Consider the following 72,089-nt stretch of genomic DNA (forward strand, 5'->3'; position numbering starts at 1 on the left):
AAAATAGGCCTTGTGAACATACCCTAAGGCTTTATTCAGACGAACGGGAAATACGTCCGTGCAATGCGCGTGATTTTCACGCGCGTCGCACGGACCTATATTAGTCTATTGGGCCGTGCAGACATGTGCGCGATTTTTACTCTTTGTGAGTCCGCTGAAAAAAGTCACGACATGTCCGTTCTTTGGACGTTTTTCGCGCATCACGCACCCATTGAAGTCAATGGGTGCGTGAAAACCACGCATGCCGCACGCATTCCGTGCGAACTGCGTGATTCGTGCAACAGCTGTCAAAAGGATGAATGAAAACAGAAAAGCACCACGTGCTTTTCTGTTTACAAACATCCAAATGGAGTGTCATAATGATGGCGGCTGCGCGAAAATCACGCAGCAGCACATCATATGCTGCTGCCACATGGAGTTGTTAAGTGGCTTTTGCGCATTCAAAAAGCCACATATTTGCGTGCGCAAAAACGCCACGCTCGTGTGAATCCAGCCTAAGGCCTCATTTACACGAGCGTATTATACGCGCGTGCGACGCGCGTGCTTTTCACGCGTGTCGTACGCACCTATAATAGTCTATGGGGCTGTTTAGACGATGCGTGAATAGCGCTCAGCGCGTGTGCGCAGAAAAAAACTCACGACATGTTCTATAATCGTGCGTTTTTCGCGCACTCACGCACCCATTGAAGTCAATGGGTGCGTGAAAACCATGCATGCCGCACGGAAGCACTTCCGTGCGAACTGCGTGATTCGCGCAAGAGCTGTCAAACTCCTGAATGTAAACAGAAAAGCACCACGTGCTTTTCTGTTTACAAACATCCAAACGGAGTGTCAAATTCGAGATGAGCGCACCGAACTTCACCGGGTTCGGCCAAACTCGTTTTGACCGAAACCGGTAAAAAATGTTCGGGTACGCGACGTCAGGAGACAGTCTCTGTCCACGGTGCTGAAAGCGTTAAAATGGTTCAGCACCATGGACAGTGACTTCCGCTCCTAAAATCCATGAACCTGTAAAAAAAAAAAGACGTTCTGACTTACCGATAACTCCGGTCCGACCTCCCGGGATGACAGTTAAGTCCAAGTGACAGCTGCAGCCAATCACAGGACAAGCACAGGCTGCAGCCAATCACAGGCTGCAGCGGTCTCATGGACTGCGGCGTCATCCTGGGAGGTGGGGCCGGATGACAAGAGAGGGACGCGTCACCAAGGCAACGGCCGGGAGCCCGGACTGGGGGAAGCAGGAAGTTCTTGGTAAGTATGAAAGTCTTTTTTTATTCACAGGTTGGTGTATATTGTGTTCGGCATTCACTGTCGAGGGTGCTGAAAGAGTTACTGCCGATCAGTTAACTCTTTCAGCACCTTGGACAGTGACGGGCGTCGACTAGCCTCATCTCTATGATGGCGGCTGCGCGAAAATCACGCAGCCGCGCATCATACACGGATGACACACGGAGCTGCCAAGTGCCTTTTGCGCGCGCAAAACGCAGCGTTTTTTGCGCGCGCAAAACGCACACGCTCGTGTAAATGAGGCCTAAGGCTGGGTTCACACGACCTATTTTCAGACGTAAACTAGGCGTATTATGCCTCGTTTTACGTCTGAAAATAGGGCTACAATACGTCCGCAAACATCTGCCCATTCATTTGAATGGGTTTGCCGACGTACTGTGCAGACGACCTGTTATTTACGCGTCGTCGTTTGACAGCTGTCAAACGACGACGCGTAAAAATACAGCCTCGTCAAAAGAAGTGCAGGACACTTCTTTGGACGTTTTTGGAGCTGTTTTCTCATAGACTCCAATGAAAACAGCTCCAAAAACGGACGTAAAAAACGCAGCGAAAACGGCGCGAAAAATGCGAGTTGGTCAAAAAACGTCTGAAAAGCAGGGTCTGTTTTCCCTTGAAAACAGCTCTGGATTTTCAGACGTTTTTGGTCACTACGTGTGCACATACCCTAAGGGTATGTGCACACACACTAATTACGTCTGTAATTGACGGACGTATTTCGGCCGCAAGTACCGGACCGAACTCAGTGCAGGGAGCCGGGTTCCTAGCATCATAGTTATGTACGATGCTAGGAGTCCCTGCCTCGCTGCAGGACAACTGTCCCGTACTGAAAACATGATTACAGTACGGGACAGTTGTCCTGCAGCGAGGCAGGGACTCCTAGCATCGTACATAAGTATGATGCTAGGAGCCCGGCTCCCTGCACTGTGTTCGGTCCACTACTTGCGGCCGAAATACGTCCGTCGCTTACGGACGTAATTAGTGTGTGTGCACATACCCTCACACATTTACCCTGTGGACAGGTGTGGTGCTGTTTTTGGAAGAAAGCAGCTATGTTTTCTAATCTTGGAAACCCCTTTGAATTCCCCAGCAGCGCCACAATAGTGGAAATTAAGCATTAGGGCTTATTCAGACGAACGTATAATATGTCCGTGCTACATACGCACATACGCTGCATGAAATTCACTGACAGTCTGAACGGCCCCATTCATTAACATAGGTCTGTGCGACGCGCGTGAAAATCATGCACGTCGCACAGACCTATGTTAATGAATGGGGCCGTTCAGACTGTCAGTGAATTTCACGCAGCGTATGTGCGCTGCGTGAAACTCATGACATGTCCTATATTTGCCCGTGTTTCGCTCTGCACACACCCATTGAAGTCAATGGGTGCGTGCAAATCGCGCTCGGCACCCGGAAGCACTTCCGGGTGCCGCGCGTGATTCGTGCAACAGTACACCGCGTTCCAAATTATTATGCAAATGTTATTTATCGCTGATTTTCTTAAATAGTTGGTGCAAATGACAGTCAGTATAATCTTCAAGCCATCAACCGTTGGAGTATAATGCGAATTTTATTGAACAAATCTCCTAATGATAATAGATTTTTTTTTTAGAAGTAAAAAACTCAAAATGCACTGTTTCAAATTATTATGCACAACAGAGATCAAAACATTTTAAAGGTTGTAAAGAGAACTAAAATGGTCATTTGTTGAATTAGCAGCATCAGGAGGTCATATTTAGGGTATGTGCACACGATAACGTCAATTACGGCTGAAATTACGGAGCTGTTTTCAGGAGAAAACAGCTCCTGCATTTCAGACGTAATTGCTTGTACTCGCGTTTTGCGAGGCGTCCATTACGGACGTAATTTGGAGCTGTTCTTCATTGGATTCAATGAAAAACGGCTCCAATTACGTCCCAAGAAGTGTCCTGCACTTCTTTGACGAAACTGTTATTTTACGCGCCGTCTTTTGACAGCGACGCGTAAAATTACAGGTCGTCGGCACAGTACATCGGCAAACCCATTGAAATGAATGGGCAGATGTTTGCCGACGTATTGGAGCCGTGTTTTCAGGCGTAATTCGAGGCGTAAAACGCCTCCATTACGCCTGAAAATAGGTCGTGTGAACCCAGCCTTACAGAAATCAAAGACTCTTTCAATCAAAAAAAACTTAACAGGTTACATGTTAACATAGGACCCCTTCTTTGATATCACCTTCACAATTCTTGCATCCATTGAATTTGTGAGTATTTGGACAGTTTCTGCTTGAATATCTTTGCAGGATGTCAGTATAGCCTCCCAGAGCTTCTGTTTTGATGTGAACTGCCTCCCACCCTCATAGATATTTTGCTGGAGGATGCTCCAAAGGTTCTCAATAGGGTTGAGGTCAGGGGAACATGGGGGCCACACCATGAGTTTCTCTCCTTTTATGCCCATAGCAGCCAATGACACAGAGGTATTCTTTGCAGCATGAGATGGTGCATTGTCGTGCAAGGAGATAATTTTGGAAGGCACGGTTCTTTTTTGTACCACGGAAGAAAGTGTTCAGTCATAAACTCTACGTACTTTGCAGAGGTCATTTTCACACCGTTAGGGACCCTAAAGGGGCCTACCTGCTCTCTCCCCATGATTCCAGCCCAAAACATGACTCCACCACCTCCTTGCTGACGTTGCAGCCTTGTTGGGACATGGTTACCATTCACCAACCATCCACTACTCCATCCATCTGGACCATCCAGGGTTGCACGGCACTCATCAGTAAACACGGTTTGAAAATTAGTCTTCATGTATTTCTGAGCACACTGCAACCGTTTCTGCTCGTGAGCATTGTTTAGGGGTGGCCGAATAATAGCTTTATGCACACTTGCAAACCTCTGGAGGATCCTACACCTTGAGGTTCGCGGGAATCCAGAGGCTTCAAATACCTGTTTGTTGCTTTGCAATGGCATTTTAGCAGCTGCTCTCCTAATCCTATTAATTTGTCTGGCAGAAACCTTCCTCATTATGCCTTTATCTGAACGAACCCGTCTGTGCTCTGAATCAGCCACAAATCTTTTCACAGTACGATGATCATGCTTAAGTTTTCTTGAAATATCCAATGTTTTCATACCTTGTCCAAGGTATTTCACTATTTCACGCTTTTCGGCAGCAGAGAGATACTTTTTCTTTCCCATATTGCTTGAAACCTGTGGCCTGCTTAATAATGTGGAACGTCCTTCTTAGGGTATGTGCACACGTAGTGACCAAAAACATCTGAAAATACGTAGCTGTTTTCAAGGGAAAACAGCCCCTGATTTTCAGACGTTTTTTGAGCAAGGGTATGTGCACACGATGAGAGGCTTTTACGTCTGAAAAGACAGACTGTTTTCAGGAGAAAACAGCTGCCTCGTTTCAGCCGTAAAAGCTCCTCCTCATATTATGCGAGGCGTCTGAGATGCTCGTAAATCTTGAGCTGCTCTTCATTGAGTTCAATGAAGAACGGCTCAAATTACGTTGCAAAGAAGTGCCCTGCACTTCTTTGCCGAGGCAGTCAATTTATGCGTCGTCGTTTGACAGCTGTCAAACGACGACGCGTAAATTACAGGTCGTCTGCACAGTACGTCGGCAAACCCATATTGTAGCCCTATTTTCAGGCGTAAATCGAGGCATAATACGCCTCGTTTACGCCTGAAAATAGGTAGTGTGAACCCAGCCCAACTCACGTTTTTTGCTGCGTTTTCTACGTCCGTTTTTGGAGCTGTTTTCACTAGAGTCTATGAGAAAACGGCTCCAAAAACGTCCAAAGAAGTGTCCTGCACTTCTTTTGACGAGGCTGTATTTTTACGCGTCGTCGTTTGACAGCTGTCAAACGACGACGCGTAAATGACAGGTTGTCTGCACAGTACGTCGGCAAACCCATTCAAATGAATGGGCAGATGTTTGCCGACGTATTGTAGCCCTATTTTCAGGCGTAAAACGAGGCATAATACGCCTCGTTTACGTCTGAAAATAGGTCGTGTGAACCCAGCCTTAAGTAGTTTTCCTTTGATTGGGCACACCTGGAAAACTAATTATCACATGTGTCTGAGATTGATTACAATGACCCAAAGAGCCCTAAGGCTGGGTTCACACGACCTATCTTCAGACGTAAACGAGGCGTATTATGCCTCGTTTTACGTCTGAAAATAAGGCTACAATACGTCGGCAAACATCTGCCCATTCATTTGAATGGGTTTGCCGACGTACTGTGCAGACGACCTGTCATTTACGTGTCGTCGTTTGACAGCTGTCAAACGACGACGCGTAAAAATACAGCCTCGTCAAAAGAAGTGCAGGACACTTCTTTGGACGTTTTTGGAGCTGTTTTCTCATAGACTCCAATGAAAACAGCTCCAAAAACGGACGTAAAAAACGCCGCGAAAAATGCAGCAAAAAACGCGAGTTGCTCAAAAAACGTCTGAAAAGCAGGGTCTGTTTTCCCTTGAAAACAGCTCTGTATTTTCAGACGTTTTTGGTCACTATGTGTGCACATACCCTAAGGCTGGGTTCACACGACCTATTTTCAGACGTAAACGAGGCGTATTATGCCTCGTTTTACGTCTGAAAATAGGGCTACAATACGTCCGCAAACATCTGCCCATTCATTTGAATGGGTTTGCCGACGTACTGGGCAGACGATCTGTCATTTACGTGTCGTCGTTTGACAGCTGTCAAACGACGACGCGTAAAATTACAGCCTCGTCAAAAGAAGTGCAGGACACTTCTTTGGACGTTTTTGGAGCTGTTTTCTCATAGACTCCAATGAAAACAGCTCCAAAAACGGACGTAAAAAACGCCGCGAAAACGGCGCGAAAAACGCCGCGAAAAATGCCGCGAAAAACGCGAGTTGCTCAAAAAACGTCTGAAAATCAGGGGCTGTTTTCCCTTGAAAACAGCTCTGTATTTTCAGACGTTTTTGGTCACTACGTGTGCACATACCCTTAGGGTATGTTCACACGCTGAGAGGCAGTTACGTGTGAAAAGACAGACTGTTAACAGCTGCCTCGTTTCACACGTAAAAGCTCCTCCTCGTAATTTACGAGGCATCTGAGACGCTCGTAAACCTTGAGCCGTGCTTCATTGATTTCAATGAAGAACGGCTCAAATTACGTGGCAAAGAAGTGCCCTGCACTTCTTTGCCGAGGCAGTAAATTTACGGGTCGTCGTTTGACAGCTGTCAAACGACGACTCGTAAATAACAGGTCGTCTGCACAGTACGTCGGCAAACCCATTCAAATGAATGGGCAGATGTTTGCCGACGTATTGCAGCCCTATTTTCAGACGTAAAACGAGGCATTATACGCCTCGTATACGTCTGAAATTTGGCCGTGTGAACATACCCTTAGACACAATATCATCCATGAGTTTAATTGAAAAACTAATAATTATATGTTTATGACACTTAAAGAGGCTCTGTCACCAGATTTTGCAACCCCTATCTGCTATTGCAGCAGATCGGCGCTGCAATGTAGATTACAGTAACGTTTTTATTTTTAAAAAACGAGCATTTTTGGCCAAGTTATGACCATTTTTGTATTTATGCAAATGAGGCTTGCAAAAGTCCAAGTGGGCGTGTTTAAAGTAAAAGTCCAACTGGGCGTGTATTATGTGCGTACATTGGGGCGTTTTTACTTCTTTTACTAGCTGGGCGTTGTGTATAGAAGTATCATCCACTTCGCTTCACAACGCCCAGCTTCTGGCAGTGCAGACACAGCGTGTTCTCGAGAGATCACGCTGTGACGTCACTTCCCCAGGTCCTGCATCGTGTCAGACGAGCGAGGACACATCGGCACCAGAGGCTCCAGATGATTCTGCAGCAGCATCGGCGTTTGCAGGTAAATCGATGTAGCTACTTACCTGCAAACGCTGATTCTGCTGCAGAATCAACTGGTGCCGATGTGTCCGACACGATGCAGGACCTGTGAGTGACGTCACAGATCTGCACTGCCAGAAGCTGGGCGTTCTGAAGAGAAGTGGATGATACTTCTATACACAACGCCCAGCTAGTAAAAGAAGTAAAAACGCCCCGTTGTACGCACATAATACACGCCCAGTTGTACTTTTACTTTTCAACACGCCCAGTTGGACTTTTGCAAGCCTCATTTGCATAACTACAAAAATGGTCATAACTTGGCCAAAAATGCTCGTTTTTTAAAAATAAAAACGTTACTCTTATCTACATTGCAGCGCCTATCTGCTGCAATAGCAGATAGGGGCTGCAAAATCTGGTGACAGAGCCTCTTTAAATCCAATGTGCATAATAATTTGGAACACGGTGTATTTCTAGATATCTAGAGTGGATGTATAGTTTACCTAAGTAATAATTTTATACATGTCTGGAGTGAAGGTGTAGCTTGAAATCTTTGCCTTGTGTATAATAACAGCTTGTTCCACTCTTGTTGGTGAGGTGAAGAACTTGTCTACCCCCAGGGAACTCTTATCTGAAGGATCAGACGTTTTAGACCTCTAGGACCAGTTATACAATAAACTATCATTACCTAACTTGTTATAAGTTTTAATTGCTTGAAATGAAGTTGGGTTTCAGTTGGAATTTAGTAAAAAAAAAAAAAAGAGAATGGAACACATCAAACATTTCTTCAGCAAAATACATGTCAAAACATTGTAAAGAAATGCTAGTGTGAACCAAACCTAAACATGGAGATTTTATGGTCTCATCCATGTTCCACTGATCCATTATACGGCACACAGCTTTCTACGAGCTCATACTGCACCATGTGCCTGCATTTTTTTTTTTCATTAAGGCTGGATTCACACGAACGTGTATTGCGTCCGTGCGGGCTGCGTGGTTTTCACGCGCCACGCACAGACCAATACAAGTCTATGGGGCAGTACAGACAGTCCGTGCTTTTTGCGCAGCGTTTGTCCGCTGCGCAAAAAGCGCGACATGGTCAATATCTCTGCGTATTTTGCGCATCACGCACCCATTGAAGTCAATGGATGCGTGAAAACCACGCAGGTCGCACGGAAGCACTTCCGTGCGAACTGCCTGTTTCGCGCACCAGCTGTCAAAAGGATGAATGTAAACAGAAAAGCACCACGTGCTTTTCTGTTTACAAACATCCGAATGGCGTGTCATAATGATGGCGGCTGCGCGAAAACCACGCAGCCGCGCATCATATGATGCTGCCTCACGGAGCAGGTAAGTGGCTTTTGCGCAGGCAAAACGCCACGTCTTTTGCGTGCGCAAAAACGCCACGCACGTCTGAATCAGCCCTAAGGGTATGTTCACACGTAGTCAACCAAAACGTCTGAAAATCCAGAGCTGTTTTCAAGGGAAAACAGACCCTGCTTTTCAGACGGTTTTTTACCAACTCGCATTTTTCGCTGCGTTTTTCGCGTCGTTTTCGCGGCGTTTTTTTACGTCCGTTTTTGGAGCTGTTTTCATTGGAGTCTATGAGAAAACAGCTCCAAAAACGTCTGAAAGAAGTGTCCTGCACTTCTTTTGATGAGGCTGTATTTTTACGAGTCGTCGTTTGACAGCTGTCAAACGACGACGCGTAAATAACAGGTCGTCTGCACAGTACGTCGGCAAACCCATTCAAATGAATGGGCAGATGTTTGCCGACGTATTGGAGCCGTATTTTCAGACGTAAAACGAGGCATAATACGCCTCGTATACGTCTGAAATTTGGCCGTGTGAACATACCCTAAGTCACACTGTTCTTTTGGCACAAATTCTGTATAAATCTATGAGGGGAAAAAAAACATGGGATGCAGCATTGCAAGTCATGTTACCGAGGTATTAGAAAAGCATTGCTTCTCATAGAGACAGCATACAGTGGTACATGTGCCTCCAAACAGGGTGTCTGCACGTGGCTTCATAGTGTGCATGAGCCCTTAATCTGGTTTAGACAAGATAAGGCCCTGTTCACACGGAGGTTTTTTTTACGCTGATTTTGACGCAGAAACCGTGTCGGAATCAGCGGCAAATAACGTCCGAAGATGCCTACCATTGATTTCAATGGGAGTCAGAGGTGGTTTTTACCTGCTCAAGGTAAAAAAAAAAGTGGCATGCTGTTTCTTGCTGCGGTTCCGCCTCTGACCTCCCTTTGAAATCAATAGGAGGCAGACCAAGCATTTTTAGTGGCTTTTATTTACCCGTGGCACTCAATGGCGAAAATCACGGCAAGAAATTGCAGACAGGCCAAAATCTGCCTCAAAATTCCTTCGGGTCAGATTTTTCTGCCTGCAAAAAAACTCAGTGTGAACAGGGCCTAATAAGTGTCTGATGGCAAACCTAAACAAATAATGGATGGGATTTCATTTCAAATAAACGTTGGTATATTTGTGTGCTAGGGTGATGGGCATTCATACATTTACGTAGCAGTCGCTGATTCTTGAGCCCAATTTTCATTACACTTCATGCCATTTGGCAGATTACAACAGGAAAACTATTATCCTGCAATATGTGCAATTTAAAATCGCAATTGTCAAAGTTATTATTGTTTTGATATATGTGAAATAGAGATGTACCTCTTTATTGTCAATACCCTAACACAGAACACACTGTAGATTTCATATGTTCCTCTCCTTGTAACAAGGTTATGTTTGTGCAGACAGCACAATCGGGAACATCGCACCATAATATTTTGGGTTTAGAGAAGTCCTGAAGTCTGTACATAAGAAAGCCTACAACATCAAGTTTAAGACAGTGGGGGAGATTTATTAACCCCCTAACAGTCATATTACAATTGGAAAAACTCTCCACTTTTTTATTGTAGATTTTGAATTTATGTTTCAAGTAAATATATTTGGCACATAACTGGTGCCTTAGGGGGGATTCAGACGAGCGCGATTTGCGCGCGTGCAGGCCGCGTATTTTCTGCGCATCACGCACAGCACTATAGAAGTCAATGAGGCAGTTCAAACGGTGCGTGATTCTTGCGCAGCGTTTGTTCGCTGCGTACTATACGCGACAGGTTCAAAAACTCTGCGTATTTCACGCATCACGCACCCATTGAAGTCAATGGGTGCGTGAAAATCACGCATGTCATACGCTGGCAGCAGCTGCGAACGCGCGTTTTTCACGCAGGACACGTTGTCTCAATGCAAATGAGTTTGAACTAACTAGTTGAAACCAGCAGAAAAGCAGGAAGTTGGTTAGACAGCAGGTTTTGCAAAAGAGGCCACACCGTTTGCAAAAGCACCACAAGCACTTTGCAGGCATGCCTCGGCAGATGGATGTTGGGAAGCTCATTCGGTTAGTTCAGGAGCGGCCGGAGGTCTGGAACACCCATGCGGAGTCGTACCATGACCGCACATTGAAGGAGGCAGCATGGGAGCAGATAGCAGAGGCGCTATTTGAGCAGGAGTGGGCCGACAGCCGCACCCGTGACCGGCTACAAATTGGTGAGTGGATATCTGTGTGTCGCCATTGATGTGTATAATGACATCCATATTGGATATTGCGTCCCTGCTGAATAATTGCCTGTCATTGCCAACGTTTCGGTTCAGTGCCATCTTTATATATAGTATCATCAACTTAGGCTTGTTCTTGTGTAGACGTGTGTTTAATAACACCAGTTTATACATGCACTGTCTGTGTGCGCACTCACATCTGCTGAGTTTAATCAATGATGTGTTCTTATTCATCATACAGTGGACGATGTAAAGAGACGGTGGCGCAGCTCGAGGGACCAGTTCCGTCGAGAACATGGATCCGGCGCCCGTAGCGGAGATGGTGGTCCCCAAAAACGGCGCTACATGTACTACGACCAGCTGTTGTTCCTGCGGGAAATAATGGACATGCGACCGTAAGTACTCGTTGTTGTCCCTTTGTGGCCACGTCACCCTCCAAACATGTTACATACCCCAAAACGCCTTGGTGTTTGCACATGACATTTGTTTCCTCAACTGACGTGTCCCCTATATTATAGAACTAGCGACACTCTGGATGCTTCAGAAGAGGAGGCACGGCCCCAGTGTAGCCAGGCGTCCGAAGCCGCTGCTCCCCTGGTCGCCCTCACCCCGGAGGCCACTAGAGAGGATCCTGGTCCAGTCGCCTCAGCGCCTGAAGCAGGACAACCGGACCAAGTAGCACCTAGACAAGCAGCACCCCGCCGCAGACGTCCTGGTAACCCACCCGCAGCTGCACAGGTTGACGCCCGTGTTCTGGAGTACCTGCGCCGTGCAGCCGATGAGGACCAGCACGATTTTTTTTGCCGGAGCATGGCACCTTTGATGCGGCGGGTACCAGAGGATAGGTTGGTGCGGCTGCAAATAAATATGCTGTCTTTAATCGACTGTGCGACACCCCCGCTAAGTCCAGGCCGGTGCTTTACTTCTCTGGAGCACTGGCGTAGTGTATATATGCCCTCAGCGCGTGCCCATGTGCCAAGGCCCTCCCAACCTGCCCCCGTCTTCTCGCAGATGGCGCAATACCCTCCTGCCCCAAGATACCTCTCCCCTGCCCCAATGCCTGGGCCAGTCCATCACTTTCCTCAATACTCCATACCTGGGCCAAGTTTACAGGCTCACATGCAGCCTCAGGGTTACCACCCGCAGTATCAACCCCAATATGCTGTGCAGGAACAGGCTCCTCAGGGCCGGGTACAGCAGAGTGGTGCGGAACGGTCGGGTTACAGCTCGCCGACCCATGCCTATCAGAATCTTTAGGGGCTCTTTTTTTCTACCGACACATGTTAGAAATCGATGACATGCTAGGAATTTGTTGTATATGCATCATGTTGGTGCACCTTTTTGTTCGGGTATGTTTTCCCGCCTCTGTATTTATTTGGCTGATATGGCGAGTATGTGCCACAAACATGACTACTACTAAAGTTCGATATTTTGAAGTTCTGTGTGGACAATCCTTTTGTTACCTTGCACACCTTTTCTACTGCCTCTACCGCTAGGAGGTGCTGTTGCCTTAGAGGTTGTGACGGTATTAGATTTCTCCACCACATCTTTGAGGTCTTCGTTGTTCGGAAGGGGTTTGGAATACCAGGAACTCAGCTGTAATTAGTATAGTTAGTGTTTGGCCAGAACTAACTTTACTCCCCCCGAAACGCTCACATACATATAGGGCAGGAAATACATAGTTTCCACAAGAGGATGTGATGTCCATGCATTCCTGCCGTCTAAAAAGGGTATTCCAAGCGCCTACCGAGCTTTAAGCTCGCAACCCACGTCAAGGGGCCTCAAGTTTTGCGAGTCCCTAACCCTCCCCCACACCCCCCCCCACCAAAAAAGGCCTTGAGGGATAAACAGACGTTCTCTCAAATAAGATTAACTTCACCACAACTCAAATGGCAGCGTTCTGGCAGGTCACTTCTCAAGCCTGCCTGGCAAAATACTCGGCAAATTGGTGGCGCACTCGCTGCCCACATGTCGGTGGCCGGCCAGGCCGAGCAGCCTGGCTCAGGCTGGTGGTGGGTGCAGATGTTCCCATATATTCCACATCATGAGCGGCATCATTGATGCGGGTAAAGTTGTGCAGCACAACACAGGCTTTGATCACGCATGTGACATTTGACGGCGACAATTGCATTGATGTCATCAGGACCCTCCACTTGCTGGTCATGATGCCAAAGGCACATTCCACGACTTTCCGTGCTCTGCATAGTCGCTGATTGAAAATGCGCCTACGGTTATCCATGCCCCTCCGCGCAAATGGCCGCATTACGTGTTTGCTGAGGGCAAAACCTTCATCTGCAACCATAACATAAGGAAGGGGTGGCCCGCTGGTGCCAGGGAGGATGCTAGGCTCGGGGACATCAAGTTGGTTGGACATTAGACGCTGTGCCATTCTAGATGAGCGAAAAATGCGTGCATCCGCCGAGCTGCCATAGGACCCGATGTCCACGATGGTAAAGCAGAAATTACAGTCCGACAACGCAAGCAAAACTATTGAAAAATACTGCTTGTAATTGAAGTAGCGAGAGCCAGAGTGGGGCGGTTTCTGCACACGGATGTGCTTCCCATCGAGTGCACCAATACAGTTAGGAAATTGGGTGTCGCGTTCAAACTGCTGCGCTATGCGAAGCCAGTGTTGGGCCGTAGGCTGAGGGATCACGCTGCTCTTCAATCTCTGCCACAGGACCACACAGGTTGCTGGGACAATGCCGCAAATAGTGGAGACTCCAATTAGGAATTCAAAATGAAGGGCATGGTAGCTAATGCCGGTCGCCAAAAAACTACAGAAATTCATACAAGCAAAGCACAAAGAAAACATGTTAGTTTAGGACATTAAGGACATTAAAAAAGGTGTAACCTGGCTCACAAAACTGCACATACCGTAACGTCAGAAGGAGACGCTCCTCGGGGGAAATACAGCGTCGCATGTTTGTGTTCTGATAGGTTATTCCAGGCCGAACCAGCTCCAGCAGCATATCAAAGGCATGCACAGACAGGCGGCAAAAGGCCCGAAATTTCTCAGGGTGACGACGGAGGTCAGCAAAGAGGATATGAAAATGCCCTTTAGAGGTGCGTTGGGCCACTATTGGGTGAACCCACATCCTACCTGATCTCCGCCGGTGTGGCCGTAGAGGGCTACCTCGTTGCCCAAACCTACGGGATATCATCCATGCTAATAGCACACGGGCCAGAGAGCTAGGTGGCATCAATGCAGTCTGGCAGACAAACTTCACTAAAATACTGGTAGAAACAGTGGGTTGCATCCAAAGCACACAAATGAATTAACACAGGTGCACAGATGAAGCAGGGGTATTGCATTAATGGCCCTTTTGAAGCCTGGCGTAAACAGAACAGCTGAGTGCGTTTTTTCCACGCGCGGGAAAAACGCATGTCTTACGCGCGTATTACACGCATACATCGTTCAAAAACGCATTGGCCACGCTGCTGACACGCTCGCAAAACGCTGCGTTGTTTGCGCGCGCAAAAACGCAACGTTCGTGTGAATCTCCCCTTAGGTGCATTTGAACCCCTCAGTGACACAACTCATTTTAGCTGTAATGGGGTTGTGCATAGATCAACATTTATCACCCATCCACAGAGTAGGTGATAAATGTCTGATCGCTGGAACCCCTACCAATAACTAGAGCGGTAGTCCCGAGCTCCTGTTCCTCCTCACTGCACGACCACAGTGAAAAGGAGTTTAACTGGAGTGTTGATTGAGCACGTGCGCTGCCAGTCCTTTCAAAGTCTATGGGACCGACGGAGATAGCATAGTACAGCACGCCATCAGACATGGCCGTGCACATAACACTACAGTGTTAAAATGTATTATGTGTACTATATTTTATAACAGTAGACCTTTCTTAGAAGGCCAAGCTTATTAGGGTCAATTATAGTTAAAACACACAAAACCTTTACATTTTGGCCACAATTTCTCCTCTGAACACCGACACCAGAGACAAAACCAAGCAATCCCAACATCTGCAATCTCTTCATATAAACCACTGACTATTCTTTTTTATTAGCGCATTCTTCAGACTCCATACGCAGCTTTGTCGCCTATCGGCGTGGTTTTCAAATTTAATGGACACAGATTTTATTTGTTTTTTCATCACTGTATTTAAGGGCCATAACTTTTAAATTTTTCTGTCGAACTAGACGTATGGGGGCATATTTTTTTCAGGGACTAGTTGTATTTTTAATAGCATTATTCTAGGGTATGTACAATGTATTTTATAACGTTTATAATTTTTTTGGGGATAAGATGTGAAAAAAATATACATTCCGATATCATTTGACTGACATTCTGTTGGTCAGTACAATTACAGCAACAACAAATTTGTAAAGTTTTTTACATTTTTTTACTACTTTTGAACAATAAAAACACTTTTAAAAGAAAATTAAAAATCATGTTTTTGTGTCTCCATATTCTGACAGTCAAAACTTTTTTACCCTTCAAATATAGGCCTCAAAATACACTTCAAAAACGTTTGTAAAAATTGAAAATCAGCTCCAAAAAATGCCTGGATTTCAGAGGCTGTTTTTCTAGAAATCAGCCTTGTATTCTTCAGCCTAAACATATGCCGTGTGAACATAAGATGGCAGACCTTGTGGCCATTATTAAGCCCAGTGCCGCATCTGCCATGAGGCCAGGTGAGCCGACGGCCTCAGGCGGCACCACCTACCCAAAGGGGGGGGGGCGGTATTTTCAGCCCGGGACGGACTGGACCGGGGGGAGGGGCCATGCAGACGCACATAGCAGACGTGCCGAACGTCTGTAACACTCCTCCTCCTCTCTGACGCTGTATACAGCCAGAGAGGAGCAAGTCTGCAGGAGGAGCGACGAGCAGCACCAGAAGCACGAGGTAAGTTCCTGCCTTGCTGGGACTGTGACCCGTGACGTGAGTATACTGCAAGTGGGAGTCTGGGCATTTTACCGACAGCAGAGGGCTCTATGGGGCTGGAATAATGCACCCCATAGAGCCCTCACATCACTATAATGCAACGATTAGTGTGGGTGGGGGAGGGTCTGAGCGTCTGACTTACTGCAGAGAGCTTTATAGGGGGGGATTCTGCCCCCCCCCCTTTAGAGCAGTCAGTCAGATGCTCAGACCCCCCTAACCTTTCAGTATAGTAACTAGTCAGGGCTCTATGGTGGGGGGATAATTCCCCCCTATAGAGCCCTCTGCTGTCAGTAAAACGCCCCCCCCCCCCGGATACTCCTGGCTTTGTAGCTTTCCTGTGCTTAATTAGCGTGGGAAAGCTACAAACAGGGCTGTAACTGGTGAGTCTCACAGTCACTCACAGTGCACACTGAATGCGGCAGCTGCGGCAGCCAGTCTGACTGTGAGTCTCTGACCAGTCACCACCCACACGCAGCAGAGAGACAGGAGAGACTAATAGTGCCTATCATTAAATAAACCCTCAATTACTACAGTTTCACAGGCATTGACTGACAGTTTCTATAGAGTAGTGGTTAGCTTGTCTGCCTTACACACGAAGGTTGCTGGTTCAAATCCCAGCTTGTTTTTTTTTTTTATTATTATATCTTGTATTGGGCTTTGTTCACACTAGCATTAATATACGTTTACCTCTCTTCCGTCAGAGGGAGAGGATCGATACTTTAAACGGAAAGCAACGGTTCCATTAGAATTACCATTGCTTTCAATGGTAATTCTTTTGTATCAGTTGCTTTCCGTTTGTCTCCGTTCGCTAGGTTTCCGTTCTTTTGAACGGAAATAAAAGTTCTGCAGACTGCACTTTTGTTTCCTTTAAAAAAAACGGAAACTTAGCGAACGGAGACAAACGGAAAGCAACTGATACAAAAGAATTACCATTGAAAGCAATGGTAATTCTAATGGAACCGTTGCTTTCCGTTTAACGTATCGATCCTCTCTTCCTCTGACGGAAGAGCGGTAAACGTATATTAATGCTAGTGTGAAAGAAGCCTTAGGGCCTGTTCACATCAGCGTTGGCTTTCCGTTCTGGGGTTCCGTTGGAGGTAACCCCGCAACGGAAAGTCAAACTGAAACCACAGTTTCCGTTTCCGTCACCATTAGCGCAGTCAACTGCGCTATTGATTCCGTCACAAAAACGGAAACCTGCCGGAATGGTGACGAACGGAAACCATTAGCAATGTTTCCGTCACCATTGATTTCAATGGTGACTGAAACGGAAGCTGTGGTTTCAGTTTGACTTTCCGTTGCGGGGTTCACCCGACGGAAACCTCCCACGGAACCCCGGAACGGAAAGCCAACGCTGATGTGAACAGGCCCTAATCCTTCCCCATAAACCTGCCCCCGCTAATTAAAATAAATATATTATATAATGTATATGGCGCTGTATCCTGTATCCGTCAGGTCAGCGGGACTGACTGATTCAGTGTCAGCGAGTCCTGCAGGATCGAGCTGTTACCGATCACATCTAAGTTCATAACTTAGATGTGATCGGTAATAGGCGACCTAATGGATTCCGGTCTCAGTGCTATATACAGCTGCTCTGTATACAGGATACGAAGCAGCTGTATCTCAAAAAGTGCAAATCATTTATTAAAACAGTAATTAAAACTTGCACCAATCGCATTAATAGATATCTTTATATATCATACTGACATGTCCAAAGTTTTCATCGGTGGGGGACCGAGCACTGAGGCCCCCACCAATCGCTAAAACGAAGCAGCAGAAGTGCTCGGATGAGCGCTGTGCCGCTTCATTTATGATCGACTTTCAGCCGAGTGAGCGGTGTACGGACTCCTAGACTTTCTATTGAGCATGTACACTGCTCCAAGTAAAGCCAAACAGAATTGAAGCGGCACACCGCTCACCCGAGCACTTCTGCTGCTTCGTTTTAGCGACTAGTCCCCCACTAGTGGGGGGTCTCAGTGTTCGGACCACACTGATCAAAACTTCTGACATGTCAAAAGTTTTTAAAAAAGTTGTTACACTTTAAAGAGAATCTTTCACCTGCCCACAGATTTGCATTTGAGTGCAGCATGTAATGGTCAGGGCTGCACAAACTGTGGGGCACTTTAAAAAAAAAATCCTACCCTCTTTCCTTACTTAGATATCGGTGCTGCAATACTTGACGCCCAATATTTAAATAACCCCATAAACTGCCAATGGGGCGGTAATTGGCAAGGGGACGTGTAACATCGCTGTGACACTGCCCAATCCGCTACGGACAATGTCAACAGCATGAGCTGGAGAGAGGAGATCATGTGCGCGCGCACGCTCTCACTCTTCAGCTCTCGGCAGTCAAGTACAAGACTGTGATCTCAGGTGAGAGATCAGTCTTGTCGTCCTTGCCTGCCGAGAGCTAAAGAGTGAGAGCGTGCGTGCGCGCACAGCTCTGATGCCATGGAACAGAAGAAGAAGAATTAACACTCTTCTTCTCCTCTTGTGTTCCTTAGTGTTGGCGGAGCTGCGCGCATGCGCTCTCTCCAGCTCTTGCTGTAACGCTGACCGTAGCTGATTGGACAGTGTCACAGCGATGTTACACGCCCCCTTGCCAATTACCTCCCCATTGACAGTTCATGGGGTTATTTAAATATCGGGCGTCAAATATTACAGCACCGATATCTAAATAACGAAGGAGGCTAGGAAAAAAATGTAAAGTGCCCCAGAGTGTGTGCAGCCCTCCCCATTACATGCTGCACTCAGCTGTACATGTATGGGGAGGTGAAAGGTTGTCTTTAAAAGAAAGGTGTTATAATTATTTATTTTTTATTTGATATGTTTTATTTTATGGGCCTAATTTTTCTAATTATTTTAATATGTTTCCGAAGGTAGCTATTTATTCATATGTTTGTACGTCTGTGGGGGCAGCCAACTTTATTTTTATTTTTCATACTGCTAATTTTTGTTTTGCAGGTTCCGTCGTAGATTCCTTGGACTACTTCGCTGATTTAAGCTTTATTTCTTTTTTTTTTTTATAAAATGGTTAAAGTGGATTGTGTGGAAGAGTTGTCATTTCAATAAAATACATTTCTTTATGTCTCTGTTTTTTAATACTTCATTACCGCCTTAGTAATGGCTGCTGTCTGATTGAGAGCGTCCATTACTAAGAAGGGGCTTAGTGTTAGCCAGTAATAAGGCTATCTATCACTAACCCCTATTATTACCCTGGTACCCACCGCCACCAGGAGTACCGGGAAGAGCTGGGTACGATCCAGCACCCGACCGTCTGAAGTGAAGGGCGGGTACAAGGATGGCCGCAGGCTGGTAATATCAGGCTCGGAATGGCCAAAAACCATGGCCCTTTCCACCCTGGTAATGCTAGGCTGCTGCTTTATTGTATCTGGCTGGTTATGAAAAATGGAGGGGATCTCACATAATTTTTTTTCTATTTCTTTTTTTTAAAAGACGTGGGGTTCCCGCTATTTTTCACAACCAGCCAGATACAATAAAGCAGCTGCAGCCTAGCATCACCAGGGTGGGAAGGGCCACGTTTTTTATCCCTTCCCAGCCTGGTAAAACCAGCCTGTGACCACCCTGCTGCCTTACCGTCGCTTCAGATGGTCGGGTACTGGATCGTACTCCTCTCGAGGCAGTGAGAATCGGGGTAATAATAGGGGTTAGTGATATCCTTTTTACTGGCTAACACGAAGCCCCTTCTTAGTAATGGACGCTCTCAATCAGACAGCAGCCATTACTAAGGCCATAATAAAGTATTAAAAAAAACAGACAAGAAAAACTTTTATTGAAATCTAAACTCCCCCATGCAACCCTCTTTCACCATTTTATTTTATTTTTTAAAAGTAGATCATCTGAGTAGTCCAATGAATCTACAACGTAGTCCAAACGCTCCAGCGGAACCTACCAAAAAACAGTATAAAAATTTTAAAGACTTAAAAATTTGCCACAATAGTCACTCAATATAACTATACTGTAATCACTTATATGGTTTGCAGATATCTTGTGTATAACTGGAATCTACCTCTATAAGGTCACTATATGGTGGTAATATTAGTCTATATATAGTGTGATTTATTCACTAACAGTATGGTGGTTTTTTTCTGACACAATGTTGTAGTAATATGTGATCATGGTTTGGTAGTTTTATTTAGTAACCGTATGGAGGTATTATTCAGTAACAGTATGGAGGTATTATTCAGTATCAGTATGGAGGTATTATTCAGTAACAGTATGGAGGTATTATTCAGTATCAGTATGGAGGTATTATTCAGTAACAGTATGGAGGTATTATTCAGTATCAGTATGGAGGTATTATTCAGTAACAGTATGGAGGTATTATTCAGTAACAGTATGGGGGTATTATTCAGTAACAGTATGGAGGTATTATTCAGTATCAGTATGGAGGTATTATTCAGTAACAGTATGGGGGTATTATTCAGTAACAGTATGGAGGTATTATTCAGTATCAGTATGGAGGTATTATTCAGTAACAGTATGGAGGTATTATTCAGTAACAGTATGGAGGTATTATTCAGTAACAGTATGGAGGTATTATTCAGTAACAGTATGGAGGTATTATTCAGTAACAGTATGGGGGTATTATTCAGTAACAGTATGGGGGTATTATTCAGTAACAGTATTGGGGTATTATTCAGTAACAGTATGGAGGTATTATTCAGTAACAGTATGGGGGTATTATTCAGTAACAGTATGGAGGTATTATTCAGTATCAGTATGGAGGTATTATTCAGTAACAGTATGGGGGTATTATTCAGTAACAGTATGGGGGTATTATTCAGTAACAGTATGGAGGTATTATTCAGTATCAGTATGGAGGTATTATTCAGTAACAGTATGGAGGTATTATTCAGTATCAGTATGGAGGTATTATTCAGTAACAGTATGCGGGTATTATTCAGTAACAGTATGGGGGTATTATTCGGTCACTATGTGGTTATGGTGTGGAGGTATTATTCAGTAACAGTATGGGGGTATTATTCAGTAACAGTATGGGGGTATTATTCAGTAACAGTATGGAAGTATTATTCAGTAACAGTATGGAGGTATTATTCAGTAACAGTATGGGGGTATTATTCAGTGACAGTATGGAGGTATTATTCAGTAACAGTATGGGGTATTATTCAGTAACAGTATGGAGGTATTATTTAGTAAGAGTATGGAGGTATTATTCAGTAACAGTATGGGGGTATTATTCAGTCACTATGTGGTTATGGTTTGGAGGTATTATTCAGTAACAGTATGGGGGTATTATTCAGTAACAGTATGCGGGTATTATTCAGTAACAGTATGGGGGTATTATTCAGTAACAGTATGGGGGTATTATTCAGTAACAGTATGGGGGTATTATTCAGTAACAGTATGGGGATATTATTCAGTATCAGTATGGGGGTATTATTCAGTAACAGTATGGGGTATTATTCAGTAACTGTATGGGGGTATTATTCAGTATCAGTATGGGGGTATTATTCAGTAACAGTATGGGGGTATTATTCAGTAACAGTATGGGGGTATTATTCAGTAACAGTATGGGGGTATTATTCAGTAACAGTATGGGGATATTATTCAGTATCAGTATGGGGGTATTATTCAGTAACAGTATGGGGTATTATTCAGTAACTGTATGGGGGTATTATTCAGTATCAGTATGGGGGTATTATTCAGTAACAGTATGGGGGTATTATTCAGTATCAGTATGGGGGTATTATTCAGTAACAGTATGGGGGTATTATTCAGTAACAGTATGGGGGTATTATTCAGTAACAGTATGGAGGTATTATTCAGTATCAGTATGGGGGTATTATTCAGTATCAGTATGGGGGTATTATTCAGTAACAGTATGGGGGTATTATTCAGTAACGGTATGGGGGTATTATTCAGTAACCGTATGGGGGTATTATTCAGTAACCGTATGGAGGTATTATTCAGTAACAGTATGGGGGTATTTTTCAGTAACAGTATGGGGGTATTATTCAGTAACAGTATGGGGGTATTATTCAGTATCAGTATGGGAGTATTATTCAGTAACAGTATGGGGGTATTATTCAGTAACAGTATGGGGATATTATTCAGTAACAGTATGGAGGTATTATTCAGTAACAGTATGGAGGTACTATTCAGTAACAATATGGGGGTATTATTCAGTATCAGTATGGAGGTATTATTCAGTAACAGTATGGAGGTATTATTCAGTAACAGTATGGAGGTATTATTCAGTATCAATATGGAGGTATTATTCAGTAACAGTATGGGGGTATTATTCAGTAACAGTATGGAGGTATTATTCAGTATCAGTATGGAGGTATTATTCAGTAACAGTATGGAGGTATTATTCAGTAACAGTATGGAGGTATTATTCAGTAACAGTATGGGGGTATTATTCAGTAACAGTATGGGGGTATTATTCAGTAACAGTATTGGGGTATTATTCAGTAACAGTATGGAGGTATTATTCAGTAACAGTATGGGGGTATTATTCAGTAACAGTATGGAGGTATTATTCAGTATCAGTATGGAGGTATTATTCAGTAACAGTATAGGGGTATTATTCAGTAACAGTATGGGGGTATTATTCAGTAACAGTATGGAGGTATTATTCAGTATCAGTATGGAGGTATTATTCAGTAACAGTATGGAGGTATTATTCAGTATCAGTATGGAGGTATTATTCAGTAACAGTATGCGGGTATTATTCAGTAACAGTATGGGGGTATTATTCAGTCACTATGTGGTTATGGTGTGGAGGTATTATTCAGTAACAGTATGAGGGTATTATTCAGTAACAGTATGGGGGTATTATTCAGTAACAGTATGGAAGTATAATTCAGTGACAGTATGGAGGTATTATTCAGTAACAGTATGGGGGTATTATTCAGTGACAGTATGGAGGTATTATTCAGTAACAGTATGGGGGTATTTTTCAGTAACAGTATGGAGGTATTATTCAGTAACAGTATGGAGGTATTATTCAGTAACAGTATTGGGGTATTATTCAGTCACTGGTTATGGTGTGGAGGTATTATTCAGTAACAGTATGGGGGTATTATTCAGTAACAGTATGCGGGTATTATTCAGTAACAGTATGGGGGTATTATTCAGTAACAGTATGGGGGTATTATTCAGTAACAGTATGGGGGTATTATTCAGTAACAGTATGGAGGTATTATTCAGTATCAGTATGGGGGTATTATTCAGTATCAGTATGGGGGTATTATTCAGTAACAGTATGGGGGTATTATTCAGTAACCGTATGGAGGTATTATTCAGTAACAGTATGGGGGTATTATTCAGTAACAGTATGGGGGTATTATTCAGTAACAGTATGGGGGTATTATTCAGTAACAGTATGGGGGTATTATTCAGTAACAGTATGGGGGTATTATTCAGTATCAGTATGGGGGTATTATTCAGTAACAGTATGGGGGTATTATTCAGTAACAGTATGGGGGTATTATTCAGTAACAGTATGGGGATATTATTCAGTAACAGTATGGAGGTATTATTCAGTAACAGTATGGAGGTATTATTCAGTAACAGTATGGGGTATTATTCAGTATCAGTATGGGGGTATTATTCAGTAACAGTATGGAGGTATTATTCAGTAACAGTATGGGGGTATTATTCAGTAACAGTATGGGGTATTATTCAGTAACAGTATGGCGGTATTATTGGTAATGTTGGCGTTACAATCTATGTACATTACTGTAGTGTGGGCTGTGGGGAAGTGTGAGTGTGGCAGCAGATGATCAGGCTAAGAGACAGTCTGCAGAGTGGCATGTGATGTACTTTGACATGTAGGTGATACTTACGTGTAGGTTGTGGGCACATAACTTGTATACAGCCCAGGGCCTAAGATCATATTAATCCACCACTGGCATCGAGCCAGCACAGGCAGACCACAACAATACAGCAGGTAGAGCAAATAAACCGGCCCAGGATGTGCCGCTTCAAAACAGCGCTAAGCGCAATCCGTCCTGGACTGGCCTGAATGTAATTGCAGAGAGTGACGGCGCAAATGAGACTGGCTGCCGAGGAGAGATATGGGGCAGTGCAGACTGTACTATTTGCACTGCACTGATTGGCAGTAAGAATAATTCTTTAAATATTTTCCATACTTCAAACAGCACTTTAAGGCTATGTTCACATGGAGTATTTTGCAGGAGGAATATCTGCCTCAAAATTCAGTTTGGAAGTTTGAGGCAGATTTTCCTCTCCCTGCACGCCGATTTTCGCTGAGTTTTTCGCCGCGTTTTTCGCCCGCGGCCATTGAGCACCGCGGGCATAAAACACTGTGAAATACGCTTTCTCTGCCTCCCATTGAAGTCAATGGGAGGTCAGAGGCGGAAGCTCCCGAAGATAGGGCATGTCGCTTCTTTTTCCCGCGAGGCAGTTTTACTGCTCGCAGGAAAAAGACGACGACGCCTCCCATTGATTTCAATGGGAGGCATTTTCGGGCCGTTTTTGCAGAGTTTTGCGACGCAGTTTGCCGCGATTTTCACCGCGTTTTTCGCTCACGGCCATTGAGTGCTACGGGCAAAAAACTCTGCGAAATACCCTTTCTCTGCCTCCCATTGATGTCAATAGGTCAGAGGCGTAAACGTGCGAAGATAGGGCATGTCCCTTCTTTCTCGGGAGGCATTTTCGGCCGGTTTTTGACGAGTTTTGCGGAGCGGTTTCCGTGCCCAAAAACTCGTCAAAATACTCTGTGTGAACAGGGCCTAACAAATAAGCATCAAATATTTTCCTATTTAAAAAATTAATATATTGCATGTTTGATGTGTACAGCTAGGAATGAGAAAACTCTGATAGATTTGGGGGGGGGGGGCGCCTTTTTATAGTTCGCCTCAGGCGGCAGACGGGCTAGGTTGATTAAGCCCCCGGCTGCCATAGCAACTCATCGGCACCCTGCGATTCTGTCGCAGTGGGGAACGGGGTGAAAGAGGGAGCCACATCCCTATGTCTTATTACTTAGATGTCGCCATCAGCATAGAGTTATCTCCGATCTCAGATGTTAGAGCAAGGTGCTGGCTGTATAATACAGCCAGCACCCGCGGGCTCAGCATCAAAATATAGCTAGTATAATCAGCAAAATCATAGTTCCCTCACCACCGCATGGAGGCATGGGTTCGGCCACCTGTAACCCCCGTGTCTTCTCACCCTTAGGGGGGATTCACACGAGCGTGTATTCGGTCCGTATGGACCAATACAAGTCTATGGGGCAGTACAGACAGTCCGTGCTTTTTGCGCAGCGTTTGTCTGCTGCGCAAAAAGCGCGACAGGTTCAATAACTCTGCATATTTCGCGCATCACGCACCCATTGAAGTCAATGGGTGCGTGAAAACCACGCAGGTTGCACGGAAGCACTTCCGTGCGAACCGACTGAAACAGCGCACCAGCTGTCAAAAGGATGAATGTAAACAGAAAACCACCACGTGCTTTTCTGTTTCCGAACATCCATACGGAGTGTCTTTGCGATGAGCGAAGCCGGACAAGCGAACCGAACTTCACCGGGTTCGGCCGAACTCGTTTTGGCCGAACCCGGCAAAAAAATTATCGGTACGCAACGTCAGGAGATAGTCACTGTCCATGGTGCTGAAAGAGTTAAACTGTTTCAGCACCATGGACAGTGACTTCCGATCCCAATATACATGAACCTGTAGAAAAAAAAACGAAGTTCTGACTTACCGATAACTCCCGGCGTCTTCCTCCAGTCTGACCTCCCGGGATGACAAATCAGTCCAAGTGACAGCTCCAGCCAATCACAGGCCAAGCACAGGCTGCAGCGGTCACATGGACTGGTGCGTCATCCAGGGAGGTAGGGCCCGATGTCGAGAGGCGCGTCACCAAGGACGTGTCACCAAGGACGCGTCACCAAGGCAACGGCCGGGAAGTTCTCGGTAAGTACAAACTTTTTCTTTTTTTTCAACAGGTTTTTCAATATTGTGTTCGGCATTCACTGTCGAGGGTGCTGAAAGAGTTAGCTCTTTCAGCACCTTGGACAGTGACGGGCGTCGACTAGCCTCATCTCTATGATGGCGGCTGCGCGAAAATCATGCAGCCGCGCATCATACACGGATGACACACGCAGCTGTCAAATGGTTTTTGCGCGCGCAAAACGCCGCGTTGTTTGCGCGCGCAAAAACGCAACGTTCGTCTGTATCTGCCCTTAAAGGGATGTTCCGTTATATATTTTTAACTAGTTGTTGCCTCTCTGTTTACCCCCTCTGCAATCTTCTAATATACTTACATTATGAAATGTGCTGCTGTATTCTGCTCTGGCCCCTCATCATGTAAGGGGTGGTTCTTCAATAATCACAGACCAGCCTATTTTAAACCTTAATGACCAAGGTCTTTTTTAGTTTCTCCATCGTCGCATTCCAGGAGCTATAACTTTTTTATTTTTGCATCGACATAGCTGTATAAGGCCTTGTTTTTTTGCTGGACAAGTTGTATTTTTTAATAGCATCATTTTTAGGTACATATTATTTATTGATTAACTTTCATTAACTTTTTTTTGGGGGGGAATAGAAAAAAACCACAAATTTTGCCACTCTTTTTTGCGTCCTAAATCTATGCCGTTTACCGTTTGGTATAAATAACACAATAACTTTATTCAGCCGGTTGTTATGATTGCAAAGATACCAAATTTGTATAGATTTTGTCTGTTTTACTACTTTTACACAGTAAAAACACTTTTTTTTCAAAACTATTTGTTTTTGTGTCTCCATATTTGAAGAGCCATAACTTTTTTTATTGTTCAGCCGATGCAGTTGTATGAGGGCTTTTTTTTTTTGCGGGACGACTTGTAGCTTTTATTGGTACCATTTTGGAGTAGATGCAACTTTTTGATCACTTTTTATCACATTTTTAAGTCAGGATTCACAGAAAACAGCAATTTTTCCATATTTTTTAATTACATTTTTTATGGCGTTCACCATGCGGGTTAAATAATGTAATATAGTTATAGACGGGGTCGTTACGGACGCGGCGATACCAAATATGTGTACATTTTTTACTTTATTTTGGTTTTTTAATAGTAAAGCAGTTTGTAAGGGGAAAAAGTGGGTTTTTCATTTTTTTTTCACATTTTTTTTTATTAACTTTATTAAGCTTTTTTTTACTTTTTTACTAGTCCTATTAGGGGACTTTAATATGCGATTCTCCGATCGATTTTATAATACACTGCAATACTTTTGTATTGCAGTGTATTACTGCCTGTCCGTTTAAAACGGACAGGCATCTGCTAGGACATACCTCTGGCATAGCATAGCAGGCATTCACGACAGGCAGGCCTGGGGGCCTTTATTAGGCCCCCGGCTGCCATCGGAGACACAGACACACGGTGATCTTATTGCCGGGTGTCGATGGGAGAGAGAGGGAGCTCCCTCCCTCTCTCCAAAACAACTCAGATGCGGCGCACGCTATTGAGCGCCGCATCTGAGGGGTTAAACGGGTGAGATCGATAATTATATAGATCTCACACGTTTGAGCAGGGATGCCCCCAGCCCTCAGTTACTTCTGGTAGCTGAGAGCAGGGAGATTTAACGGCTCCCTGCTCTGTTTATTTATTTTGATGCAGCTCCGTAAAAAGGCTTATGCATCCGAATATAGCCCATTAGTGGCTGCCGTGAAAAGGCGTATTGGCGGTCACTAACAGCTTAAATGGGTTTTATTTAAACAAGGGGCAAACAACACGAGCGGTCCTAAAACGGAATTGGGCTGTCCACTTTGCAGGAGTTCTATCCAAGTCGGGCTGCGCCAAAGTGACTACAGGCTTCGCAGCGTGTTCCCACCATGCCGCTATGGGTCGCTGGGGAGCTACCCTCTACCCACAGCCTGCCCTGCTATGCCTAGGGTGCACCAGTCACTTTGGAGGAATGCTCTGAACCTCCGTGGGTCACGGTGGCTGCTACACCACTACCTTCACGGTTCCCGACTCCCTCAGCTGCATACGTGCAACGTGCACGTCGTGTACTGTTCACCAACACTCAGAGAATGGTGCCAGGCCACGGAGTGACACGCTCAGACAGTTCTAAGTCCAAATCTTTGAATCGGGTACCGTCTCTTTGAGGACCGCTCAAAATTATTGCAGTTGCTTTACATTAATTCACCCATTGACAGGTCTCTTCTCAATAATGCAGGAGTACAAGCAACACTCCCCACTTATCTCTCCTGGGGCATACTCCAACATGGACACCACTTTCTAATTCCTGCTAGGCGTCTCCTACTACTCACAGGGTAACCCCTTGTTCCCCCACAGTCCCTCTCTGGTAGGGGGGACCTCCTTCCTGCAGCTTCTTGCCAGGCTCAGGCACTGGGAGGCCATATTCTCTTCCTACCAAGCTGCAGCAGTTCTCTATGACTTCCCTGTGTGTGACGCACACTCCTTCCTGTTTCCTGCCAGGCAGCTCTATCTCTATGTTATTCCTACTGCAGTGACCCCTAGTGGCTGCACATAACATGGCAGGCATGCAACAGATAACACATAGGTGTAAACATCACCTCACACAGGGGGGACACAAAACGCAGGTAGCAACAAACATGGAGGCCGCATAGGGCAGACAGTTCAATTTAAAGGGGCAGCATCACCCGCTTCCAATCACGACTTCTGACGTCACGTTTGCAGCCTCTTTCACTGACGTGACTATTACATGGTCTCGGAGCAGACAGTCCCAGTAGGGTATAGAGCACGTCACTGGAGACGTGTCGTTTCAGAGTCGACCTCTTCATCTCCTGTTGCGCACCTGTGCGTTTCCCCGCTAATTGCAGAGCCGGGACCGCGCATGCACGTGTACACTCATTAGACACGCCAGCATCTGTCATTGTCCTGGGCTTCCCTTGGCTGCTATTCTACATGTATCAGCGCTATTAGGCGCTAATATGTGTAGATATTGTAGCACAGATTAGTCTAACTTTTTGGATGGGGCAGCAAATCGCCACTGGCAAGCGTTGTGACAGACATGAATGAGGAAGAGGATTCCAAACATGAAAGGGACAAGATAAAACAAAGGGGAAATAATTGAAAAGGAGTGGGGATTAACGTTTATTTACCATAGTAAAATAGATGCTGGAATGCAAACTGCTGGACGGGGCAAGATCTCGTCGGTGACGAGGGTGGAGAATCCACATGAACTCTAGGAGGGAGCAACTTGCACGCTCAGAACAGCTTGCAAGACATGCAGGGAAAGGTAGTGCGAGCAACAAGTTACAACAACAAAACGGACCTTGAATGGATGTAAACAAACGGCGTGAAAACAGAAAAAGTCGATGGGTAAGTTGAATTTTTATATCATATACTAGTGTTTAAAGACTGTATATGTAAAGGTAAATGTATTAACTCTAAAAAACCCTTAAGGACATGGACAAGTTCAGGACGCAGCCCCATTTTTCAAATCTGCCATGTGTCACTTTATGTGGTAATAACTTTGGAATGCTTTTACCTATCCAAGCTATTCTGAGATTGTTTTCTCGTGATACATTATACTTTAAGTTAGTGGTAAAATTTTGTCGATACATTCAGTATTTTATTGTGAAAAACACCAAAATTTTGCGACAAACTGCAAAAATTTGCATTTTTCTAAATTTAAATGTATCAGCTTGTGAGACAGATGGTAATACCACACAAAATAAATGCAAATTAACATTTCCCACATGTCTACTTTAGATTAGCATAGTTTTTTGTTTCTAGGACTTTACAAGGCTTAGAACTTTAGCAGAAATGTATCACATTTTCAAGAAAATTTCTAAAGGCTATTTTTACAGGGACGAGTTTAGTTGTGAAGTGGTTTTGAGGGACCCATACAATGCAAACCCCAATAACTCACCCCATTTTAAAAACTGAACACCTCAAAGTATTCAAAACAGCATTTAGAATGTTTATTAACCCTTTAAGCGTTTCACAAGAATTACAGCAATGTAGGGATAAAATTTACAATTTTTTTTCCAGAAATTCATTTTTAATCCTTTTTTTTTTCTGTAACACAGAAGGTTTTACCAGAGAAATGCAACTAAATATCTATTGCCCGAATTCTGTCATTTTTAGAAATATCCCACATGTGGTCCTAGTGTGCTAAATCACTGAAACACAGACCTCCGAAGCAAAGGAGCACCTAGAGGATTTTGGGGCCTTCTTTTTATTCTAATATAATTTAGCCCCCATGTCCGGTTTGAAGAGGTCTTGTGATGCCAAAACAGTGGAAACACCACCCAAAAAGACACAATTTGGCAAACTACACCCCTCAAGGAATTTATCAAGGGGCATAGTGGACATTTTGACCCCACTGTTTTTTTGTTGAATTTAGTGGAATGAAGCCGTGAAAATGAAAATCTACATTTTTTCTAATAAAAAGAATAAAGGAGAAAAAGCACCCCAAAATGTGAAAACCAATTTCTCCCGATTACGGCAATACCCCATGTGTGGTGATAAACTGCTGTTTGGACACACGGCAGGTCTCAGAAAGGAAGGAGAACCATTTGGCTTTTTGAGCTCAAGTTTTGCTGCAATGATTTTCGGGTGCCATGTCGCATTAGCAAAGCCCCTGAGGGACCAAATCAGTGGAAAGACCCCAAAAGTGACCCCATTTGGGAAACTACACCCCTCAAGGAATTTATCGAGGGGTATAGTGAGCATTTTGACCCCACAGGTTTTTTGCTGACTTTATTGGAATTAGGCCTTGAAAATGAAAATCTACATTTTTTCTAGTAAAATGTCGAAATTTTCAATTTTTACAAGGAATAAAGGAGAAAAAGCACCCCAAAATGTGAAAACCAATTTCTCCCGATTACGGCAATACCCCATGTGTGGTGATAAACTGCTGTTTGGACACACGGCAGGTCTCAGAAAGGAAGGAGAACCATTTTGCTTTTTGAGCTCAAGTTTTGCTGCAATGATTTTCGGGTGCCATGTCGCATTAGCAAAGCCCCTGAGGGAGCAAATCAGTGGAAACCCCCCAAAAGTGACCCCATTTGGGAAACTACACCCCTCAAGGAATTTATCGAGGGGTATAGTGAGCATTTTGACCCCACAGGTTTTTTGCTGACTTTATTGGAATTAGGCCGTGAAAATGAAAATCTACTTTTTTCTAATAAAATTTTTAAATTGTACATTTTTACAAGGCATAAAGGAGAAAAAGCACCCCAACATTTGAAAACCAATTTCTCCCGATTACAGCAATACCCCATAAATGGTCATAAACTGCTGTTTGGACAAACGGCAGGGGTCAAAAGGGAAGGATCACCATTTGGAGCTCAAATTTAGCTGGAATGGTTTTCGGGTGTCATGTCACATTTGCAAAGTGCCTGCGGGACCAAAACAGTAGGAACCCCCCAAAAGTGACCCCATTTGGGAAACTACACCCCTTAAAAAATCTATCTATGGGTATAGTAAGCATTTAGATCCCACTGGTCTTTTGCAGAATTTATTGGAATTAGGCCGTAAAAATGAATATCAACATTTTTTCCACTAAAAAGTAGATTTTTTTCATTTTCACAAGGAATAGTAGAAAAATCACCCCAACATTTGTAAAGCAATTTCTCCAGAGTATGGAAATACCCCACATGTGGTCATAAACTGCTGTTTGGACACACGGCAGGGCTCAGAAAGGAAGGAGCGCAATTTGGCATGCAGATTTTGCTGGATTGGTTTTTGGGTGCCATGTCGCATTTGCAAAACCCTAAGGTACCAGAGAACAGTGGAAGCCTCATTTTGGAAACTACACTCCTCAAGGCATTTAATATATGCCTGGACATATGACGGGGCTCAGAAGTGAAGAGCAACATATGCATTTGAGGTCCATTTTGGTGATTTTCACAGCATTGGCCCACAATTGCAGGGCTCTGAGGTCAAATAGTAAAACAAACCCCCAAGTAGTGACCCCTATTTTGGAAACTGCATCCCATTTTACGGGTCGCCATATTCTGAGAGCCAGAACTTTTTTATTTTTCAGTCAAAAAAGCTGTGTAAGGGCTTGTTTATTGCGGGACGGGTGTAGTTTTTATTGGTACTACTTGGGGTACATGCGACTTTATGATCAGTTTTTATTCCTTGTTTTGTGAGGGGTGGTGATAAAGAAATAGCGATTATGGCATTGTTTTTTTTTTTTGTTTTTTGCGGTATTCAACGTGCGGGAAAAATAATATTATAGTTTTATAGATTGGGTCGTTACAGACGCGGTTATACCAAATATGTGTACTTTTTTAACGGTTTAATTTTTTTAACAATATTAAAAGGCTTATTAACCCCTTTAGGACGCAGCCTGTTTTGGCCTTGTGGCACAGCCGATTTTTTCAAATCTGACATGTGTCACTTTATGTGGTAATAACTCCGGAACGCTTTTACCTATCCAAGCGATTCTGAGATTGTTTTCGCGTGACATATTGTACTTTATGTTAGTGAAAAAATTTGGTCGATAAATTCAATATTTATTTGTGAAAACCTTCAAATTTTAGCAAAAATGTGCAAAAATTAAAATTTTTCTACATTTAAATGTGTTTGCTTGTAAAACAGATAGTAATACCACACAAAAAAGTTACTAGTTAACATCCCCCATATGTCTAATTTATGTTGGCATCATTTTTTTTCACGTACTTTTATTTTTCTAGGACGTTACAAGGCTTAGAACTTTAGCAGCAATTACTCATATTTTCAAGAAAATGTCAATAGGCCATTTTTTCAGGGACCAGTTCAGTTCTGAAGTGGTTTTGAGGGCCTTATATATTAGAATCTCCCAATGAATCACCCCATTTTGAAAACTGCACCCCTCAAAGTATTCAAAACCACATTCAGAAAGTATTTTAACCCTTTAGGCGTTTCACAGGAATTAAGGCAAATTAGAGGTGAAATTTACAAATTTAATTTTTTTAGCCGCAATTCATTTGTAATAAAAAAAAAATCTGTAACACAGAAGGTTTTACCAGAGAAACGCAACTCAATATTTATTGCCCAGATTCTGCAGATTTTAGAAATACCCCACATGTGGCCCTAGTGTCCTAATGGACTGAAGCACCGGCCTCAGAAGCAAAGGAGCAGCTAGTGGATTTTGGGGCCTCCTTTTTTTAGGAATATATTTTAGACACCTTGTCAGGTTTGAGGAGGTCTTGTGGTACCTAAACAGTCGAAACCCCCCAAAAGTGACCCCATTTTGGAAACGACACCCCTCAAGGCATTTTTCTAGGGGTATAGTTAACATTTTGACCCCACAGTTTTTTTGCAGAATTTAGTGGAATTAGTCTGTGAAGATGAAAATCACCTATTTTTCTGTGGAAACATAGAATTTTTTCATTTTTACAAGGAATAAAGGAGAAAAAGCACCCCAATATTTGTAAAGCAATTTCTCCCGATTACGGCAATACCCCATATGTGGTCGGAAACTGATGTTTGGACCCACAGCAGGGCTCAGAAGGGAGGGAGCGCCTTTTGGATTTTGGAGTGCAGATTTTGCTGGATTGGTTTTTAGTGCCATGTCGGGTTTGCAACGCCCCGGAGGGACCAAAACAGTGGAAACCCCCCAAAAGTTACCCCATTTTGGAAACTACACCCCTCAAGGGATTTTATAGGGGTATAGTGAGCATTTTGACCCCACAGAATCTTTTTTAGAGCTAAGGTGACCAAAAAAACAACGATTTTGGCGCTTTCAATTCTTTATTTCTTACAGCGTTCACCGTGCGCAATAAATTACGTTTTACTCTATTCTGCCAGTCGGTACGATTACGGCGATACCATATGTGTATAGTTTTTTCTAAAGTTTTGCAGCGTTTGCACAATAAAATGACGTTTCTATAAAATAATTTATTTTCTGGGACACGCTATTCTCAGCCATAACTTTTTTATTTTTTCGTCAAAAAAGCTGTGGGAGGTCTTGTTTTTTGCGGGACGGGTTGTAGTTTTTATTGGTATGATTTTGGGGTAAATGCGACTTTTTGATCACTTTTTATTCTATATCTTGGGACAGGTGGTGACCAAGAAATAGCGATGCTGACATAGTTTTCCGTTTATTTTGTTTGTGGCGTTCACCGTGCGAAAAAATTAACATTATAGTTTCATAGTTTGGGTCGTTACGAACACGGTGATACCAAATATGTGTACTTTTTTTTAACGTTTTCATTTTTTCCCTATAATAAATGACTTATTATAGGAAAAAAACAACTTATTTTTACACTTTTATAAAACATTTTTATTAACTTTTTTTTACTTTTTACACTTTATATTCTTGTTTATTAACTTTTCTTTTACTTTTTACACTTTATTTTTTTGACCTGCAGCTTTGATCGCTGCTAGAATACATTACACTACCTAGGTAGTGTAACGTATTCCAGCTGTCAGTGTGACGTCACAGTCACTCTGACAGTTGGTCTACGAGGATCAGCAGAGGCTGATCCTCATAGGCTGACATACATGGCAGACTTGGGGGCCGTTGTCTGGCCCCCGGGTCCCATCACAAGCATCAGAAGCCCCCACGATTGCATGGAGGCTGCTGATGCGCTACAAACCCGCTACATGCGGAGATCGCAATCGAGCCCCGCATGTAACGGGTTAATTGCCGAAATCAGCGGCGATGAGCCGCTGATCGGCAACACTGGAGTGTCAGCTGTCGGGGACAGCTGATCTCCAAGTTCCCGATGCACACTGTCGCCGACAGTGTGCCATCGGGAACGACACAGTGACTTCCTGTCACTCTGACAGGAAGCCTATCAGGACCAGCCGAAGGTTGGTCCTGATGGGCTTCCGTCCATGGCAGACCCGGAAGCCATTGTTTGGCTTCCGTTTGCCATAGCAACTATCGGCAAACCCCGCGATTTCGGACCGGGGTCTGCCGATATGTTAGAAACCCCCAAAATTCGGCGATTGCACCTGATCGCCGAATTTAAGGGGTTAATTCGCCGAAACCAGCGGCAAAGGACCGCTGGTCGGCAAGAGTGGAGTGTCAGCTGTCGGCGACAGCTGACCTCCCGGTTCCCGGTGCACACTGTCGCCGACAGTGTGCACCGGGAAAAACTCAGTAACTGTACGTCCTTGTGCGCTAAGACACTGGCAGCAGGGACGTACAGTTGCGTCCTGGTGCGCCTAGGGGTTAAAGGAAAAAAGGCAGTGTTTGTTTTTATTAACTTGAAACTTTTTTCCTTTTACACTTTTATAAAGACATGAAGTTGATTACAATTATTCTAAAATCTGTGCACAATAAGGCACACATAACATAACATCGTGTTGATGCCGATCGCTACAAACCACTAAGATGCCGCGATCGCTTTTGATTGCAGGAATCGGAGCTAGCTCCGTTCCCTGCTTTTACAGCACGGTGTCAGCTGTAACATACAGCTGACACCAGCAGCTGATGTCGCAGGCTCAGCTTCTGGGCGGGACCTAGCATGCTTCCGTACTTGGCAGACGGGAAGCCATTGTTAGGCTTCTGGTCTGCTGGAGCAGTCATCGGAAACCCCGCAATTTCATTGCAGAATTCCAATCTGCTTGTAAACACCATAGATGCAGCACTCGCTTTTGAGCGCTGCATCTAGTGGGTTAATTGGCCGGTTCGGAGACTAGCTCCGGTCCTGGCCTTGAAGCAGTGATAGTGTTAAGCTATCACTTCTTTAAAACTGTGTCTGCAGACGCGTCTGCCGAAACAGTACCCTGTTAATGCTCTGACGTAATAGTCCGTCAGTCTGCGTTAACAGGACAACGCCTGTGATGTACTATTACATCACATAGTGTTAAGGGGTTAAAGAAGAAAAATATCAAGGTGTTGAAATGGCCAAGTCAAAATCCAGACCTCAACCACAATAGGATGCTGTGGCGGGACCTTAAAAAAGCCGTGCATAAACCAAAGCCACCAAAAAAATAAGTGCAGCCAACATTTCTCCTAAAGGATGTAAGAGACTGATAAACGACATAAAAAATTTGCGTAAAGTTATTTTTGCTAAAGGTGTTTCAACATACTCTATTACTGAGTTATATGGTGTACTTATTTTTCCCACCAGGTTCATGTTTGTTATTTAAAGAGGCTCTGTCACCACATTATAAGTGCCCTATCTCCTACATAAGGAGATGGGTGCTATAATGTAGGTGACAGTAATGCTTTTTATTTTAAAAAAATGATCTATTTTTAGCACTTTATTAGCGATTTGGGTTTATGCTAATGAGTTGCTTAATGCCCAAGTGGGCGTGTTTTTACTTTCGACCAAGTGGGCGTTGTACAGAGGAGTGTATGACGCTGACCAATCAGCGTCATGCACTCGTTTCCGTTCATTTACACAGCAGCATTGCGTTCTTACTAGAACGCGATGTGCAGCCACATACACAGACATTAACGTTAATCAAGTATCCTGATAATGAATATACATGACCTCCAGCCTGGACGTCATGTGTATTCAGAATCCTGACACTTCTCAATATTTTCTGTGAGATTTCCAGCAAGGGAAACGAAATCTCGTTTACCTTGTAATCTCACGAGATTATGCGTGGCTTGCTGGAATCTCACAGAAAAGATTCAGAAGTTTCAGGATTCTGAATACACATGACGTCCAGGCTGGAGGTCAGGTGTATTCATTATCAGGACACTTGATTAACGTTAATGTCTGTGTATGTGGCTGCACATCGTGTTCTAGTAAGAACGCGATGCTGCTGTGTAAATGAATGGAGAGGAGTGCATGACGCTGATTGGTTACTGATTGGTCAGCGCCATACACTCCTCTGTACAACGCCCACTTGGTCTAAAGTAAAAACATGCCCACTTGGGCATTAAGAAACTCATTAGCATAAATCTAAAAATCGCTAATAAAGTGGTTTAAAATAGATCGCTTTTCTAAATAAAAAGCATTACTGTCATCTACATTATAATGTGGTGACAGAGCCTCTTTAAACCCTGATAAATAACTGTATATGATTACTGATGACTTATGTGGCAGCCTGCGCATACCATTTCAGACTTTTTTTTGGGGTTTTTAGTTTTTTTCAGGAAGATGGCTGCCGAGGAGGAGGGCATGAAAGGGACATGAGGGGAATTTATTGTAAATCGCAAACAAAACATTTAAGATGGGGTAACCTGGTGCTCCAACTGGATCATCACTGCTGAAACATAGATACCTCAAGATCGTGGCTGTGGTTGGTTTATTTTAAATGGAACCTGCCAGGTCTTTTCTGCCCCCTAAACCGCCACAACGCCCTAATACAATCCTAAAGCCAAGGACAGTACACTTCCAGCGCATAGGACGTAGCTGTGTCACAATCCGTGGGTATGTGGACCCACTAGGCCACACCGCCATAGCAGAGTAGCAGCTGGGCAAACAACAGTATATACAAAGTCCTAGCACAAGAGTACCTGACATAGTCCAGACAGTAGCAGAGGCTTAAGTACAGATGGAACTTGAATGTAGATGACGCCACACATGGTGGATGATATCAGACATGGCAGATGACACCAGACGTGGTGTATGACGGCAGGTGTGACAAGTGGCACAACACGACTCCAACACTAGTTAAGGCTCAGGAGCAAACACAGCACGGGATACAGGTAGCAGGGCACGGGAACACTGGGAACAGGATAACACTAAGGGACCATTTGCTAAGACTAACATGGGAATACACAACAAAGCTCAGGCAAGGAGTGAAAGGGCAGAGCGGTTTAGGGTGATCATGGGCTAATTTGTAATAATCTTCATGTGCGTGCTGGCCTTTTAAGGCCGGGAGCGAGCTCGCGCGCCCTAGAGGACACTGCAGAGCGGAGCATAATTGAGTGCTTTCGTCTCCAGGGAGTGAGATGCCGGCCAGCACTTGGAAGTCTGCGGTCGCGGCCGTCGAGTGGTGTGTGAGGACGACAGGCCGCGGATTTTACAGTACCCCCTTACGCTACCTCTTTTTGGATCCAGAGCGTGAGAGGAATTTCTTAATGAGGGTAGGGGCATTAAGGTTTTATTCTGGCTCCCTGGACCTCTCCTCAGGACCAAACCCTCTCCAGGCCACCAAATAAAAAGTCCTTCCTCCTACTCTCTTGTAGTCCAGGATCTCCTTTACTTTGAAAACATCAGAAGAACCGCTGGGAGCAACTGGAGGACTAGGAGCTTTACTATAGCGGTTCAGAACCACAGGTTTCAGAAGAGACACATGAAAGGAGTTGGGGATTCTGAGAGTAGGATGCAGCTGAAGCTTATAAGTGACAGGGTTTATCTGTTGCAGGATCTCAAAAGGTCAAAGGAACATGGGAGCCAATTTGTACGAGGGCACCTTCCGGCGAATATTCCTTGAGGACAGCCAGACTTTGGTACCAGGAAGAAAACGAGGTGTCTCTCTTTGCTTCATGCGATTGACTGCCAGCAGAATAGAGGACCGGGTCTGCTGCCAAATTCATAGAAAGTCCCCAAATTTAGAGTCAGCTGCGGGTACCTGAGATGTAGCCGGACAGGAAGAGGGATTTGTGGATGTTGGCCTTAGACAATGTAGAACGTTGTGGACTCACTTATGTGGTTGTTATATGAGAACTCGGCCTATGGAAGAAGCTGTACCCAGTCATCATGCTGCATGGAGATGAAGTGACGAAGATAATTCTCCCTGATTTGGTTAATCCTCTGGACTTGACCATTGGACTGGGGATGGTAGGCTGAAGAAAAATCCAATTTCACATCTAGGAGTTTACAGCGTGCTCTCCAGAATTTTTAGGTGAACTGAACCCCGCGATTAGACACGATATGAAGGGGCAAGCCATGAAAGCGGAAGATGTGCAGAATTTTAGGGATTTGCCAGTCGAGGAGCAGAAGGTAGGCTGGTCAGTGGGATAAAATGTGCGATCATCGAGAACCGGTCCACCACCACCCAGACAGTATTGCATCCTTAGGGGGAGGAAGATCTGTGGCAAAGTCCATTGCAATATGCTGCCAGGGAGCGCTGGGCACAAGCAGAGGTTAGAAGCACAGACAGTGCAGGAAAAGACAAAGTCCACAATATCTTCGGGCAGCGTGGGCCACCAGAAATGACGAGTTATCAGATCTCGAGTCTTACGAACACCACTGTACCCAGCCAGTTTTGAGCTGTGTCCCCAGCGAAGGATTCTCCTCATGTCTGCCAAACGAACAAAAGTGCTCTCTAATAGGGTCTTTCTCAAGCATAGATACAATGACCAAGTGCACAATTTATATAACAGATACCACATGACATCATATCCTGTGAGTTAATGAGTATACAAAGTGTATAAAGTTCTCTTAACATCAAAATTTATATAATATAAATACATAAATATCTCTATAGTGTTAGTGAAATATATACACAGTCGAGTCACATTATTATGACCACCAGCTAATATCCAGAGTAACCGCCGTGTTCAGCACAGACAGCAACTAGATGGGATGGGAGTGACTCAATAAGGTGATGGTAGGTTGTCTCCGGTATCTGGAGCCATGCTGACTGCAGTGCATCCCACATTTGCTGTAGGGTGCGTGGGGGAGGATCCATAGTGCGAACAAGATGATCGAGGTGGTCCCACAGAAAGCCTTGGTTGTGCTCTTCCAAACACTGTCAGACATTTCTGTCGCATTGTCTTGCTGGTAGATTCTATCTGCTTAGGGGAAGACAAACAGCATGTATGGGTGGACGTGATCTGCAATGATGAATTCATACCCAAATCAGAGTGCCTTTCACATGGATGAGTGGGCCCAGAGAATGCCATGAAAAAATTCCCCAGACCATAACGCTGCCGCCACCAGCTTGTGTTTTTCCATCTATAGTTGCAGTGTGTTTGTTCTCTGATGTTTCTCGCCTGACGCGCCAACATCCATCTGTTCGATGAATCAGAAAACGTGACTCATCGGAGAAGGAAACCCTTTGCCAGTCGTCTTTGGTCTAGTTACGATACTGCCGTGCAAATTGAAGCTTTTTTTTCCGATGCACCCTTGTTAGCATAGGAGTAGTGACCATCCGTCTGCTTTGGAGCCACATACGCAGTAGGGTTCGCTGAACTGTTGTTTTAGACAAATGTCTGGTAGCCCAATGGTTGATTTTCAAGGTGGGCTGCTCCACTGTAGCGTGTCGTTCGGCCCTTACGCAGCTTTGTAGCCGACGTTCACCTTTCACATCAATGGCACGTGGTGCTCCGCAGTTTCCGCATCGGTTATTCCCAATGGTGCCATTTGTCCTCTCAATCTACACTTTCACCAAAGCAGTACGCAAACGATTTACAAACTGCGCTGTTTGAGAAATACTGCCACCCTTGGCCCGAAAGCTAATAATCATCCTTTTTTGAAACAACGAGTGATATATGTTTAGGCAGCCTATCGCACACCTTATATATCCACCAAGCCAGCCCACGACACATCACTTCCTTTATGGGCTACGCGCTGCCGACAATAGAAAGTAGGAGGTGGTCATAATAATGTGACTCGACTGTGTATATACCTCATAATAAAACAGATCGCCATGAATCAATTTTAACAACGCCAAACAACACTTATCAATCACTCAGCGTCAGTGCTTGTCAATAGCGCAAGTCCGGAAGAGAGTAGTTACTAGGGGAAAGTGACCAAAAGGTCTCAACAGAGAGTTTAGGGTGACAGGCATTTGATAAAGAGTATCTGTCACTAGTATATTAATGCCCTATCTTCTAAGTAATCTAATTGGCGCTATGATGGTGATAACTACAGTGTGAATTTTTTTCAAAAACATTTATTATTTGCAAAGTTATGTGCATTTTTCTAAATATGCTAATTTGGCTAGACTTGCCAAACGGGTGGGGACTCATTCTCTTCACTCTGAGTGTGTAATGTTTTCTGTATGACGCTGTCCAATCATCATACGGCTTCTCCCTCTTCCCTGCCCAGCAACACAGAGTGATCATATAGTATACAGCTTTGATTCCCGACTGTGTTTTTAACCCCTTAGTGACCACTAATACGCCTTTTTACGTCGGTCACTAATGGGCTTTAGGCTAGGCTGACGCCTTTTCACGTCAGCCTAGTCTAAGTCCTGCACGGGTCTCCCGTGCAGGCAGGAGCAGGGGGTCTGCTGTCTGATGACAGCTGAGCTCCTGCTCCAACGCCCGCGATCGAAGTTTACTTTGATCGCGGCCGTTTAACCCGTTAAATGCCGCCGTCAATAGCGACCGCGGCATTTAACTTTGTTTACAGAGGGAGTGCGCTCCCTCTGTCACCCATCGGCGGCCCGCGAATGAAATCGCGGGTCTCCGATGGGGTGTCATGGCAGCCGGGGGCTTGATAAAAGCCCCCAGGTCTGCCCTGGACATATTCCTGTTAGGACGCGCCGGAGGCACGTCCTAACAGATTGCCTGTCAGATTTACACTGACAGGCAATAATGCTCTGGTATACGAAGTATACCAGAGCATTATAGCAGCGATCGGAACATCGCACAGTAAAGTCCCCTAGTGGGACTAATAAAATAAGTCATCAATGTGAAATAAAGATTAATAATAAAAGTTACAGTAAAAAAATAAATAAAACCATTTTTTTCCATAAAAAGTGGTTTTATTTAGTAAAAGTGTAAAAAAAAAAAAAAAAGTACACATATGTGGTATCGCCGCGACCGTAATGACTCCATTAATAAAGTTAATATGTAATTTAAACCGCAAAGTGAACACCGTAAAAAAAAAACGCAAAAAACCATGGCGAAATTGCAATTTTTTTCCATTGCCCCCCAAAAAAGTCATAATAAAAATGAATTAATAAGTCCCACGCACCCCAAAACACTACCATTCAAAACTACGTCTTATCCCGCAGAAAACAAGCCCAAAAAATCACTACATTGATGGAAAAATAAAAAAGTTACGGCTCTTGGAAAGCGACGATGCAAAAACAAATAATTTTAGTTCAAAAGTGTTTTTATTGTGCAAAAGTCGTAAAACATAAAAAAACCTCCACATATGTGGTATCACCGTAATCATACCGACCCATAGAATAAAGGTAACATGTTATTTACGTCGACACAGAAAAAGGCCATACTTGCAAATGGACACAGCCAGGTCAGAAAATGCTGATGAAGGAGTGAGCAGGTGCTTTAAATAATAATAGCCACTCCCACTGGTCTTGAGGGGAGTGGTGTGTGTGTGGTGCATGGGATGTGTAGTAAGAAATAATAAATGAATAGTGTGTGTGTGCAAGTGTAATACTATGAGTGAAATATAGGGGGCAGTAATGAGTAAAGTGCCTCAATAGAAATAAAATGGATAATGGGGTGCAAGTGTGTGAAACATGGAGGGATAGTGTGTACGTCATGAGGCACAACGTGTATAGCCAGGTAGAAGCCTATTTGTGACGCCTTGATAGTTCATAGAGCGGGCTACCCTGCTTGCTATGCCAAACAACAACACACCATGCTCTCCCAGCATCAAAGACCCAGCTGTGTCCAAGAGAAGCGAATATATGTAGTAATGAAAAATACCTGGGGTATTAGTAATCATTTTGGCCAAAAGGACGCAAGCTCGCAATCCACGACAAGGATCCCCAGACTTGCGAGTCCCTAACTCCTTAAATGGAACAGAACGTTCCTGATGTACAAACAGAACCGATAAAAACAAGGGGACATATATGAAAACACAGAAAAAGGCCATACTTGCAAATGGACACAGCCAGGTCAGAAAATGCTGATGAAGGAGTGAGCAGGTGCTTTAAATAATAATAGCCACTCCCACTGGTCTTGAGGGGAGTGGTGTGTGTGTGGTGCATGGGATGTGTAGTAAGAAATAATAAATGAATAGTGTGTGTGTGCAAGTGTAATACTATGAGTGAAATATAGGGGGCAGTAATGAGTAAAGTGCCTCAATAGAAATAAAATGGATAATGGGGTGCAAGTGTGTGAAACATGGAGGGATAGTGTGTACGTCATGAGGCACAACGTGTATAGCCAGGTAGAAGCCTATTTGTGACGCCTTGATAGTTCATAGAGCGGGCTACCCTGCTTGCTATGCCAAACAACAACACACCATGCTCTCCCAGCATCAAAGACCCAGCTGTGTCCAAGAGAAGCGAGTATATGTAGTAATGAAAAATACCTGGGGTATTAGTAATCATTTTGGCCAAAAGGACGCAAGCTCGCAATCCACGACAAGGATCCCCAGACTTGCGAGTCCCTAACTCCTTAAATGGAACAGAACGTTCCTGATGTACAAACAGAACCGATAAAAACAAGGGGACATATATGAAAACACAGAAAAAGGCCATACTTGCAAATGGACACAGCCAGGTCAGAAAATGCTGATGAAGGAGTGAGCAGGTGCTTTAAATAATAATAGCCACTCCCACTGGTCTTGAGGGGAGTGGTGTGTGTGTGGTGCATGGGATGTGTAGTAAGAAATAATAAATGAATAGTGTGTGTGTGCAAGTGTAATACTATGAGTGAAATATAGGGGGCAGTAATGAGTAAAGTGCCTCAATAGAAATAAAATGGATAATGGGGTGCAAGTGTGTGAAACATGGAGGGATAGTGTGTACGTCATGAGGCACAACGTGTATAGCCAGGTAGAAGCCTATTTGTGACGCCTTGATAGTTCATAGAGCGGGCTACCCTGCTTGCTATGCCAAACAACAACACACCATGCTCTCCCAGCATCAAAGACCCAGCTGTGTCCAAGAGAAGCGAATATATGTAGTAATGAAAAATACCTGGGGTATTAGTAATCATTTTGGCCAAAAGGACGCAAGCTCGCAATCCACGACAAGGATCCCCAGACTTGCGAGTCCCTAACTCCTTAAATGGAACAGAACGTTCCTGATGTACAAACAGAACCGATAAAAACAAGGGGACATATATGAAAACACAGAAAAAGGCCATACTTGCAAATGGACACAGCCAGGTCAGAAAATGCTGATGAAGGAGTGAGCAGGTGCTTTAAATAATAATAGCCACTCCCACTGGTCTTGAGGGGAGTGGTGTGTGTGTGGTGCATGGGATGTGTAGTAAGAAATAATAAATGAATAGTGTGTGTGTGCAAGTGTAATACTATGAGTGAAATATAGGGGGCAGTAATGAGTAAAGTGCCTCAATAGAAATAAAATGGATAATGGGGTGCAAGTGTGTGAAACATGGAGGGATAGTGTGTACGTCATGAGGCACAACGTGTATAGCCAGGTAGAAGCCTATTTGTGACGCCTTGATAGTTCATAGAGCGGGCTACCCTGCTTGCTATGCCAAACAACAACACACCATGCTCTCCCAGCATCAAAGACCCAGCTGTGTCCAAGAGAAGCGAATATATGTAGTAATGAAAAATACCTGGGGTATTAGTAATCATTTTGGCCAAAAGGACGCAAGCTCGCAATCCACGACAAGGATCCCCAGACTTGCGAGTCCCTAACTCCTTAAATGGAACAGAACGTTCCTGATGTACAAACAGAACCGATAAAAACAAGGGGACATATATGAAAACACAGAAAAAGGCCATACTTGCAAATGGACACAGCCAGGTCAGAAAATGCTGATGAAGGAGTGAGCAGGTGCTTTAAATAATAATAGCCACTCCCACTGGTCTTGAGGGGAGTGGTGTGTGTGTGGTGCATGGGATGTGTAGTAAGAAATAATAAATGAATAGTGTGTGTGTGCAAGTGTAATACTATGAGTGAAATATAGGGGGCAGTAATGAGTAAAGTGCCTCAATAGAAATAAAATGGATAATGGGGTGCAAGTGTGTGAAACATGGAGGGATAGTGTGTACGTCATGAGGCACAACGTGTATAGCCAGGTAGAAGCCTATTTGTGACGCCTTGATAGTTCATAGAGCGGGCTACCCTGCTTGCTATGCCAAACAACAACACACCATGCTCTCCCAGCATCAAAGACCCAGCTGTGTCCAAGAGAAGCGAATATATGTAGTAATGAAAAATACCTGGGGTATTAGTAATCATTTTGGCCAAAAGGACGCAAGCTCGCAATCCACGACAAGGATCCCCAGACTTGCGAGTCCCTAACTCCTTAAATGGAACAGAACGTTCCTGATGTACAAACAGAACCGATAAAAACAAGGGGACATATATGAAAACACAGAAAAAGGCCATACTTGCAAATGGACACAGCCAGGTCAGAAAATGCTGATGAAGGAGTGAGCAGGTGCTTTAAATAATAATAGCCACTCCCACTGGTCTTGAGGGGAGTGGTGTGTGTGTGGTGCATGGGATGTGTAGTAAGAAATAATAAATGAATAGTGTGTGTGTGCAAGTGTAATACTATGAGTGAAATATAGGGGGCAGTAATGAGTAAAGTGCCTCAATAGAAATAAAATGGATAATGGGGTGCAAGTGTGTGAAACATGGAGGGATAGTGTGTACGTCATGAGGCACAACGTGTATAGCCAGGTAGAAGCCTATTTGTGACGCCTTGATAGTTCATAGAGCGGGCTACCCTGCTTGCTATGCCAAACAACAACACACCATGCTCTCCCAGCATCAAAGACCCAGCTGTGTCCAAGAGAAGCGAATATATGTAGTAATGAAAAATACCTGGGGTATTAGTAATCATTTTGGCCAAAAGGACGCAAGCTCGCAATCCACGACAAGGATCCCCAGACTTGCGAGTCCCTAACTCCTTAAATGGAACAGAACGTTCCTGATGTACAAACAGAACCGATAAAAACAAGGGGACATATATGAAAACACAGAAAAAGGCCATACTTGCAAATGGACACAGCCAGGTCAGAAAATGCTGATGAAGGAGTGAGCAGGTGCTTTAAATAATAATAGCCACTCCCACTGGTCTTGAGGGGAGTGGTGTGTGTGTGGTGCATGGGATGTGTAGTAAGAAATAATAAATGAATAGTGTGTGTGTGCAAGTGTAATACTATGAGTGAAATATAGGGGGCAGTAATGAGTAAAGTGCCTCAATAGAAATAAAATGGATAATGGGGTGCAAGTGTGTGAAACATGGAGGGATAGTGTGTACGTCATGAGGCACAACGTGTATAGCCAGGTAGAAGCCTATTTGTGACGCCTTGATAGTTCATAGAGCGGGCTACCCTGCTTGCTATGCCAAACAACAACACACCATGCTCTCCCAGCATCAAAGACTCAGCTGTGTCCAAGAGAAGCGAATATATGTAGTAATGAAAAATACCTGGGGTATTAGTAATCATTTTGGCCAAAAGGACGCAAGCTCGCAATCCACGACAAGGATCCCCAGACTTGCGAGTCCCTAACTCCTTAAATGGAACAGAACGTTCCTGATGTACAAACAGAACCGATAAAAACAAGGGGACATATATGAAAACACAGAAAAAGGCCATACTTGCAAATGGACACAGCCAGGTCAGAAAATGCTGATGAAGGAGTGAGCAGGTGCTTTAAATAATAATAGCCACTCCCACTGGTCTTGAGGGGAGTGGTGTGTGTGTGGTGCATGGGATGTGTAGTAAGAAATAATAAATGAATAGTGTGTGTGTGCAAGTGTAATACTATGAGTGAAATATAGGGGGCAGTAATGAGTAAAGTGCCTCAATAGAAATAAAATGGATAATGGGGTGCAAGTGTGTGAAACATGGAGGGATAGTGTGTACGTCATGAGGCACAACGTGTATAGCCAGGTAGAAGCCTATTTGTGACGCCTTGATAGTTCATAGAGCGGGCTACCCTGCTTGCTATGCCAAACAACAACACACCATGCTCTCCCAGCATCAAAGACCCAGCTGTGTCCAAGAGAAGCGAATATATGTAGTAATGAAAAATACCTGGGGTATTAGTAATCATTTTGGCCAAAAGGACGCAAGCTCGCAATCCACGACAAGGATCCCCAGACTTGCGAGTCCCTAACTCCTTAAATGGAACAGAACGTTCCTGATGTACAAACAGAACCGATAAAAACAAGGGGACATATATGAAAACACAGAAAAAGGCCATACTTGCAAATGGACACAGCCAGGTCAGAAAATGCTGATGAAGGAGTGAGCAGGTGCTTTAAATAATAATAGCCACTCCCACTGGTCTTGAGGGGAGTGGTGTGTGTGTGGTGCATGGGATGTGTAGTAAGAAATAATAAATGAATAGTGTGTGTGTGCAAGTGTAATACTATGAGTGAAATATAGGGGGCAGTAATGAGTAAAGTGCCTCAATAGAAATAAAATGGATAATGGGGTGCAAGTGTGTGAAACATGGAGGGATAGTGTGTACGTCATGAGGCACAACGTGTATAGCCAGGTAGAAGCCTATTTGTGACGCCTTGATAGTTCATAGAGCGGGCTACCCTGCTTGCTATGCCAAACAACAACACACCATGCTCTCCCAGCATCAAAGACCCAGCTGTGTCCAAGAGAAGCGAATATATGTAGTAATGAAAAATACCTGGGGTATTAGTAATCATTTTGGCCAAAAGGACGCAAGCTCGCAATCCACGACAAGGATCCCCAGACTTGCGAGTCCCTAACTCCTTAAATGGAACAGAACGTTCCTGATGTACAAACAGAACCGATAAAAACAAGGGGACATATATGAAAACACAGAAAAAGGCCATACTTGCAAATGGACACAGCCAGGTCAGAAAATGCTGATGAAGGAGTGAGCAGGTGCTTTAAATAATAATAGCCACTCCCACTGGTCTTGAGGGGAGTGGTGTGTGTGTGGTGCATGGGATGTGTAGTAAGAAATAATAAATGAATAGTGTGTGTGTGCAAGTGTAATACTATGAGTGAAATATAGGGGGCAGTAATGAGTAAAGTGCCTCAATAGAAATAAAATGGATAATGGGGTGCAAGTGTGTGAAACATGGAGGGATAGTGTGTACGTCATGAGGCACAACGTGTATAGCCAGGTAGAAGCCTATTTGTGACGCCTTGATAGTTCATAGAGCGGGCTACCCTGCTTGCTATGCCAAACAACAACACACCATGCTCTCCCAGCATCAAAGACCCAGCTGTGTCCAAGAGAAGCGAATATATGTAGTAATGAAAAATACCTGGGGTATTAGTAATCATTTTGGCCAAAAGGACGCAAGCTCGCAATCCACGACAAGGATCCCCAGACTTGCGAGTCCCTAACTCCTTAAATGGAACAGAACGTTCCTGATGTACAAACAGAACCGATAAAAACAAGGGGACATATATGAAAACACAGAAAAAGGCCATACTTGCAAATGGACACAGCCAGGTCAGAAAATGCTGATGAAGGAGTGAGCAGGTGCTTTAAATAATAATAGCCACTCCCACTGGTCTTGAGGGGAGTGGTGTGTGTGTGGTGCATGGGATGTGTAGTAAGAAATAATAAATGAATAGTGTGTGTGTGCAAGTGTAATACTATGAGTGAAATATAGGGGGCAGTAATGAGTAAAGTGCCTCAATAGAAATAAAATGGATAATGGGGTGCAAGTGTGTGAAACATGGAGGGATAGTGTGTACGTCATGAGGCACAACGTGTATAGCCAGGTAGAAGCCTATTTGTGACGCCTTGATAGTTCATAGAGCGGGCTACCCTGCTTGCTATGCCAAACAACAACACACCATGCTCTCCCAGCATCAAAGACCCAGCTGTGTCCAAGAGAAGCGAATATATGTAGTAATGAAAAATACCTGGGGTATTAGTAATCATTTTGGCCAAAAGGACGCAAGCTCGCAATCCACGACAAGGATCCCCAGACTTGCGAGTCCCTAACTCCTTAAATGGAACAGAACGTTCCTGATGTACAAACAGAACCGATAAAAACAAGGGGACATATATGAAAACACAGAAAAAGGCCATACTTGCAAATGGACACAGCCAGGTCAGAAAATGCTGATGAAGGAGTGAGCAGGTGCTTTAAATAATAATAGCCACTCCCACTGGTCTTGAGGGGAGTGGTGTGTGTGTGGTGCATGGGATGTGTAGTAAGAAATAATAAATGAATAGTGTGTGTGTGCAAGTGTAATACTATGAGTGAAATATAGGGGGCAGTAATGAGTAAAGTGCCTCAATAGAAATAAAATGGATAATGGGGTGCAAGTGTGTGAAACATGGAGGGATAGTGTGTACGTCATGAGGCACAACGTGTATAGCCAGGTAGAAGCCTATTTGTGACGCCTTGATAGTTCATAGAGCGGGCTACCCTGCTTGCTATGCCAAACAACAACACACCATGCTCTCCCAGCATCAAAGACTCAGCTGTGTCCAAGAGAAGCGAATATATGTAGTAATGAAAAATACCTGGGGTATTAGTAATCATTTTGGCCAAAAGGACGCAAGCTCGCAATCCACGACAAGGATCCCCAGACTTGCGAGTCCCTAACTCCTTAAATGGAACAGAACGTTCCTGATGTACAAACAGAACCGATAAAAACAAGGGGACATATATGAAAACACAGAAAAAGGCCATACTTGCAAATGGACACAGCCAGGTCAGAAAATGCTGATGAAGGAGTGAGCAGGTGCTTTAAATAATAATAGCCACTCCCACTGGTCTTGAGGGGAGTGGTGTGTGTGTGGTGCATGGGATGTGTAGTAAGAAATAATAAATGAATAGTGTGTGTGTGCAAGTGTAATACTATGAGTGAAATATAGGGGGCAGTAATGAGTAAAGTGCCTCAATAGAAATAAAATGGATAATGGGGTGCAAGTGTGTGAAACATGGAGGGATAGTGTGTACGTCATGAGGCACAACGTGTATAGCCAGGTAGAAGCCTATTTGTGACGCCTTGATAGTTCATAGAGCGGGCTACCCTGCTTGCTATGCCAAACAACAACACACCATGCTCTCCCAGCATCAAAGACCCAGCTGTGTCCAAGAGAAGCGAATATATGTAGTAATGAAAAATACCTGGGGTATTAGTAATCATTTTGGCCAAAAGGACGCAAGCTCGCAATCCACGACAAGGATCCCCAGACTTGTGAGTCCCTAACTCCTTAAATGGAACAGAACGTTCCTGATGTACAAACAGAACCGATAAAAACAAGGGGACATATATGAAAACACAGAAAAAGGCCATACTTGCAAATGGACACAGCCAGGTCAGAAAATGCTGATGAAGGAGTGAGCAGGTGCTTTAAATAATAATAGCCACTCCCACTGGTCTTGAGGGGAGTGGTGTGTGTGGTGCATGGGATGTGTAGTAAGAAATAATAAATGAATAGTGTGTGTGTGCAAGTGTAATACTATGAGTGAAATATAGGGGGCAGTAATGAGTAAAGTGCCTCAATAGAAATAAAATGGATAATGGGGTGCAAGTGTGTGAAACATGGAGGGATAGTGTGTACGTCATGAGGCACAACGTGTATAGCCAGGTAGAAGCCTATTTGTGACGCCTTGATAGTTCATAGAGCGGGCTACCCTGCTTGCTATGCCAAACAACAACACACCATGCTCTCCCAGCATCAAAGACCCAGCTGTGTCCAAGAGAAGCGAATATATGTAGTAATGAAAAATACCTGGGGTATTAGTAATCATTTTGGCCAAAAGGACGCAAGCTCGCAATCCACAACAAGGATCCCCAGACTTGTGAGTCCCTAACTCCTTAAATGGAACAGAACGTTCCTGATGTACAAACAGAACCGATAAAAACAAGGGGACATATATGAAAACACAGAAAAAGGCCATACTTGCAAATGGACACAGCCAGGTCAGAAAATGCTGATGAAGGAGTGAGCAGGTGCTTTAAATAATAATAGCCACTCCCACTGGTCTTGAGGGGAGTGGTGTGTGTGTGGTGCATGGGATGTGTAGTAAGAAATAATAAATGAATAGTGTGTGTGTGCAAGTGTAATACTATGAGTGAAATATAGGGGGCAGTAATGAGTAAAGTGCCTCAATAGAAATAAAATGGATAATGGGGTGCAAGTGTGTGAAACATGGAGGGATAGTGTGTACGTCATGAGGCACAACGTGTATAGCCAGGTAGAAGCCTATTTGTGACGCCTTGATAGTTCATAGAGCGGGCTACCCTGCTTGCTATGCCAAACAACAACACACCATGCTCTCCCAGCATCAAAGACCCAGCTGTGTCCAAGAGAAGCGAATATATGTAGTAATGAAAAATACCTGGGGTATTAGTAATCATTTTGGCCAAAAGGACGCAAGCTCGCAATCCACGACAAGGATCCCCAGACTTGCGAGTCCCTAACTCCTTAAATGGAACAGAACGTTCCTGATGTACAAACAGAACCGATAAAAACAAGGGGACATATATGAAAACACAGAAAAAGGCCATACTTGCAAATGGACACAGCCAGGTCAGAAAATGCTGATGAAGGAGTGAGCAGGTGCTTTAAATAATAATAGCCACTCCCACTGGTCTTGAGGGGAGTGGTGTGTGTGTGGTGCATGGGATGTGTAGTAAGAAATAATAAATGAATAGTGTGTGTGTGCAAGTGTAATACTATGAGTGAAATATAGGGGGCAGTAATGAGTAAAGTGCCTCAATAGAAATAAAATGGATAATGGGGTGCAAGTGTGTGAAACATGGAGGGATAGTGTGTACGTCATGAGGCACAACGTGTATAGCCAGGTAGAAGCCTATTTGTGACGCCTTGATAGTTCATAGAGCGGGCTACCCTGCTTGCTATGCCAAACAACAACACACCATGCTCTCCCAGCATCAAAGACCCAGCTGTGTCCAAGAGAAGCGAATATATGTAGTAATGAAAAATACCTGGGGTATTAGTAATCATTTTGGCCAAAAGGACGCAAGCTCGCAATCCACGACAAGGATCCCCAGACTTGCGAGTCCCTAACTCCTTAAATGGAACAGAACGTTCCTGATGTACAAACAGAACCGATAAAAACAAGGGGACATATATGAAAACACAGAAAAAGGCCATACTTGCAAATGGACACAGCCAGGTCAGAAAATGCTGATGAAGGAGTGAGCAGGTGCTTTAAATAATAATAGCCACTCCCACTGGTCTTGAGGGGAGTGGTGTGTGTGTGGTGCATGGGATGTGTAGTAAGAAATAATAAATGAATAGTGTGTGTGTGTGTGCAAGTGTAATACTATGAGTGAAATATAGGGGGCAGTAATGAGTAAAGTGCCTCAATAGAAATAAAATGGATAATGGGGTGCAAGTGTGTGAAACATGGAGGGATAGTGTGTACGTCATGAGGCACAACGTGTATAGCCAGGTAGAAGCCTATTTGTGACGCCTTGATAGTTCATAGAGCGGGCTACCCTGCTTGCTATGCCAAACTCATAGTACTCATAGTTCTGTTTGTACATCAGGAACGTTCTGTTCCATTTAAGGAGTTAGGGACTCGCAAGTCTGGGGATCCTTGTCGTGGATTGCGAGCTTGCGTCCTTTTGGCCAAAATGATTACTAATACCCCAGGTATTTTTCATTACTACATATATTCGCTTCTCTTGGACACAGCTGGGTCTTTGATGCTGGGAGAGCATGGTGTGTTGTTGTTTGGCATAGCAAGCAGGGTAGCCCGCTCTATGAACTATCAAGGCGTCACAAATAGGCTTCTACCTGGCTATACACGTTGTGCCTCATGACGTACACACTATCCCTCCATGTTTCACACACTTGCACCCCATTATCCATTTTATTTCTATTGAGGCACTTTACTCATTACTGCCCCCTATATTTCACTCATAGTATTACACTTGCACACACACACTATTCATTTATTATTTCTTACTACACATCCCATGCACCACACACACACCACTCCCCTCAAGACCAGTGGGAGTGGCTATTATTATTTAAAGCACCTGCTCACTCCTTCATCAGCATTTTCTGACCTGGCTGTGTCCATTTGCAAGTATGGCCTTTTTCTGTGTTTTCATATATGTCCCCTTGTTTTTATCGGTTCTGTTTGTACATCAGGAACGTTCTGTTCCATTTAAGGAGTTAGGGACTCGCAAGTCTGGGGATCCTTGTCGTGGATTGCGAGCTTGCGTCCTTTTGGCCAAAATGATTACTAATACCCCAGGTATTTTTCATTACTACATATATTCGCTTCTCTTGGACACAGCTGGGTCTTTGATGCTGGGAGAGCATGGTGTGTTGTTGTTTGGCATAGCAAGCAGGGTAGCCCGCTCTATGAACTATCAAGGCGTCACAAATAGGCTTCTACCTGGCTATACACGTTGTGCCTCATGACGTACACACTATCCCTCCATGTTTCACACACTTGCACCCCATTATCCATTTTATTTCTATTGAGGCACTTTACTCATTACTGCCCCCTATATTTCACTCATAGTATTACACTTGCACACACACACTATTCATTTATTATTTCTTACTACACATCCCATGCACCACACACACACCACTCCCCTCAAGACCAGTGGGAGTGGCTATTATTATTTAAAGCACCTGCTCACTCCTTCATCAGCATTTTCTGACCTGGCTGTGTCCATTTGCAAGTATGGCCTTTTTCTGTGTTTTCATATATGTCCCCTTGTTTTTATCGGTTCTGTTTGTACATCAGGAACGTTCTGTTCCATTTAAGGAGTTAGGGACTCGCAAGTCTGGGGATCCTTGTCGTGGATTGCGAGCTTGCGTCCTTTTGGCCAAAATGATTACTAATACCCCAGGTATTTTTCATTACTACATATATTCGCTTCTCTTGGACACAGCTGGGTCTTTGATGCTGGGAGAGCATGGTGTGTTGTTGTTTGGCATAGCAAGCAGGGTAGCCCGCTCTATGAACTATCAAGGCGTCACAAATAGGCTTCTACCTGGCTATACACGTTGTGCCTCATGACGTACACACTATCCCTCCATGTTTCACACACTTGCACCCCATTATCCATTTTATTTCTATTGAGGCACTTTACTCATTACTGCCCCCTATATTTCACTCATAGTATTACACTTGCACACACACACTATTCATTTATTATTTCTTACTACACATCCCATGCACCACACACACACCACTCCCCTCAAGACCAGTGGGAGTGGCTATTATTATTTAAAGCACCTGCTCACTCCTTCATCAGCATTTTCTGACCTGGCTGTGTCCATTTGCAAGTATGGCCTTTTTCTGTGTTTTCATATATGTCCCCTTGTTTTTATCGGTTCTGTTTGTACATCAGGAACGTTCTGTTCCATTTAAGGAGTTAGGGACTCGCAAGTCTGGGGATCCTTGTCGTGGATTGCGAGCTTGCGTCCTTTTGGCCAAAATGATTACTAATACCCCAGGTATTTTTCATTACTACATATATTCGCTTCTCTTGGACACAGCTGGGTCTTTGATGCTGGGAGAGCATGGTGTGTTGTTGTTTGGCATAGCAAGCAGGGTAGCCCGCTCTATGAACTATCAAGGCGTCACAAATAGGCTTCTACCTGGCTATACACGTTGTGCCTCATGACGTACACACTATCCCTCCATGTTTCACACACTTGCACCCCATTATCCATTTTATTTCTATTGAGGCACTTTACTCATTACTGCCCCCTATATTTCACTCATAGTATTACACTTGCACACACACACTATTCATTTATTATTTCTTACTACACATCCCATGCACCACACACACACCACTCCCCTCAAGACCAGTGGGAGTGGCTATTATTATTTAAAGCACCTGCTCACTCCTTCATCAGCATTTTCTGACCTGGCTGTGTCCATTTGCAAGTATGGCCTTTTTCTGTGTTTTCATATATGTCCCCTTGTTTTTATCGGTTCTGTTTGTACATCAGGAACGTTCTGTTCCATTTAAGGAGTTAGGGACTCGCAAGTCTGGGGATCCTTGTCGTGGATTGCGAGCTTGCGTCCTTTTGGCCAAAATGATTACTAATACCCCAGGTATTTTTCATTACTACATATATTCGCTTCTCTTGGACACAGCTGGGTCTTTGATGCTGGGAGAGCATGGTGTGTTGTTGTTTGGCATAGCAAGCAGGGTAGCCCGCTCTATGAACTATCAAGGCGTCACAAATAGGCTTCTACCTGGCTATACACGTTGTGCCTCATGACGTACACACTATCCCTCCATGTTTCACACACTTGCACCCCATTATCCATTTTATTTCTATTGAGGCACTTTACTCATTACTGCCCCCTATATTTCACTCATAGTATTACACTTGCACACACACACTATTCATTTATTATTTCTTACTACACATCCCATGCACCACACACACACCACTCCCCTCAAGACCAGTGGGAGTGGCTATTATTATTTAAAGCACCTGCTCACTCCTTCATCAGCATTTTCTGACCTGGCTGTGTCCATTTGCAAGTATGGCCTTTTTCTGTGTTTTCATATATGTCCCCTTGTTTTTATCGGTTCTGTTATTTACGTCGCATAGTGAACGGCGTCAATTTAAAAACGCATAGAACAATGGCGGAATTTCAGTTTTTTTTTATAATCCCCCCCAAAAAGGTTAATAAAAGTTAATATAAAAATTATATGTACCCAAAAATGGTGCTATTAAAAAGCACAACTAATCCCGCAAAAAACAAGTCCTCATACAGCTATGTAGACGAAAAAATAAAAAGGTTATAGCTCTTTGAATGCGACTATAGAAAAACGAATAAAATAGCTTGGTCATTAGGGCCTAAAATGGGCTGGTCACTAAGGGGTTAATTGGTGATACCTCTGGTTGTTTCACAGATTAGAATCTCATCTTTCATACTGTAACGTCTATGGCCACGGCCCGTCGTTCTGACTTAAACCTCGACGGCCGTGGCCATGGACATCCTGTGTGCAGCGTCGTTCTCCTGTGAGGCGCCGGCACTCCCTTCCGGACAGCGAGACTGTCTCCGGAGGGCGAGCGTGCACGGTCTTAAAGGGCCAGTGCGCACATATTGCAGGAAGTCTTCAATCTAGCCCAGGATGCCCTGGGCTATTAAAAGGGCTCTGCCCTCTTGCTCTTTGCCAGATCGTTGTTTGTTACCCGAAGTTTGTCATGCTAATGGTTTCCCAGTGTCTTCCAGTTTCCCAGTGTACCTTGTTCCTGTATCCCGTATCCTGTTTCCGTGTTACCCAGTTCTAGTGCCGTGCTGTTGCCGTGTTGTGCTGCGGTCTACGCCTGTTTTGCTACGCCTCACCTGACGTCTTCCCGCCGCCTGGTCCCAGACGTGCCTGCCTTGCTACTGTCTACGTTGCCTAAGGTATCCTCACTGAACTATTGAACTCTGTACTTTACCTGTTTGGCCAGCTGCGATCCCGCTACGCGGTACGGCCCAGTGGGTCCACACCCCGCATCGTGACACATATGCCACCAGAACCACTGTTCCACAGCCAGAGATATGGCTTTTTTAAGTGATTCCCCTTCATTCCAGCTTCAGTCCCTCACACTGTGTGAAGCAGCTTCATGGTGAGAGGCTGTGAGGTAGCTCCACCTCAGAAGAATCGCTGATGTTGTCTAGTATAGGCTATGGTATAATAAACTTTTTGGGACACTATTTTCACTAGCATATCAGTGTGCCAGCGCCTATTAGATTAGCTAGGAGATTGGGCATTACTAAACTAATGACAGATCCTCTTTAACTATGGGTTTCCTGTGTAGTTTCCTAGCGACATGATCACAGATAGATAGATAGATAGATAGATAGATAGATAGATAGATAGATAGATAGATAGATAGATAGATAGATAGACAGACAGACAGACAGACAGACAGACAGACAGACAGACAGACAGACAGACAGACAGACAGACAGACAGACAGACAGACAGACAGATAGATATGAGATAGATAGATATGAGATAGATAGATATGAGATAGATAGATATGAGATAGATAGATATGAGATAGATAGATATGAGATAGATAGATATGAGATAGATAGATATGAGATAGATAGATATGAGATAGATAGATATGAGATAGATAGATATGAGATAGATAGATAGATAGATAGATAGATAGATAGATAGGATGTTTGGGTAGTGCTATCTTGTGGTATTGCCCAGATATCTGGCCCCATTTATTTTGGGACTTAGCTGGACGGGATTACTAGTTGTATAATGACATTTGGTCAATTGGTGCGACTATTCGTCCTGATACAGGATGATGGGTTGCATAGTGACCATTATTATAAATTTTTATGGCTGATGGGTCTATGCGTGGTGTATTGGACCATGTACACATGGCAAAATTTACCAGCTACTTAAGACTTTGCCTAATAATGTTACTCATTCCCACTAAGTGTGAATGCGGCTTGTATTCCCCCATTGAGTAAAACCTCTTGTTAGGTATAAAGGCCCTTTTACACTGGCCATTTATCGGGCAAACGAGTGTTCACAGGACGCTTCTTCCCGATAATTGCCCTGTGTAAACAGGGCAGCGATCAGCAGATGAACGAGCTCGTCCATCAGCTGTTTGTATTGTTTTAAATGCGTAAAAAATTATCGTTGTTGGCAGCACATCTCCCTGTAAACAAGGAGACATGCTGCCGACATGATAGAAATGTGTGGGGATGAGCGATCGGAGTAACGAGCACAGGTGTGAGCGTAGCCTTAATTTGCCTAATGCCCCAAAAAGTAAGTACTGTGCTGTCACCATCATACATGGTCCTGACACGTCTATAAATTGGAGTATCTTCCTGATTATTGATTGTGCTTAGAAACTTTGATACATTTTTGACAAGTGCACATGGCTGCATGTTTCACCCCCTTGCTGCTGTAGTTTATGAAATCTTCAATTTTATATTTTCTTCCTTCAACTGGATTTGTAAAATCCCGCTTGGTATCTACAAAAAGAGAATCTGGGTGGGAGCCTTTATTTTTATTGGTAAGCCAATGTATACTTTTTCTTTTGATGCTGTCAGATAAGCTGTGCACCAACATATCTTTAAGATTTTTGCCCCTGCGGCACGTGACACTTGTATGTAGTCCTACCAACTTCCTAAGGTCAGGGTCAACTTGTAATATTGGCCAATATCTACGTAGAACATTAGTGACTTCTGTGGTATAGACTTCTTAGGTACCAATACATCTTATGATGTTAGATATGCTGCCATGTGTCCCCATACCTCGTAGAGATGACTTATCGGATACCTTTGCTCTTCTATAGCCAGTACTTTTTTAGGGTAGCCTCGGGCTGAGAATCCCATGCATTCCTTTTGAAAGTATGATTCCTCTGAACAATTCCGTTTCGCCCGGAGGTATTGTACTTTCAGGATTCCACTTTTGAGGGGTTTCTGATGCCCGCTCTCTTATTGAAGAAAGCTATTAGTGGATGTAGGTTTTCAATATATATCAGTTTGTATTTTACCTTCATCATCGGTAGCAATACCTGAGATCCTGCAGGATTATAAGTATAGGAACTTAACTTTTCTGAACCAAGAGTGGGTTAGCAGGGGCAAATGAACGTTGCTGGTGATGCTGGTCCGAAGTGCAGGACTGGCTGGGTTACGTTACTATACCGCAACAAATGGTATGGAACTGCGTAGTAGATTACACTATTCCATCCCATGGAGTCCAGTAAAAAAAATATACATTAAACTTATAGTTTTTCTTTTCTAAAGGCTGATGGATGCTAAGCTGACAGCTTTCAAGGGCCAGCTGGCCCCTATGGTGTGTCCCCCCAATGTTCTAGTAAGAATTTCCTACCAACCATTTTTGAGAAAAAGGACACTGCCGCCACCATTACCTTTTCATGCACTATCCCTTCTTTGTTTACCTAAGTAACCTCCATAGCCCTTTATCCCCTGGATATCCTCTTCTGAAGTCTTCCAATTGTGACCAAGCCAGTTCGTAGTCTTCCCAGGTACGTAGCTTGTACTATTAGTCCTTGGTGGGTCGACCCAACTGCTGCTGTAGAACCACTTCTTCTGCCACTCCTCTTGTGTTGCCACTTTGTCCATTCCTGATTTTAAAAAAAGTCTACAAACAGTTGAGAGGTGTCAGAGAGAAGGATTTTTGAAACATTGGATTAATAATTTTCTGTTGTGCAAATTAGATGAAACCCTTCATACCACTGGCAGTGTCATGCATGTCATAATTGTACTGAATATCAACACTACACTACTTGCAAACAACCACTAGGTGGCAGCAAAGATAGTCTTCAGATTTTCTTGCAGGTTGTAATCAAAAAGATTGTGTGTGTGTGTGCGTGTGTGCGTGTGTGTGTGTGTGTGCGTGTGTGTGTGTGTGTGTGTGTGCGCGTGTGTGTGTGTGTGTGTGTAAAAGTAAAATCTAAATATCTCAAACAACTAGAACAGGAGTTATAACTTACTCAAACCACAGTCTAAAAGATACAGGACTTGTTGTCGAGCCTTCAAAATGGCTAAAACACCAGAATACAAGTTCCACACCACAATCACATCAAATAGGCCATGTTTATCAAATAATGGATTATTTTACTCCACACACCAGCAGCAATTGTCCTTATAAAAGATATGCTACAGAAGTGTGTGTGAACAAGGTCTAGAGTTGGGATCAACTGTTAATAAAATTTCAATATAATTTTTTCCTTATTGAGTATGCATATCCGAGCGCTGGGGTTTTACCCATATGGTATTATAGCAACTATGTATTAACTAAAGTGCCAAACGACCATCCTTCAGTACTTGTATCTATAGAGGGCATTTATAAAGAATTGCTATTTATGCATATCTCTAATATTTTATCCAAAACTTGGGCGTTGATACACTAAAAACATTTTATGTTTTATATTCGGACTAGTTTGTTGGCAGCGCACATTCTTTCACATGCTGGAGTTTATTAAATCCATTACCTTGTTTTTACACCAATATTTGCCAAAAATAAAAACACTAACTAATGAAATCCATGTGTTAAATCGTGAAAACGAGTAATTTGTCCAGAACGCAGAGTACATGTTACATTCTTAAACTCACACATTACCTGAGGGCTTTACAGTGCATTATAAAGTAATACATTCCAGGATTCTCCCAAAGAGGTATAGTATATGAGTGTAACCTCCTGCCTCTGGTTCCCTATAGTGCATTTCATGAGGTCAGAGAAAGTTAACACTTACAGCCTGGTTCTCCCCCCTAGAATGGCAGGGATAAGAACATGGCTGAATATAAATTATGTTTTATCCCTCTACTTCCTCTGCTGAGATATACAACTGCTGCACTTACTGTATCCCTAAATGATATTGGGTTACATAGTTCAAAAATAAGACAGATGGAAAGAGAAAAAAAATCATTACTTACAGACCAGTTCTTCCATAGGTCTTTGAAAGGCAGACAATGCCGTATTGGCCTGATGATGACCTGATCTACCCCACATTGTCAAGATCTGTAATATGGCTGCAATAGCCTGCTATAGGCCCTTACTGTATCTCTGCATGCCTGATTCATATGGTATACGAGAGAAACAACATTGTGGTATGTGCCAACACATGCAGTATTAGGCCCTGTTCACATCAGAGTTGCCCTTCCGTTGAGGGGTTCCGTCAGAGGTTTCCGTCTGGTTAAGCCCTCAACGGAAAGGCAAATGGAAACCATAGCTTCCGTTTGCATCACCATTGATCTCGACGGAAACTTTGCTAATGTTTTCTGTTTGTCACCGTTGTGAACGGGTTCCGTTGTTTTGACGGAATCAATAGCGCAGTCGACTCTGCATAATACAGTAGCAGCAGAGTGGATGAGATTTGAACAAATCTCATCCACACGCTGCATAAAGGATAAGTGGAAAAACCTCTCAGAAATTGACCTGCGGTGCGGTTTTTCAATCCACAGCGTGGCAATTGTATTTGCGTAATCGCTGCTTTTTTGCTGCGGGTTTTCCCCATTAAATTCAATGGGGAGGTAAAACTTGCGACAAATAGAAGTTGTTACGATTTTTGCGGGAGAAAAGCTGCGATTCCGCCACAAAAATCGCAACTCACGAAAAAAAAAAAAAAAGTACTTACTCAGAATTCTGTGCTTCTTTGTCCAAGCAGGCCTCCTGGGATGACATTTCATCCCATGTGACCGTTGCAGCCAATCACAGGCTGCAGCGGTCACATGGGATGAAACGTCACCCTAGGGCTGTAGAACATCAGGACGTCGGAGGGATGCGTCGCCATGGTAAGTATATCCATTTTTTATTATCAGTGCAGGATTTCCGCAGCGGACATTCTAGATGAAAAACTGCACCACAATTTGGCGCAGGTTTTTCGGCCGGAATTCTCTGCGGGCAACAGGTACGTTTACACAGCGTAACTGCCCTATGTGAACGTAGCTAATAGTATCCATCATAACAGCTTTGTCATGTGTCTAATGTGGGGGCCTGGGTAATGTACAGCCCTTGCAGGTGTGTCATGGCAAGGATAGTACTGTATGAAGCAACAGATTGGTTGCAAAACTGTACTCTGCCAGAGTTCTCAACTCAAAAGCCCACAGTAAGAAAAATACAAAGTACACTTCTTAGGCAGGATTCACACGAACATGTTTGGTCCGTGATATACGGTCCGTATGTCGGACGCATTTCTCGGACCGAACACAGTGCAGGGAGCCGGGCTCCTAGCATCACAGTTATATATGACACTAGGTGTCACTGCCTTTCCGCGGAACTACTGTCCCGTACTAAAAACATGATTACAGTACGGGACCGTTTTCCCGCAGCGAGGCAAGGACTCCTAGCGTCGTACATAACTATGATGTTAGGAGCCCGGCTCCCTGCAGTGTGTTCGGTCCGGGAAATGCGGCTGACGTATGGACCGTATATCACTGACCAAACACGCTCGCGCGTCGGAGGCCTTAATATGAGAGGCACAGTCTTAGGGTATGGGCACACGAGAACTGTCTTTTACATCTGAAAAGACAGACTGTTTTCAGGAGAAAACAGCTGCGTCGTTTCAGACGTAAAAGCTCCTCCTCGTATTATGCGAGGCGTCTTTGACGCCCGTAATCTTGAGCTACTCTTCATTGACTTCAATGAAGAACGGCTCAAATTACGTTGCAAAGAAGTGTCCTGCACTTCTTTGCCGAGGCAGTCATTTTACGCATCGTCGTTTGACAGCTGTCAAACCACGACGCGTAAATGACAGGTCGTCGGCACAGTACGCCGGCAAACCCATTCACATGAATGGGCAGATGTTTGCCGACGTATTGTAGCCACATTTTCAGACGTAAAACGAGGCATAATACGCCTCGTTTACGTCTGAAAATAGGTCGTGTGAACCCAGCCTAAGGCTACATTTACACGAGCGTGACAGATTTACACTTAAAAAACGTGCGTAAATCTAGTCCGTGTGCATTGCCTTATTGCATCTGTGCTTTGCGAGTGGCATGTGTTTTTCACACACTCGCAAAGCACGTTTTTTTTTAATGGAATTGATGCGCAAATCACGCACAGCATGTTTTTACGCACCCGTTGACTTCAATCGGCGCGTGGTTGCCTGAAAAAGCACCAATATAGGACATGCAGTGAGTTTCACGCAACAGACTCTCGCTGCGTGAAGACTCCTGCATGTGTGAACGGCTCCATTGAAATCAATGGGTCCGTGTGCTGTGCGTGAATTCTATGCACAGCACATGGACGAGATTCATGTTCGTGTGAATGGGCCCAAAGACATGTTTCAGGCAGGCATATGATGGCTGGCTTGCTTGCTTGCTGTCGTGGACAGAGCTAAGGGCGCCCCTCCCTGATACAGCAGCTGGTCAGGCAGTACTAGAAGTAGTAGGATGCAACTGGCTGTCAACATGAGAAGGCTCGGGCCCCTACCCACCACTGCTTACACATCTCTTGCACTCAAACACAGGGAAGCACCTGCCTATCATCCAAAACTCTCTCCAGGACCGCAGACTCAGACCCAACTATATTGCCGTCGTTACCGTGCAGCTTGTCACACAGTTCTCCAACATTCCACCACTCTGCAGTAGCACTCTATATGTCAGTAGCAAAGCCCAGGTTCCCTGCTAATCTTCCACCCGAACATTGAAGACTGACTGTCGAGAACACCTCTGTTTTATAGGGCAAGCGCCACCCCCATTATTAGGACGTGGCGCTGTTATGGCGCGGCAATCCAGCCAAAATGCTGTCCGAGCTGTGCATTCTGGCACCAAACAATTTAGATTTCAGCAAACAAATCATAATTTTACCTTGCAATAAATGGTCATAAAGTTACAGTGTTTTAACATAAACAGCAGCACAACTTAGAGGGGTTTTCCCACAATTAACATTTTATCCACAAATCTGTGTTGTCTGGGGTATGAATTAATTTTGGGCTCTGGTCTGGAGTCTAAATATATAAGGGGTTTTGTGGGGGGATGATTAATTACTTTGGGAGTCTGGGGTTTTAATTAATTAAGGGCTCGGGTCTGAAGGAATTTAGGGGTCTGGACTGGAGTTTGAATTTATTGAGGGTTCTGGTCAGGAGTTTAAATTAATTTATGGATCTGAATTTATTTAGGAGTCTGGTCTGGGGTCTGAATTTATACAAGCGTTTTGTTGGACGAGGCTTATTAATTATGAGGTATGGGGTCTGATTTAATTTATGTGTCTGGTCTTTTGTCTGAAGTAATTTTGGGGTCTGGTCTGGAGTTTAAATTAATTTGTGTTGCTAGATTCTGGGTATGACTGCCAAAGCGACCAGCAAATTATGTCTGGCCAGCAAATTCCGTAGTCATCAGGAGAAGTTGTCAGAGCAGTCTGGGCCGGATGGAGAAGAAAAGGAAAGAAAATGTCTACAATCAGAAAAGATGTCAGCTGTGAGTCACTGGATTTAAGGAACCAGTCACCACTTCTGACATGTCTGTTATAGTAAATCCTTGAATTCCCCATGAGATAATAATTCTGGAGCATCTTTACTTAGAACTCTATGTTGTGAAGTCCTCTATTATTCCTCCTGGAAATATATGAATCAGGTCGGGCCAACATGGCAACTTTTTGTAATGCAACTAATTAATTTTATATCTAGAGATACAGTTGCAGTACAAAGCAATAAATTGAGTAGCATCAATCTTATGGACCGCAGCTGTCGCTTGATAATTAAAATCAGTACTACAAAAAAAATCTGTGTAGCCCAGGCTTAAACATGTGTTAGCTTTCCCCTTGTCAATAGAAAATGTCCCTACACAGTGTGATACTGTCAGTGATGATATGAAACTGTCAGTGTGTAGACATACCCCCAGCTTTCAAGTACCGTAAAGAGGGACAACCAATGCAGTGCGGGTAGCGCGGCTAATTTTTTTCCTTTTAAGCCACGCCTCTAACCCCGTCCATACACAACTGGTTCAGCCCACACAGTATGATGCTCCCATAGTGCCTCTCCACAGTATAATGCCCCCATAGAACCCCTACACAGTATAATGCCACTATAGCTGCCCCACACAGGGTATAGTGCCAAATAGCTGTATAATCGTGCCTCCCACACAATATAGTGCCAAATAGCTGGTCCTACACAGTATAATACCCCCATAGATGCACCCATACAGTATAAACCCTAAACAGATGCCCCCATACCGTATAATGTCCACACAAATGCCCCATACAGTATAATGCCCCATAGCTGTCCCTATACAGCATAATTCCCCCATAGCTGCCCACATACATTATAATGCCCCCATAGCTGCCTCTATACAGTTTAATGGCCACACAGATGCCCCATACGGTATAATACCCCATAGCTGTCCCCATACAGCATAATGCCCCCAAGCTGCCCCAATAAAGTATAATGCCCACATAGCTGCCTCCTTACAGTATCATACCCACACAAATGCCCACATACAGTACAATGCTCGATAGTGCCACAATATCCCTGTAGATAGTGCCACAGTGCCCACTGTAGATAGTGTCCACGTAGATGGTGCCAGTGACCACATACCACCACAATGCCCACATAGTTCCACAGTGTCCACATAATGACAGTGCCCATTGTAGATAGTGCCCACATACTGCCACAGTGCACACATGTAAAATGGCAGTGCCCACATAATGTCACAGTTCCCTTGAAGATAGCACCACTCTGACTGTAGATAGCACTAAGCCCCCTGTAGATAGCTCCATTGGGGCTCCCTCTTGGGGTGGAATCCCCAGCCAGATCGTCAGCCGCGCTGTGGCCGGGGATTCCGCTCCAGGAGGAGCCCCTGACGTCACCGTCTATATATGGATTAAGACGCCAGGGGCTTCTCCGGGAGCGGAATCCCCGGCCAGAGGATCGGCAATGCTCTGGCTGAGGATTCTACTTCAGTTAGAGCCCCTGACATCACTGTCCATATATGGATAGTGATGCCAGGGGCTTCTCTAGGAGAGGAATCCCTGGCCAGAGTGTTCGGCAATGCTCTGGACGTGGATTCCTCTCCAGGAGGAACCCCAGACGTCACTGTCACTATATGGATAGTGATGCCAGGGGCTTTTCCGGGAGCGGAATCCCCGGCCAGACTGTCGGCAATGCTCTGGCCGGGGATTCCACTTCAGGAAGAGCCCCTGACATCACTGTCCATATATGGATAGTGCCGTCAGGGGCTCCTCCAGAAGCAGAATCCCCGGCCAAACCGCCGGCAACACTCTAGCCAGGGATTCTTCTCCCAGAGGAGCCCCTGACGTCACTGTCCATATATGGACAGTGATGTTAGGGGCTTTAAGATGTCAGAATCCCCGGCCAGAGCATCAGCAACGCTCTGGCCAGGGATTCCACTTCTGGAGGAGCCACTGATGTCACTGTTCATATATGGACAGTGACGTCAAGGGGTTTTCTCAGACAGGAGTCCCTAGCCAGAGAGCTTGCGCTGCTCTGGCTCGGGACTACATAGTTCAATGCTGAAGCAGGGAGCTGACGGTTCCCTGCTACTGTATTGCTGTAAAGGATCTGCCAGGCACAGCGGGGTTAACTCCCAGAACTAATCAGTCAGCACCTGAGAATACATCCCTGAGACTGACTCCTGCTTCCACCATTCAGGCTGGCAGGCTTAGGAGTGGGAGAGCCTATCGTAACCTGGCCAGACTCAGCTAGCTCCCGCCCTCGGTCTATTTAAGCCTGCACTTCCTGTCCCTCGGTGCTTGTTATTGCTTGTGTTTCCCTCCTTGTGGTTTCCTGGCCCAGCTACAGCTCCTGCTATTTTTGATCCTGCTCCATACAGACCCTGGCTTACCGACTACTCTTCTGCTTTTCGTTTTGTACCTCGCACACTCCTGGCTTGACTCGGCTCGTTCACCACTCTGGTTGCTCACGGTGTTGCCGTGGGCAACGGCCCCTTTTCCTTGCTTGTGTTCCTTGTATGTTTGTCGTGTTTGTCATGCACTTACTGAGCGCAGGGACCGCCGCCCAGTTGTACCCCGTCGCCTAGGGCGGGTCGTTGCAAGTAGGCAGGGACAGAGTGGCGGGTAGATTAGGGCTCACTTGTCCGTCTCCCTACCCCCTGCCATTACATAATAACAAGCCCATACCTAGTCTACCCCTGGTCCCTGACACCACTATGGATCCCCGTGAGACCCTGGCTCAGCAAATGCAGGGTCTCTCCCTACAGGTCCAGGCCCTGGCTCAGAGGGTCAACCAGCCTGATGCTACCCTGGTAGTTCCCCTCACCGCACCTCTTGAACCCCACCTCAAGTTGCCCGACCGGTTCTCAGGGGACCGGAGGGCTTTTCTCTCCTTTCGGGAGAGTTGTAGGCTTTACTTTCGTTTAAAGCCTCATTCCTCAGGTTCTGAGAGCCAGCGGGTGGGTATAATTATGTCCCGGCTCCAGGAAGGGCCCCAAGAGTGGGCCTTCTCCTTGGCTCCTGACGCCCATGAACTTTCCTCCGTTGATTGTTTCTTTTCTGCTCTCGGACTTATTTATGACGAGACTGACAGGACTGCCTTTGCCGAGAGTCAGCTGGTGACCTTAAGTCAGGGTAAGAGACCTGTTGAGGACTATTGCTCTGACTTTCGGAAGTGGTGCGTAGCTTCTCGGTGGAATGACCCTGCCTTAAGGTGCCAGTTTAGGTTGGGTCTGTCGAATGCCCTGAAAGACCTGCTAGTTAGCTATCCCTCTTCTGACTCCCTAGACCAGGTTATGGCTTTAGCGATACGACTTGACCGACGTCTCAGGGAACGACAACGTGAACGTTTATGTGTTTTCTCCTCCGACTCCCCCATGATGCCTCCCGAAGCTCCGTTGCTTCGTTCCTCCCCGAAAGATTCAGAGATACCTATGCAACTCGGGGCCTCCGTGTCCCCCCAACAACGTAGAGAATTCCGCAGGAAGAATGGTCTCTGCTTCTACTGTGGGGACGACAAGCATCAAGTGAACAACTGTCCTAAGCGTAAGGTTGCAGCCAGAGAACTTCCGCGTCTAAGTGATCATCGGGGAGGTCACTTGGGCGCACAGGTATTTCCAGTAAATATGAAACGTACTAAGATCTTGCTTCCCTTTCAGGTCTCTTTTGGTGGTAGGTCTGCTACCGGCAGTGCCTTCGTGGATTCAGGGTCCTCTACTAATATCATGTCTGTGGAATTTGCTATGTCCCTTGCTATGCCTCTTATTGATTTGCCTAAACCTGTCCCGGTAGTGGGTATCGACGCCACTCCTCTTGCTAATGGTTATTTTACACAGCATACCCCTGTTTTTGAACTCCTTGTTGGCTCCATGCATTTGGAGCAATGCTCTGTACCGTTGATGCAGGGATTATCGTACGATTTGGTTCTAGGTCTTCCCTGGTTGCAGTTGCATAATCCTACGTTTGACTGGAATACTGGGGAGCTAACCAAATGGGGTAATGAATGTTGTACGTCATGTTTTTCTGTTAATTCTATTTCTCCCCCTAAGGAGGCGAATACGCTACCCGAGTTTGTTCAGGACTTCGCTGATGTTTTCTCTAGGGAGGCCTCCGAAGTGTTACCTCCTCATAGAGAATACGATTGCGCTATCGAATTGGTACCAGGAGCTAAGCTTCCTAAGGGTAGGATATTTAATCTTTCTTGTCCCGAACGTGAAGCTATGAGAGTGTATATCCAGGAATCCCTGGCCAAGGGTTACATTCGTCCCTCTTCTTCTCCGGTAGGTGCTGGCTTCTTCTTCGTGGGGAAGAAGGATGGTGGTCTTAGGCCATGCATTGACTACCGTGGCCTGAATAAGGTCACGGTAAGGAACCAGTATCCCCTTCCTTTGATTCCTGATCTCTTTAATCAGGTTCAGGGGGCCCAATGGTTTTCTAAATTGGATCTACGGGGGGCGTATAACCTTATTCGCATCAAAGAGGGGGATGAGTGGAAGACTGCGTTTAACACGCCCGAAGGCCATTTCGAATACCTCGTCATGCCCTTTGGGTTGTGTAATGCCCCTGCGGTCTTCCAGAATTTCATAAATGAGATTTTGAGAAATTACCTGGGGATTTTTCTGGTAGTGTACCTTGATGACATACTGGTGTTTTCCAAGGACTGGTCCTCCCACGTGGAGCATGTCAGGAAGGTGCTCCAGGTCCTTCGGGAAAATAAACTGTTTGCCAAAACCGAAAAATGTGTGTTTGGGGTACAGGAGATTCCATTTTTGGGTCAAATCCTCACTCCTCATGAATTCCGCATGGACCCCGCCAAGGTTCAGGCTGTGGCGGAATGGGTCCAACCTGCCTCCCTGAAGGCGTTACAGTGTTTTTTGGGGTTCGCTAATTATTACAGGAGATTTATTGCTAACTTCTCGGTCATCGCTAAGCCCCTTACGGACCTCACTCGCAAAGGTGCTGATCTCCTCCACTGGCCTCCTGAGGCTGTCCAGGCTTTTGAGGTCCTTAAGAAGTGCTTTGTCTCGGCCCCGGTGCTGGTTCAGCCCAACCAAATGGAGCCATTTATCGTGGAAGTTGACGCATCTGAGGTGGGAGTGGGGGCTGTCTTGTCCCAGGGTACCAGCTCCCTCACCCATCTCCGCCCCTGTGCCTACTTCTCCAGGAAGTTTTCGCCAACTGAAAGTAACTATGATATTGGCAACCGCGAACTCTTAGCCATTAAATGGGCATTTGAAGAGTGGCGCCACTTCCTGGAGGGGGCTAGGCACCAGGTAACGGTCCTTACCGACCACAAGAATCTGGTTTTCCTAGAATCTGCCCGGAGGCTAAACCCGAGACAAGCTCGATGGGCGTTATTTTTTACCAGATTCAATTTTTTGGTTACCTATAGGGCTGGGTCTAAAAATATTAAGGCTGATGCACTGTCGCGTAGCTTCATGGCCAGCCCTCCTTCGGAGGAAGATCCTGCTTGTATTTTGCCTCCAGGTATAATCATTTCCTCGATCGATTCTGATTTAGTCTCTGAAATTGCTGCTGATCAAGGTGCAGCTCCCGGGAACCTTCCTGAGAACAAGCTGTTTGTTCCCCTGCAATTCCGGCTAAGGGTACTTAGGGAAAATCATGACTCCGCACTATCTGGCCATCCAGGCATCCTGGGTACCAAACACCTCATTACCAGAAATTATTGGTGGCCTGGGTTGCCTAAAGACGTTAAGGCCTACGTCGCCGCTTGTGAGGTTTGTGCTAGGTCCAAGACTCCCAGGTCCCGACCAGCGGGCTTACTGCGTTCGTTGCCCATTCCCCAGAGACCTTGGACACATATCTCCATGGATTTTATCACCGATTTGCCTCCATCCCAAGGCAAGTCGGTGGTGTGGGTGGTGGTGGACCGCTTCAGTAAGATGTGCCACTTTGTGCCCCTCAAGAAACTACCCAACGCCAAAACGTTGGCTACCTTGTTTGTCAAACACATCCTGCGTCTCCATGGGGTCCCTGTCAATATTGTTTCGGACAGAGGGGTACAATTTGTTTCATTGTTTTGGAGAGCCTTCTGTATGAAGTTGGGGATTGATCTGTCCTTCTCCTCTGCCTTCCATCCTGAAACCAATGGCCAAACGGAGAGGACTAATCAATCTCTAGAACAATACTTAAGGTGTTTTGTCTCTGACTGTCAATTTGATTGGGTCTCTTTCATTCCCCTTGCCGAATTTTCCCTTAATAACCGGGTCAGTAACTCGTCAGGGGTCTCTCCTTTTTTTTGTAATTTTGGGTTTAATCCACGGTTCTCCTCCGTTTCACCTGGTAGTTCCAACAATCCTGAGGTAGAGGTCGTTCATCGGGAACTGTGCACAGTCTGGGCCCAGGTTCAGAAAAACCTAGAGGTGTCCCAGAGCGTACAAAAAACTCAGGCTGATAAAAAACGTTCTGCTAACCCCCTGTTTATGGTCGGGGATCTGGTGTGGTTGTCGTCTAGGAACTTGCGTCTCAAGGTTCCGTCCAAGAAGTTTGCTCCCCGGTTTATTGGGCCGTATAAGGTCATTGAGGTCCTCAATCCTGTCTCCTTCCGGCTGGAGTTACCCCCGTCTTTTCGGATACACAACGTGTTTCATGCCTCCCTCCTCAAACGCTGCTCCCCGTCCTTGGCTCCCTCGAGGAGACCTCCTGTTCCCATCCTCACCCCGGAGGGGGTGGAATTCGAGGTGGCCAGGATTGTGGACAGCAAGATGGTCCAAGGCTCCCTCCAGTACCTGGTCCATTGGAGAGGATACGGGCCCGAGGAGAGGACTTGGGTACCCGCCCGGGATGTTCACGCTGGGGTATTGGTCAGCAGGTTCCACCTGTGTTTCCCCAGTAAGCCAGGTCCACTTAGAAAGGGTCCGGTGGCCCCTCATAAAAGGGGGGGTACTGTAAAGGATCTGCCAGGCACAGCGGGGTTAACTCCCAGAACTAATCAGTCAGCACCTGAGAATACATCCCTGAGACTGACTCCTGCTTCCACCATTCAGGCTGGCAGGCTTAGGAGTGGGAGAGCCTATTGTAACCTGGCCAGACTCAGCTAGCTCCCGCCCTCGGTCTATTTAAGCCTGCACTTCCTGTCCCTCGGTGCTTGTTATTGCTTGTGTTTCCCTCCTTGTGGTTTCCTGGCCCAGCTACAGCTCCTGCTATTTTTGATCCTGCTCCATACAGACCCTGGCTTACCGACTACTCTTCTGCTTTTCGTTTTGTACCTCGCACACTCCTGGCTTGACTCGGCTCGTTCACCACTCTGGTTGCTCACGGTGTTGCCGTGGGCAACGGCCCCTTTTCCTTGCTTGTGTTCCTTGTATGTTTGTCGTGTTTGTCATGCACTTACTGAGCGCAGGGACCGCCGCCCAGTTGTACCCCGTCGCCTAGGGCGGGTCGTTGCAAGTAGGCAGGGACAGAGTGGCGGGTAGATTAGGGCTCACTTGTCCGTCTCCCTACCCCCTGCCATTACAATTGCATTAGATACAGTCGAAACTGGGACATACCACCGGCCACCCATGACAGCGGGACACCGCCCGGAATCCGGGACTGTCCCACTGAATCCGGGACGGTTGGGACGTATGGTATAGGGACTCAGATCTTTGACAAGGATCAGGGGAGGTGACAGCTCCTCTTTAATTGTTATGTATTCTACCTGTAACAGCGTCTCATCAGTGCTTTATTCTCTTCTATTGTCTGCAGCATGATGATACTCTACAGGCCACCAGTGTAGAACTGGTATTTGACCACTGTGGTCACTGTGTGGCGGTATATTGGTTATATAAATGCTTGCATAGTAGTAGTGTACTGTTGTCCCTGACTAAAAAAGTGCTGCCTCGCTTTGACTGCGTGATTACATACCTCCCAACCGTTCCGCATTCAGCGGGACAGTCCCGGATTTCGAGTGGTGTCCCTCTGTAATTCCGCTCCTAGAGAGAATCCCTGACAACACTGTCCATATATGGACAGTGATGTTAGTGGCTCCTCCAGTAGCGGAATCCACGGCCAAAGCATTGCCGACACTATGGCCACGGATTCTGCTCATAGAGGGAAGTATGGCACATGGCACTATCTACTTGGGCACTGTGGCACTATCTACAGGGGACACAGTGGCATGATCTACATGGGCACTGTGTGTGGGACTATCTACATGGGCACTGTGGCACTATGTGGGCACTGGCACTTTATATGCAGGCACTGGCATTTGGGGCAGCTAAGGGGGCATTATACTGTATGTGGGCAGGTATGGGGCATTATACTCTATGATGGCAGCTAGAGGGGCATTATACTGTATGCGGGCAGCTCTGGGGGCATTATACTGTATGGGGAAGCTACAGGGGCATTATACTGTATGGGGCAGCTGTGGGGGCATTTTAGTGTATGGTGGCAGCTAAGGGGGCATTATAGTGTATGGTGGTAGCTATGGGGGCATTATACTGTATGGGTGAATCTATGGGGGAATTATACTGTATGGGACAGCTGTGGGGAATTTATACTGTATGGGGCAGCTATGGGACATTATACTGTATAAGAGCTGCTATGGGGGCATTATACTGTATGGGTCAGCTATGGGCGCATTATGCTCTATGGGGCAGCTATGGGGCATTATACTATATGGTGGCAGCTGTAGGGGCATTATATTGTATGGGGACAGCTATGGGGGCATTATACTGTGTGGGGCAGCTATTTGGCATTAAAATGTGTGGGTGGCACTATGGGAGCATGATACAGTGTGGGCTGAAGCTAATGTGTATGGGCGTGGTTAGAGGTGTGGCTTTAAAGGAAAAAAGAATTGCAACGGTTGTCCCTCTTTGCAAAAATTGAAAGTTGGGAGGTATGTAATTAGGTGTTTCTATGTTTCACTTTTATATTTCTACTTGTGTTGATGGTGTGGTTTACATATTTAAAGGAGTTGCGAGGAGCGTGGCCAAATAAAGTGAAATTCACTGCGGTGCGCGTTGCATGCCACTGTTTTTCCACCTCCCTTAAATTTTAATCGTGGATCCGACCCTGTTCCTACAATAATGGCTTCTCCCACTTTAG

The 72,089-nt window shown here is 44.8% G+C and overlaps 1 protein-coding gene across 1 annotated transcript; it reads left to right on the forward strand.

Annotated features, from left to right (window-relative positions):
- Positions 1-10,199: 10,199 nt before the first annotated feature.
- On the forward strand, positions 10,200-12,119 carry LOC142751022 (uncharacterized). The gene is made up of 3 exons (XM_075859996.1): positions 10,200-10,674; positions 10,925-11,078; positions 11,202-12,119. Exons 1-3 carry the CDS (start codon positions 10,491-10,493, stop codon positions 11,938-11,940), a joined length of 1,077 nt encoding a protein of 358 aa, XP_075716111.1. The 5' UTR covers positions 10,200-10,490; the 3' UTR covers positions 11,941-12,119.
- The last annotated feature ends 59,970 nt before the right edge of the window (positions 12,120-72,089 follow it).

This window comes from Rhinoderma darwinii, chromosome 3 (genome assembly GCF_050947455.1).
Source record: "Rhinoderma darwinii isolate aRhiDar2 chromosome 3, aRhiDar2.hap1, whole genome shotgun sequence".
Taxonomy (NCBI): Eukaryota; Metazoa; Chordata; class Amphibia; order Anura; family Rhinodermatidae; genus Rhinoderma; species Rhinoderma darwinii.

Bases quoted from the DNA above. Each gene is read 5' to 3' on its own strand.
- LOC142751022 (XM_075859996.1), top strand. From the start codon at position 10,491: ATGCCTCGGCAGATGGATGTTGGGAAGCTCATTCGGTTAGTTCAGGAG. The intron at 10,675-10,924 runs GTGAGTGGATAT...TTCATCATACAG, and splicing joins CCGTGACCGGCTACAAATTG to TGGACGATGTAAAGAGACGG. The intron at 11,079-11,201 runs GTAAGTACTCGT...CCTATATTATAG, and splicing joins GAAATAATGGACATGCGACC to AACTAGCGACACTCTGGATG.